Genomic DNA, 67671 nt, shown 5'->3' with positions numbered 1-67671 from the left:
AAGCATATACCATTGAAGGTAAGCCCTTGGGTCCTGCAGACAGACCTGGGCTTTGATCTAGGTTGTCTACTGGTAAATGTGTGACCACGGGCTCCTTAAGCCAAGTGTCACTCAGATGAGGCATGTGAAGCGCTAGCGGGTGCCCGTCCTATAATGTGACCGTAATCACCTTGATGTAGGATCAGGCAACGCACCCAGAACCGTCACTCATAACGGTGCTGCTAAGGCAGCTGATGAAGGGACAGCAGTCACAAAATCTAACCTGAAAAGCACCCTGCGGGCTCTCTGGTGGGCGGGGGATAGCCTGGTGCTCTCCATCACCACCTGGAATCCCAGCTATGGGACCAGGGTCCCCAGGAAAACTCCCAGTACCAAACCAGGCATCTCTTCACTTCCACCCTTGACTGGAGCTTCCAAATTGGTGGGGTGGGGGTAAGAGATGGGTGTTGGGTTTGGGGATTTTGAGACCTGAGCTGCTCTCTGTACAGCAGGAGGACTTGGACACATTGAGGTGGCAGGCAGACTACAGCAAGATGTTTCCATGATTAAATGACGTGGCATTGCAACATCTGTCTTGCTTTAAAGAAACCACCTGCCATGTTGTGTGAGTTGCCCTAATCCGAGGGTCACAGTGTCAAGGTGGCAAAAGTAGCCTCTGCCGATAGCCTTCCTCAGTTGATCCTCAGATGAGCCCCGCCTGCCAACACTGTGAGTGCAGCCTTACAGAGGACCCAGCCAAGTTGTGCCCAGAATCCTAACCCCCGGAAACCGAGTTAGTAAATGTGTTTCAAGCTGCCAAGATGGTAATATCATTAGGCAGCAATAGATAACTAATACAAGAGGTGAGTGAAGGGCATTGGAGATGGGAGTCAGTGTGAGAAAAGAGCCTGGACAGGGACCTCCCTGGTCATGCATGGTTAAGAATCCGCCTGCCAGTGCAGGGGACACGGGTTCGAGCCCTGGTGCGGGAAGATTCCCACATGCCGTGTAGCAACTGAGCCCATGCGCCACAACTACTGAGCGTGCACTCTAGAGACTGTGAGCCACAACTGCTGAGCCTATGTGCCACAACTACTGAAGCCCGTGCGCTAGAGCCCATGCTCTGCAACAAGAGAAACCACCAAAATGAGAAACCTGCGCATCGCAATGAAGAGTAGCCTCTGCTCGCCGCAACCAGAGAAAAGCCCGCGTGCAGCGACGAGGACCCAACACAGCAAAACATTTTAAAAATTTTGAAAAGAATCCTGCCAATGCAGGGGCACGGGTTCGAACCCTGGTCCAGGAAGATCCAACGTGCGATGGAGCAGCTGAGCCCCTGCACCACAGCTACTGAGCCCGAGTGCCACAGCTACTGAAGCCCAAGCGCTTAGAGCCCGTGCTCCGCAACAAGAGAAGCCACCGCAATGAGAAGCCCGCGCACCGCAACGAAGAGTAGCCCCTGCTCGCCGCAACTAGAGAAAGCCCGGGAACAGCAGCGAAGACACAGTGCAGCCAAATTTTTTTTTTAAAGTGGACAGATTTAATGGCTGTATGGCCTTGGGAGGTCACTTAACCTGCTCCTTGGGGGCCTCACGTTCCCTGTATGTGGACAGCGACTATCGCTCATGTGCTGCTTACTCTGCACAAGGCACTGTTGTATGCACTTAACATAAAATTCACTTCAGGCGGCCCGGTGGCCAAGACTCCTCGTCCCCACTGCAGGTGGCACGGGTTCGATCCCTGGTCAGAGAGCCAAGATCCTGCAAGCTGTGCGGCCAAAATACATAATTTCTAAGATTCATTTCATTGTCACAACGGCCCTATGAGATAGATACTCATCCTTGTTTTACAAGTGATGAGACTGAAGCACAGTGAGATTATGTAATTTGCCCAAAGTCACGTAGCTGCTAAGTTGGAACCCAGGCAGCCTGGCTCTAGCATCCATGCTTCTAATCAGGTTGATCTTGAGTGGTGCTGCTGACAGGGCTGGCACCTAAGACCTGCCTAATACATGGAAGTTCCCATTCCCTCCATGTGGATTAAGAAAACCCTAATATGGGGGCTTCCCTGGTGGCACAGTGGTTGAGAGTCCGCCTGCCGATGCAGGGGACACGGGTTCGTGGCCCGGTCCGGGAAGATCCCACATGTCGCAGAGCGGCTGGGGCCGTGAGCCATGGCCGCTGAGCCTGTGCTCCATAACGGGAGAGGCCGCAACAGTGAGAGGCCCGCGTACCGCAAAAAAAAGCGCCCTAATATGGCAGGTGTTTAATGGCAGGCCAAGGGGTGGGGCTTTATTCCATAGGTAATTGGAAACCACTGAAATGCATCATAGACACACAGTAGGTGCTCAATATGTGTTGATTTCTCTGAGCAAGGAATGACAGGAAGATACCGTCCTCTGTGGGCAGAGTAGACCTGATTAAGGGTGTGTAATGCAATAAGAAAGCAGAAAAACACAATATTAACAAGCAACTGTAATATTATCATAGCAAAAGACTGGAAATAGCCTACACGTCTATATTAGTTATCTATTGCTGGGTAACAATCACCCCAAAACTTAGCTTAAGACATTTCTTGTCTGACACCTGGACTGCAGCCTGGGAGAGGTGTGGAGACAGTACCCAGCTAAGCTGCACCTGGATCTCCCACCCACAGAAACTGAGACAATAAATGTGTTAAGCTGCTAAGTATTGGGGGTAAGGTGTAGACGTGCTCTCTTTCGCATAAAATGGGAAGGGGAAAATATACTTTATGTGCATAAAATATCTAGAAAGATATATAGGAAACAGCACCGCACAGGTTGCCTGCAGGGAGAGACTGGGTGACTAGGAGACAGGGATGGGAGGGATACTTACTTTTACTTTACAACGTTCTGCACTATTTGAATTCGAACCATGCAAATGTACCATCTTTTCAACAAAAGAGAATCTATGTTTAAGAGGTCATCTGTCATCCTAACACCTAAAGATAGCATGGTTAACGTTTTAGTGTCTTCTCATGTTTTTCCTATTATATCTATATACAAGAAATATTTTTCGGGAATTCCCTGGTGGTCCAGTGGTTAGGACTCGGCACTTTCACTGCTGTGGCCCAGGTTCAATCCCTGGTCAGGGAACTAAGATCCCGCAAAAAAAAAAAAAAAAAAAAAAAAAAAATTACAAACAAGGGCTAATTCTGTCCTACTGTTCCGAAACTTTTCACTTAATATAACAATTTCTGGACTTTCCTGGTGGTGCAGTGGTTAAGAATCTGCCTGCCAATGCAGGGGACACGGGTTCAAGCCCTGGTCCGGGAATATCCCACATGTCAGGGAGCAACTAAGCCCGTGCGCCGCAAATACTGAGCCTGTGCTCTGGAGCCCACGAGCCACAACTACTGAAGCCTGTGCGCCTAGAGCCCATGCTCCACAACAACAGAAGCCACTGCAGTGAGAAGACTGAGCACCGCAACAAAGAGTAGCCCCTGCTCACCGCAACTAGAGAAAGCCAGCAAGCAGCAATGAAGACCCAACGCAGCCAAATAAATACATACATACACACATAAAATTTAAAAATATATATGTATAACAATTTCTCCAGTTGCTGAACTTTTTTTGTAACATTTGGAATGACTTCATAGTATTCCATTAAATGAACAACTTACATATGCAAGTCCCCTATTGCTGGACATTTTGGTCTTTCTAATTTTTTGCTATTAAAGCCAGGCATTAAAAGGCATTGCCAATTAGCCTTAAGATATCTGGCAAATCCAGTTAACCAGAACATCTGTCCTCTAAGCCTCCTGGGTAATGTGGTTTTGCTGTTGGTGGGCAGAGTCCAACCCAGCCTAGCACCTGGGTTCGGCAGGCACTTGGCTCCAGCAACCTGGGGTTGGTAAGTCCCAGTCACTTGTTTCCCAGTTACCTGAGTTGCAGACTTAGAACCCTCCGCAGTGAGTAGGTGAGTACCCAACACAACTCCCTTCTGGTGGCTGGACCTTGGGGCTCTGGGCTGGGCACCACCTGGTTATGGAGCAGTGACCAGTGGGCAGCAGCCCTGGGTATTCAAATGCTCATAGGCCAGGCTGAGCTGAGCAGAGTCACTGAGTCAGCACAGCAGGGGAGCTCAAGGCCTCTGGAGGAGGGTTGGTGTAAGTATGTGCCTCCCTGCAGCAGGATCCTGCGGCCCCCGGGGATAGGGTCAAGGAGAGAGGAACCGTGTTTGCTGTCCCTCCCAAAATCTCACATTAGACAGCATGGTGTAGAGGAAAGAGCATGGGTTTGGGGACTTCCCTGGTGGCACAGTGGTTAAGGATCCGCCTGCCAATGCAAGGGACACGGGATCGAGCCCTGGTCCGGGAAGATCCCACATGCCATGGAGCAACTAAGCCCGTGCACCACAACTACTGAGCCTGCGCTCTAGAGCCCGTGAGCCACAACTACTGAGCTTGCGAGACACAACTACTTGGCCTGTGAGCCACAACTACTGAAGCCCGTGTGCCTAGAGCCCGTGCTCTGCAACAAGAGAAGCCACCACAACGAGAAGCCCATGCACCACAACGAAGAGTAGTCCCCGCTCGCCACAACTAGAGAAAGCCCGCGCGCAGCAACAAAGACCCAACATAGCCAAAGTAAAAAAAAAAAAAAAAAAAGTTAAAAAAACCCCCAAAAAGCCCAGGTTCCTCTTTGACAAATAAAACTCCCACTTATCCCCTCTGACTGATGGGGAAACCATTGGCTGTAGGCCTGCTGCTTTTCTTTCTGGGTATTTACTTTTTTTCAAATGTAAAATCATAAAATGAAATATGCTTTTATAGACAAAACACCCCTCCCTAAGCCCTAGAGATTCAGACCTGCCCCCCCCACCTTTTTTTTTTTTTTTTTGTGGTACGTGGGCCTCTAACTGCCGTGGCCTCTCCCGTTGCGGAGCACAGGCTCTGGACGCGCAGGCTCAGCGGCCATGGCTCACGGGCCCAGCCGCTCTGCGGCATGTGGGATCTTCCCGGACCGGGGCACAAACCCGTGTCCCCTGCAACGGCAGGCGGACTCTCAACCACTGCGCCACCAGGGAAGCCCTGCCTCCCCCTTTTGAGGTGGATCTGGTGCCTTCAAGAATGCAGGGAATGGACTTCCCTGGTGGCGCAGTGGTTAAGAACCTGCCTGCCAATGCAGGGGACACGGGTTTGAGCCCTGGTCCAGGAAGATCCCACATGCCGCGGAGCAACTAAGCCCGTGTGCCACAACTGCTGAGCCTGCTCTCTAAAGACCTCAAGACACAACTACTGAAGCCCACACGCCTAGAGCCTGTGCTCCACAACAAGAGAGGCCACTGCAATGAGAAGCCCGCACACCACAACAAAGAGTGGGCCCCGCTCTCTGCAACTAGAGAAAGCCCACGCACAGGAACTAAGACCCAATGCAGCCAATAAATAAATAAATAAATAAATTTATGTAAAGAAAAAGAATGCAGGGAAGTTGAGGCCAGGTGAGAGGATGGACATCTAACCTATTGTTAGAATAGACAGGACACATCACTGTTTAGTTTCAAAAGCATGGTGTTCTCTATGGTCTCATCCCCATGCCATGTGGAGAAGGCACCTGAGCTTGTGAGAAGGAATGGGCAGCTCCACCATTTTACCGATGAACAAACTGAGGCCAGAGTGCCTCAACCAAGGTTGCAGGTCAATCAGGAAAACAAAGACATTCTCCCTACAGGTCAAGTCATTGAGGTCTCACATGGCTTGGGCTCTGAAATGGGGCAGGAATGCCCCCTTAGTCTGGTTGGGCGACGGGTCAAGGCCAGATCTTAGGAGTTTAAAGCCTTTTCTTTTCTTTTTTTCCTTTTTTTAAACATTTTTATTGGAGTATAATTGCTTTACAATGTTGTATTAGCTTCTGCTGTACAGCAAAGTGAATCAGCTGTATGTATACATATATCCCCTTACCCCCTCCCTCTTGCGTCTCCCTCCCATCCTCCATATCCCACCCCTGTAGGTGGTCACAAAGCACCAAGCTGATCTCCCTATGCTATGCGGCTGCTTCCCACTAGCTATCTATTTTACATTTGGTAGTGTATGTATGTCATTGCTACTCTCACTTTGTCCCAGCTTACCCTTCCCCTCCCCGTGTCCTCAAGTCCATTCTCTACATCTGTGTTTTTATTCCTGTCTTGCCCCTAGGTTCATCAGAACCATTTTTTTTTTGATTCTATATATATATGTGTTAGCATACAGTATTTGTTTTTCTCTTTCTGACTTGCTTCACTCTGTATGACAGACTCTAGGTCCATCCACCTCACTACAAATAACTCCATTTCGTTTCTTTCTTTTTTTTTTTTTTTTTTTTTGTGGTACGCTGGCCTCTCACTGTTGTGGCCTCTCCCGTTGCGGAGCACAGGCTCCGGACGCACAGGCTCAGCGGCCATGGCTCACGGGCCCAGCCGCTCCGCGGCATGTGGGATCCTCCCGGACCGGGGCACGAACCCATGTCCCCTGCATTGGCAGGCGGACTCTCAACCACTGTGCCACCAGGGAAGCCCTATCATATGGTTTTTATCCTTCAGTTTGTTAATATGGTGTATCACATTGATTCACATATATTAAAGAATCCTTGCATTCCTGGGATAAACCCCACTTGATCATGGTGTATGATCCTTTTAATGTGCTGTTGGATTCTGTTTGCTAGTATTTTGTTGAGGAGTTTTGCATCTATGTTCATCAGTGATATTGGCCTATAGTTTTCTTTTTTTGTGACATCTTTGTCTGGTTTTGGTATCAGGGTGATGGTGGCCTCTTAGAATGAGTTTGGGAGTGTTCCTCCCTCTGCTATATTTTGGAAGAGTTTGAGAAGGATACGTGTTAGCTCTTCTCTAAATGTTTGATAGAATTCACCTGTGAAGCCATCTGGTCCTGGGCTTTTGTTTGTTGGAAGATTTTTAATCACAGTTTCAATTTCAGTGCCTGTGATTGGTCTGTTAATATTTTCTATTTCTTCTTGGTTCAGTCTCAGAAAGTTGTACTTTTCTAAGAATTTGTCCATTTCTTCCAGGTTGTCCATTTTATTGGCATATAGTTGCTTGTAGTAATCTCTCATGATCCTTTGGATTTCTGCCGTGTCAGTTGTTCTCCTTTTTCATTTCTAAATCTATTGATTTGAGTCTTCTCCCTTTGTTTCTTGATGAGTCTGGCTAATGGTTTATCAATTTTGTTTATCTTCTCAAAGAACCAGCTTTTAGTTTTATTGACCTTTGCTATTGTTTCCTTCATCTCTTTTTCATTTATTTCTGATCTGATCTTTATGATTTCTTTCCTTCTGCTAACTTTGGGGTTTTTTGGTTCTTCTTTCTCTAATTGTTTTAGGTGTAAGGTTAGGTTGTTTTTTTTGAGATTTTTCTTGTTTCTTGAGGTAGGATTGTATTGCTATAATCTTCCCTCTTAGAGCTGCTTTTGCGGCATCCCACAGGTTTTGGGTCATTGTGTTTTCATTGTCATTTGTCTCTAGTTTTTTTTTTTGCTGCGTTGGGTCTTCGTTGCTGTGCACAGGCTTTCTCTAGTTGCGGCGAGCAGGGACTACTCTTCGTAGTGGTGCACGGGCTTTCTCATTGTAGTGGCTTCTCTTGTTGCAGAGCACGGGCTCTAGGAGCACGGGCTTCAGTGGTTGTAGCATTTGGGCTCAGTAGTTGTGGCTCATGGGCTCTAGAGCGCAGGCTTTGTAGCTGTGGCGCAAGGGCTTAATTGCTTTTCAGCGTGTGTGTATTTTTTACAGTTTTTTTCCTGTAACTGATATCTAGTCTCATAGCGTTGTGGTCGGAAAAGATACTTGATACGATTTCAATTTTCTTAAATTTACTGAGGCTTGATTTGTGACCCAAGATATGATCTATCCTGGAGAATGTTCCATGAGCACTTGAGAAGAAAGTATATTCTGTTTTTTTTTTGGATGGAATGTCCTGTAAATATCAATTAAATCCATCTTGTCTAATGTGTCATTTAAAGCTTGTGTTTCCTTATTTATTTTCATTTTGGATGATCTGTCCATTGGTGAAAGTGTGGTGTTAAGAGTTTAAGGCCTTTAAGGCTGGGCCAGGGAACACAAAACCGAGACTGCAGCTGGGTCTTTTTTCCCAAGCATCCAGCTCGGCCACCCTTCAGCTTCGAGACCCTGAGCAATTAGCTTAATCTTCACTTTCCCGTTTATGCATAAGGAGCTAATAATCCCTGTTTCCTGGGTTGTCCGGCGCAGTAAATGCGATCGTGTATGAAAAGCCCTCCATCTAGTGCGGCTCCCAGATAAGCGCTCGTAGACTGAGGCTGCCGCACGCTCCCAGCGGCCGGCCCCGCCCCAGGCCCAGGGCGCGCCCTCTACCCCAGGCGACGCGGGGACGCGGGCGGGTCGGGCGCGGGCTCCGCCCTCTGGCTTCGCCTGGCCCGGCCCGCTCGGCCTCGGCTGCAGCGGCGGTGTCGCGCCAAGGTAGGAGGCCCGCGGCGCGAGGCCCGCGGCGCGCGCTCCCGTGGGTCAGGGGCTCGGGCGCGCGGGGCGGGCTGCGGCGGGAGAAGGCCGCGGGGCCGAGATTGCGGCGCGCGCGGAGGGCGGGAAGGCGGGCGCGCGTCAGGGGGCGGGCTGGAGCCGCCGTCCCGGCCCTGGAGGCGCTCAGGGCGTACGCGCCGCACCCTCCGGCGCTGCACTGCTCGGTCTCCTGGAGAGCGCACCCGGGGCCTCTGCGGACATCCTGCCAGCCGTCCTGCTCCAAATCCTGCCCGGGTTCCCGCGGGCTCGGGTAGGCGGCAGGAGGCGGGGGCCTGCCCGGGCGCAGCGGCCTGCAGACAAGCGCCTCTCCGCCCCGGGGGTCCCCTCTTTCCAGGCTGAGCTGCGGTAGGAGGCTTTTCCCAATTGTCACCACCAGCAGCGATAACTTGCTGCGGCTTCGTGTGGGCCAGGCACCGTCCCTGCCCTCCTCGCTTGGGATAGTGTTTCAGTGCAACATACGGAGTCGAAAGTAGCTCCGTTTTACCGATGAGGAAACTGAGGCCCAGAGCAGTCAATTGAACTGCCCAAGATGGCACAGCCTGTGCAGGGATTTGGGCCCTCCTTGGGTTACTCAAAGTAGGGCCTGAGACCCCACCCTCGTGCCAGTCTCTGGGGTTGCTGTTACGAGCAGGCTCCCTTGTGATCTTTTTGCCAACCCGAGAGGACAGCGCTCTGAGGCAATGTCTGCCCCCTTGGTGGCCAGTCTCCCCAGCTCCATCTGGGACCTTGACTTGTCTGGGGGATTGGGACACTGGGGGAGGGGGCCATGAAGGTTCTGTCAGTCTGTTTTCATCTGAGATTTCCTGTTTTCCTTAGCTAAGCTCACAGTAGGTGCTTAACAAACAAATCCTGTGGCCAGATCAGACCAGAGGCTAAGGCCAGGCTCCTCAGCCAGGAAAGACCTCAGGAGTTAGAACCCCTGGATCTTGGAGGTTTCCTTGACTTAGCTCCTCCTCTCTGGTCTTTCTCTCAAGCCCTGGGGATGGGGGTCAGCCCTCAGAGACTAGGTACCCCTCCCACCCAGGAGTCCCCTGTGGGGGACACTGCCTGGTTTTTACCTTGAACTCCTGCGAGGTGTTCAGGTGTTGGGTATGTGTTCGCTGGGGCCCTTATGGGAACTCAGTCTGTGGGTCACATCAAACATGGCCAAGACTTGCCCTGTGTGACCCCTGCCAAACCGTTTTTTTTTTTTTTAATTTAATTTCCTATATTACTACTTGTCTCCTAGCATTTATTCACTCACTCAACAGCTGTTCATGGCGCTTTGGGCCTTAGGCCCTGTGGAGACAGCAGTAAACAAGGACGACTTGGTCCCTGACCTTGGAGCAGACAGACAACGTACATGTAGAAGAAAACAGTGAACAGTTACTGGCAGGAACCACTTTGGCTGGGAGGTCAGAGTTCACAATCTCAGAAGGTGACATTTTTGGCCAGGGTCTGGAGTCAGCCATGAAAGGAAGGGAGAAGAGCATTCCAGGCAGAGAAAATGACAGATGCAAAGGCCCTGAGGTTGCAGCATGCTTGGTGTGTTTGAGAATCAAGAAGGCCAGCATGGCTGGAGTGGAATAGCTGGGGGAGAGGGGAGATGAGGTGGAGAGGTAGACCAGGGCTAGACTGAGCAGGCCTTGTTCACTGCGGCAGGACTTTGAATTTTATTTTGAGAGTGATAGTAGCCAGCGTGGGGGTTGAATAGAAGAGGGATGTGTGAGAATAGACTGGGCTGGGGGACAAGAGAGGAAGTAGGGAGACCCATGAGGAGCCATCTCAGCAGGCCAGGCAAGCAGTGGCAGTGGCTTATATAATATACATCAGAGACCTAGGGTGGCGCCTGGCATACAGTAAGCACTACATGATGGTAGCCATTGTGTGATTGTTTAAAACTTTGGAACCAGGCATACTTCTCACCTGTGGCTTCAGCTCTTCATGGCTGGATGACTTTGAGCAAACCATTTAACTTCACCCAGCCTCAGTGTTGTCATCTGTAAAGTGGGTAGAACAGTACCAGCATCATGGGACTGTCAAGAAGGTTAAAACAGATATGGTACAGATGCAGAAACTGGGGCACAGAGCCTGGCTCATGGTTGGCTCAATATTTTTATTATAATTTCTAGTCAGCAACTGGAGAATAAAGAAAGGATAAGTGGGTGAGAGCAGCTGGTATGTTTGAAACTCATGAGTGGCCTTTGAGGGACTTTTTGGCTAGGGCCTGCAGCTGGACCTGGTAAATGGCAGCTTTGCAGGGTGGTCAAAGGACTAAGCAGGACTGGGGAGGGAGCGAGCGCAAAGGGTGTGTCCTTTGTGTTTATTCGCCCAACCATGGCTGAGGGTCTACTGTGTACCAGGCAGGGTTCTAGATTGGGTAGGGCGCTGGCTGGGGAGAGGCACAGAAAAATTCAGTTCAGTTCACCAAGCACACTGGGTACTGGGAGGAGCCAATAATACCAGTGATGATAACACTAATAATAGACAACACGTATGCACTATGTAACCGTGGGTAATCATTAAGGCAATTCTAGCTGATACGATAGTGAAATCCTGAAATCTCAGTGGCTTAACACAACAGAAGTTTATTTCTCATTTGTGAAAAGTCCTGTTCGGTGGCTTTCTACATGGTGACCCATGGACCCAGACCCCTTCCAGCTTGTGGCTCTCGCATCCCCTAGGAACTCAGCGTTATTTCCCTCCAGCTGGGGGGAGGAGAGGAGTCCTTGTGGGAGGTTTTTATGGGCCAGGTCCGAAGTGGCACACCTTCTTCCTGTCTTAATTCTGCTGGTCAGAACTTGATCACATGGCCATATCTGACTGCAGTGGAGTCTGGGAAATGACTTCTAGCCATATTCCTAAGAAGAATCAGAAATGTTTTTTGGTGAACACAGAGCAGCTTCTGTCACACCATATCCAGGCACATAGCTAGCTAAGCATAGATCATCTTTTTTTAATCCTCCTAATAGAAGCAGGCACTGTTTTTATCCCATTTTACAGAAAAGGAAACTGAGGCTCAGAGAAGCAAAGTCATTGGCCATTGGCCCAGGGTCACACAGCTTGTGGGGAGGCACAGCCAGATTGGATTCCTGGCAGTCAGACGCTGAAGCTGTAACATCCAGATCTTTCCTATGAGGAATTCAATTGTTGTTCTGAGAATTGGATGGAAGCTGCAGACATTAGAAAATGCACATACACGCAGGGGTCAGATACGGTTTCTTGGGCTTTATAATAGAACCCAGAAGGACCAGAGGGGGAGAACTTCGTGGACAGAGCCAAGGGCTGGAATCACTCAGCGCAAAGGGTTCTGGCATCCTGCTCCCTTCCCCCATCCCCTAGGGCACTGACTGGGGAAGGGCACAGAATAATGCAGTTCAGTTCACCAAGCACATCTGGGGCCCCCTCTCTTCCAAGCTGGGCAAGCAGGTCTGGAGAGCCTGGCCTGCGGGTGTTTGTGGCTTCCCCCTGCTCTGGTTATGGGTGTGCAGCCTGTAGAGGGGATTTCTGGAGGCTGTCTGGAGGTGGGAAAATGGAGTCCCAGGGTTTTGTAGTGACAGCTTCCTGCCTCTGGCTGAGTTTAGTTTTGCCTAAATCTGGCCTTGGTTGCCGTGGCAATGTGGAGGCACTTATTTTTTTGGCCCAGTGTACCCTGTTCCCTGGTTTTCCATTTCCAGAGCAGATTCCCTAGTTGGGGGTGAGGGTTCCAGGCTCCGCTTGGACTGATGTACGTTTATGCAGCACCTGCTGCATTCCTGGGTCTGACTTAGACACGGTTGGTAGAGCGTTGAAGTGCAAATGCCCCGGTCTTGCCCTTGAGGCACTTATTGGGAGGCTGCCTGGCTTAAGTGGAAAGAACTTGGGGCTTCCCACTTCCCTGCAGCAGTGTGCCACTTTGAATAGGTAAGAGCCCCAACCTTTCTGTGACCCGGTTTTCTCATCTGGAAATGGGTTGAGGTGAGGATTTAATGGGATAACATGAATGTGCCTCCTATGGGACATGGCATTAGAGCAGAGGGTACCCTGAGGCCGTGGGCCACGAGGTAGCAGGAGCCCAGACACATGGTGCTAATGACAATGGGAAGAGCAGCCGCCATTTACTCGCTGCTCACCACGTGCCAGCTGTGGTGCAAACCCCTTACACTGTTCAACCCATTTAATCTTCACAGTGACTCTATGTGGTAGGTGCTATAAGTTTCATTTTAGAGATGAGGAAACTGAGGCTCAGAGAGGTAACTTGTCCAAGGTCATACTGCCAACAAGTGGCAGAGCTGGGGCTCCGATGCGACCCCATATCTGACCCTGATTTCAGAGCTGACAGCCTAACCACTACACCGCACAGCCTCCTTGCCTTAGAGAAGGAACAATGGCAGGCAGTGGGTGGACCTCTGAGCCCCAGGGTCCGGGGTACAGGGACTGTACATTTCAGATCTTCAGATGAATGAAATCAGTACGGATCACATGCTCACTCTGAGCCCGGTGCCCAGTTGTAAGCTCTCTATGCCCCCAGGTGACTCCATGGGATGGGTGCCAATAACTCGCATCTTATACGAAGACACTGGAGGCTCAGATTGGCAAAGTTGCTTTACCCTGGGGCACAGAGCTAGTGCGGGGGTGGGGCTGGGAGTTGGAGAAGGGGGATTCAGCTCCTTGTCTGGACTGGGCAATTCCACAGCCTGCACCTGATGTGGGAAAACGTCATCCCAGCACCCTATAAAGACATTCTTAGCAAACCCTGTGACCCCTTTTCTGGGTCAGTAAAGACAGTCTTGAAGACTGGCCTTTCCCGCCTCCAGTATGCTGACCCCACCCCCTGCGCTTGGAGAGGGTAGGTGTGTGTGCCTGTGTGTGTGTGTGTGTGTGTGTGTGTGTGTGTCCTTTCCGGAGAGGGTAGAGTGTGTGTGTGTGTGTGTGTGTGTGTGTGTGTAGTGGGGGGGGTCTTCACCTCCAGGTCCCTTCCCCCTTTCCCTTCCCCCTCCTCTCCATCCTTTCCCTCTTCTTTCCACTCCTTCCCTTTCTCCCCAACCTCCTCCCCTCTCTCCTCTCCTCCCCCTATTCGTCCTTCCTCCTCCTGTTCCCCGCTGCCCAGCTTCCCGCCCACCCTCTCCTTTCCCCTCCCCTCCCCCCTCAGCCCCGCCCACCTCCCTGATCACGTGGGGGCGCCGCCGGATTTAAGCCTAATCCGCCCAGCGCTCAGCCCAGCAGTCTGGCTGTAGGGCGGGCGGGCTGTGTTGGTCTCCAGGGCCCTGGCGCAGGGCCTGGAGAGGGGTGCCCACAGCCTCCACCCCATGAACTTGGGGCTGGAGGGGTCGTTGGAAGCCCAGCTGGCACTGGAGGCGGTTATCCAGGTGGGTCCTGGGGGCTGTGCCCACCCTGTCCAGGGCAGGGGAGTGTGGGCCTAGCAGGAGTGGGAGGCGTGGGCACATCTTAGGGGTCCAGGGGTGGGAGAGGTGTGGTGGCGGGGTGCGCAGGGACCCCAGCTTGCAGCTCCCGGCCAGACTGGTGGTAGAGGGGTGCTCAGGTCTCAACTCCGTGACTCCCTTATCCAGTGCCCCTCTAGTGAAGGGAAGTCCCTACTTCCAGATTTTAGGGTTGAGGTGACCTCTGCTGGAGCAGTGGGGTCATCACCCATCTAGGGCGGGAGCTGGATTGGAGCCCCCAACACTCTGTGCTACCCTGGGAGGTCTGTGAGTGGGCCGTGGGCTTTGGTTTGCTTCTCTGGCCCCCGAGGGGGCCTCCTTCCCGGGGCAGGGGGCACACAGAGTATCCTCCCATTGGGCTTTTTGCGATTCTAACTCCCAGGCTTCCTTCCATTTGGGGATTTCCCGAGGGTCTCCTGGGCACCCACATCTTTGTTTGGTGCGGCAGGACTTTGTTTCTCTCCCACCCACACCAGGGAGCCCAAGGTCCCAGGCTCCCCGCAGACCCTCCCTCTTTCCCTGCAGACACTGGAGAGCAGCATCCTGGGGTCGGGCCAGGAGAAGGGCCTGAACGTGCAGGACCCGGCCCAGGATTCCCAGCCCATCTGCCTGCCTGCCCGCATCAGGGAGATTGTCACCCGCAACTTCTCCCAGCCTGAGAGCCCAGGTACCACTCCCCTTCACAGACACTGCCTGCATCTCACCTCTTCTCACATCCCCCTCCTCAACAGTCATAATGACGATAATGAGTGCAGCTTCCATTTCTTGAATAATCACTGTGAGGCAGGCACAAGCCTGTGATGGAGGGTCCCATTTTACAGATGAGGAAGTGGAGGCTCAGAGGTGTAATTTTCCCAGACTTGTTCTCCATGTGATGCTGCTGGAAGGCAGGGCTGAGCATCCCCTCCTTGCTTGCAGGCAGCCTGCTGCAAAGACTTAAACCCCAAACACCACATTCTCTCCCAGGGAAGGTGTGAGCTGGATGAACCCAAGATTAGAGGGGGAGGGCAGCTCAGCTTAGCTCAGGGCTTTGTAGAAGTATAAGGAGTGGCAGTGTCCATTCCCCACCCGGGCAGGAAGGCTGATGGGCCCCTGCTCCCCCTGGAGGGCAACACCCACACCTCATATTTGGGTCGAGAGCGTCTGGGAAGGGCCCCCTCAGCTACAGCTCCTCGTGGGGACCTGGTCTATCTTCCTGCCTCCAGGGATGGGTAGGGCACCTGTAGGGGGAGGCGGTCCCTCAGGATGCAGGTGGAAGCTAATTGTGTGCCCGCTGTCCCTCTCCAGCCCTGCTGCCGGCCACCGAGATGGCATCCATGCTGTCACTGCAGGAGGAGAGCCAGCTTCTTCAGCAGGAGCTGTCCCGCGTGGAGGACCTGCTGGCCCAGAGCCGGGCTGAGCGCGATGAGCTGGCCATCAAGTACAACGCGGTCAGTGAGAGGGTGGGTGCTGCGGGGGGCTGAGAGCTGGGCTAGGGGCTCCCCTGCCACAGGGGTGGGGAGACAGCCAGGGCAGGCCCGCTTCCTGGGCAGAATGTGGGCCCTGGAGTCAGGCTGCCTCCATTCAGACTGTGGCTCTGCCCACTTGAGCGGCCTTGAGCAAATCACCCCACTCTGCGAGCCTGCTTTCCGTAGCGGGGACAGTAATGTGACATGGAGCTGTGAGGAATCAATGAGACGAGGGGATGAAGTGCCTGGAAACTGGGGTATTTCATTCCTGGCTGTCCCGAGCCCGCTTGGGGGGTGGGGCACGGAGAACAAGACCCCTAGAGGCCCCTGCCACCCCTTGAGTCTCTGGGCATCTTCCTGTGCCCCCGGTTACCTGGGCCTTGGGGTCCATCCAACAGGCTGGGGTAGGCACAGGCAGCCACAGACCTGCCCTGCTCCCCGTGGGGGTGAGGCCCAGCAAAGGAAGGAAGGAAGGAGAAGCCGGGCCTGCCTGCAAGTCCAGGCAGGATTCACGTCCCCCGGGACCTGTGCTGCAGGGCCTGGGCAGGAGTTCAGTGTGAGTGGAGTACAGGTGGTTCTTAGTGCATTTTCTCCTTTAGGCCTCCAGGCTCGTGGGAAATGACCCTGGGGAGTTGATGGTGGCTGAAAGTTGGTGAGAGAGTTGCATGAAGGAGGGAGTGTGTGTGCGGATGGGAGATGTGTGGGTGGTAATAACACTCATTATAGTAGCTGCTGGTTACTGAGTGCCTACTCTGTGCCAAGCATGAGCTGGGTGTTTTACATTTAATGCACCAAGGTCGGGACCATTATGATGCTCATTTAACAGAGGAGATAACCAAGGCTCAGAGAGGGAAAGCACCCTGCTTGAGGGTCACACAGCTGAGGGCTCTGTGTTACAGTTTTGTTTCCTGGGTATGGGAAGAGGCAACCGGCCTGGGAGTTCCAGGGGGCACCTGGCCCTGGGAAAGCTGGAAGGGCCTCAGACGTGACCCCTGATGTTACAAACGGAAGATTGAAGCTGGCCCAGGGTCCCCTGTGTGGGACTAGCAGAGCTAGGGATGGCTAGACCCCTGAGCCGGGCCTGTCCACACAGGGGCTTGTGTACCCATGATGGGAAGAGGGATCTGTGTTCCTCTGTGTCGTTGTGGGATGTGCCTGTGTCCTGACATCCGCCTGCCTGGACAAGCCCCTGACGTGTTGGGACTTGCAGAAGAGCAGGATGGTGGCCGGCACTGGGGACCGTGCAGAGCTAGTTTTCCCAAGGTTTGCAGGGGGCGTGGCAGGTGGGCTGGGCGGAGTCTGTATTGTTGGTGGTGGGCCCTGAGACAGCCCCGTCCTAGTTTAGGCTGGTCATCTTTTGGCCCCTGGCACAGTGTCAGGCCCCTGGGGGCTGCCTCTTTTACTTTTATTTATTTATTTTTGGCTGCCTCTTTTATTTTTATTTTTTATTATTATTATTATTTTTTGCGGTACGCGGGCCTCTCACTGTTGTGGCCTCTCCCGTTGCGGAGCACAGGCTCAGCGGCCATGGCTCACGGGCCCAGCCGCTCCGCGGCACGTGGGACTTCCCGGACCGGGGCACGAACCCGCGTCCCCTGCATCGGCAGGCGGCCTCGCAACCACTGCGCCACCAGGGAAGCCCTGGCTGCCTCTTTTAAATGCCAACTTCTGACTGACAGTGAGGCTAGCACTGCCCCTCAGGCTGGCATGGGGAGGGAAGAAGAGGTGGAGGTAGCGGGTCCCTTTTCTTCTAGGACACAGCTGTGGGGCTGGGCCGGTTGGGGGAGCTGCTTTAGTCTAGAAAGTTTCCTTGTGTGGCTGGAGAGGCCCCTGAATAGCATGTAGAGCAAGCCTGGCAGGAGACTGTCCTCTGTCTGAGATGTGGCTCCCTGGAGGCAGGGGCTGCATGACAGTGACCTTGAGGCCTTTCCTGGGGGTGGGTCCACAGGGAACCTCAGAGCCTGGAGATCACCTCACTAGAGATGGGGAAACAGGCCCAGGGAGGGGACATGACAGGCCCAAGGTCGGTGGTGGAGCTGGGCCGAGACCCCTGGTCCGGGGCTCTGTGCTCCTGCGGCACGGTCACTCCCTGCTGCCCACTTGTCCCCAGGCTGCAGGTGACAGGGCGCCCTTGTGGCTATAACTGCTGCACGTGTGCTGCCTTAGGGGGCCAGTCAGTGAGGTTGTTCCGACCCCTTAAACCCCACAGCATCCCTGGGAAAGGGGAGTGGAGGTGAGGTCAAGGTCTCCGTCCTATTGACTACATGTAGGGAAACTGAGGCAGGGGCTCCTAGTGGCTACCTCCCAGGTCAGAGGGAGAACCTCAGGGTCCCAGTGGAGGCCCCCGCTTCTTCCTGTCCCTGACGAGCAGGTGCTGGGCGAGGCAGCTGGGATGGGAAGGAGGGAGTCGGCTCCACAGGCCAGGCCCCCTGCCCCCCCACCCCCAGTGTCCGTGGCAACCTGGACCGGAATGTCGGGGACTGGGGCAGCGGTTGCTAGGGGAGACAGTAAACTTCTTTTATCCTTGGCTTGGTAGCAGCCTCCTTCCCTCTTGAATTACAAGTAAAATTGAAAGGCTGCTTGGTGAGCAGCAAAGTTTGTGGAAAGGGGTGGGGTGTGGCCAGGAGTGGCTTGGATCTGGCGGGGAGCGCTGGAGAAGCAGTGGAGCACCTGGCGGCTGCAGGAAGCCCTCTAAAGCCACGAAGCAGACAGCAGCTGGTTCACACAGATGTGCAAAATGCACACAACACAAGCCACAATCAGACCCTCCCCACACACCAACACAAACCCACCTCGGGGAGACACTCAGATTCACAGAAGCTGCCCGGACACCGCACAATCCCACCCACACACACAGTCACACACGTGGTGTATCCGGCACACGCACATCGCAGACAACACAGCATCGTCTCACAGCTCCTGGACACCTACAGCCAGACAAAGGTACACACGAGTGCACAGACGCGTGCAGAGCCCAGCTTCGCTCCCCAGGTCCGCCCACTTGTGACTGTGCACACAGTCATACAGACACATGGACACACGGGTGCACATGAAGACGACCCATCGCCCGCAGCACAACGTAGACCCTGGACTGCAGCCGCCACCTCACCCGGTCCCTGTGAAGGCCCAGACCCAGAGACACACAGGGTCCCACATGGAGACAGATGACAAGACGCACCCCGCCCCCCCCCAAGGAAGCGCCCGCATCCATGCACAACACGCTCACAGCATCTCGGTGCCACCGTCACCACACGCAGATGCGGTTGCTCTGCCCATCACCTGACTTAGGTGGACTTCGCGCAGATACTGGCCACGGGCCTGCAGCACACCCTCCAGGTGGAGACCCCCTGCACATTGCCTTCTCCTCCACCCTCAGACCAGATCCCCACCCACATAAACTGAAGCCTCCAAGCAGCCTCCGTGGGCACAGTCACCCTGCCCAGCACTGTCCCCGGGGGTGGGCGTGGTTTGGCCGAATATCGGCTTCCCTGTGCACCGAGGCCGAACAGAAATACGGAGACAGGGATTTTGGAGGAAGAGAGAGATGGCTTTATTTTTCTGCCGGGCCGAAGGCAAGACACAGCAGGCTAGCGCCTCAAGAACTGTGCCCCCCACCTTGGGAATCAGGGAAGATTTTATATGTGGGGCTCGCAGTCCGGGGTATGTGATAAGGATCAGAGTAGTGAAGGTCTTGCATTCTTCCTTTCCTTTGCATTATTTCAAAATAGTCATAGCTGGCGTCAGGTTGCCCAGTAATTGCGGTCCGGCGGTCTGGTAATGGTGTCCGTTTGCCTCGTTCGTTTGCCTCTGGTTTATCAGCCGGCGACCTTGTTTCTGAAATGCAAAAACTATAGGGGGTGATTTGTTATCGAATGTAAGTGCTGGGACAAAGTAAGGTTAGGGATTGAGAGGCAGGGGATGTAACTCGAAGAGCTAGGCGTGATAGGTGCTGAACGTAAATTACATAGTGTCAGGGAGTGAGGTTAGCTTTGTAAAGTTACTACAAATTAGTGACAGTTAAAGTAAAACGAGGAGTGATTAACTCTTTCAGGCCAGGTTATGTTTCTTCTCTAGCCTGTTCACTGTTCCCTTTGTTCTCCTTGTTCTCAGGGGAGGGAAAACTTCATTTCTATATTTGCTGCAACAGGGGTGGGGCCGGAGATGCCTCTCAGCTTGGTGGCTCACTGGGTCTCTCCTGCCATACCGCTTAACACAGGCCTGGAGGGCTGACCTGGCCTGGCCCCGCTACTAGCGTGGGTGAGAGTAGCTGCCCTTGCCATGGGCTTCCCTGGGACCCAGTGTGGGTGGGCGTGTGAATACCCTGCCCGGGCTTTTGCAGGCCAGGCACTGGGCTGGGCTTTCGTGCTGTTGGTTCTCCCTGGGCACTGTCGCTCCTCTGTTGGTCTTGCTTGTCCTCAGCGGCCTCCTCCCTCCTCCCTTCCAAACAGCTGGAGGAGGCTGAGGGGCCCCCTGGGACCAGCGGGTACCTAAGGGTGTTAGGGGGTTCCAGGCTAGCGAGGCAGTCAGAGCCGGCAGGCATCCTGCCTCTGCCCCCAGGGTCTGATGATGAAGGGGCTGCAAGCTGCCTGTGGGTAGGGGAAGGGCGGCGACCGACCGCAGAGGCTTCCCATGAGTCGAGGGAGAGGAGGGAGCCCAAGGCTAGGTTGGGCTGAGAGGGCGTTAATAAACCACACCTTATATTAGAACCCATGTGCGCACCTCTTACAAACCTGAGTGCTGTGTATGTGGGGAGTGGGGGCGGGGTGAGTTCATCTGTGTCACCTTCGGGCTGTTTTAGGTGGCCTCTGTGTGTTATGTGCGTGCATGTCTCTAAGCTCAGATATGCATACGTGTATTGATGCCTGTGAATGTATTCACGTGTGCTCATGCTGTTAATTCATTAACATTGCTACTGCCAGTGTTCTAAAATACAATGGGGAACAAAATCCAGGCTTTTCTGAGCTCACTTAGGGTGGGGGTGGGGAGACAGGGGCATGAATCCAATAACTATCCACCACAGGGGGTTGGGTGTCTTGGAGGAGAGGCTCACGGTGTACCCAGGGCCTTTAAGGTTTATCCCAGGTGCATCTTTGTGCTTTGCATGCACACGTTTGTGGCCCACCTGCATGTGTCCATGCACACCCAGTCTGTGTATCCGCGCTTGCCCAGTCTGTGTGTCCATGCACGGCTGCATTACCCGTGCACACGTGCATTGCATCATGGTATTGCCCACATGTGCCTGCAAGGCATTGTGGGCCCAGGTCCAGCCTGGCGCCCCCTGCAGAGGCCTGTGACTGCCTTCCCGGGGGGCCCAGGACTCTCACCCAGGGCCCTTCCCTGCAGCTGGAGCAGGCTGTGCGGCTGGAGTCTGGGGAGCTGGAAACACAGGAGCCCAGGGGGCTGGCACGGCAGAGCGTGGAGCTGCGGAGGCAGCTGCAGGAGGAGCAGGCCTCCTACCGGCGCAAGCTGCAGGCCTACCAGGAGGGCCAGCAGCGGCAGGCCCAGCTCGTGCAGCGGCTGCAGGCCAAGGTCAGGGCCACCCACTCCTGCTCCTGCCCACCCTTGCGCTCACTTGGCCCGGCCCCCATGCCCCCTGGGGCTGACCGGCCACTCTCCACCCATCCCCAGATCCTCCAGTACAAGAAGAAGACCTCGGAGCTGGAGCAGCAGCTGCTGGAGAGAGCTGCGGAGCTGGGGCAGCAGCGGCTGAGGGTGGGTGCCGGGCTGCGGCAGGGCAGACGCTTCCCTCCACGTTGCCCAGCCTGATGCCCCCGCTTCTCCCACCCAGGCCACAGAGCACAGCCATGACCTAGAGAGCGCCCTCATCCGCCTGGAGGAGGAACAGCAGAGGTGGGACACAGCGGGGGATAGCACGCGGCTGGCAGGGCTGTCCTCTCCGGCCACGCACCCACTGGTCCCTTTTCCCCCACCCAGAAGCGCCAGCCTGGCCCAGGTGAACGCTATGCTCCGAGAGCAGCTGGACCAGGCGAACTCGGCCAACCAGGCTCTGAGTGAGGACATACGCAAGGTGACCAGCGACTGGACACGCAGCCGCCAGGAGCTGGAGCAGCGGGAGGCAGCGTGGAGGCGCGAGGGAGAGGTGGGCACCGGGGAGCTGACCCAAGGGGAACAGCCTATGGGGGCGGGGGAGGGGGGAGGGGGGGGGGAGGGAGGGCCCTGCTGGTCAGGTGAGCCCTTTAGCAGAGGTAAATGTTGTCATAATAATAGCCTTGATTAGCACATACCACGAGCCAGGCAGGCGATTTCTCCTCTGTTCCTCATAGCAACCATATGTGGAAAGTGCCGTCATCCTCCTTCTAAAGAGAGGTTGAATAGCTGCCCAGTCATGCAGCTGGCTGGCAGCTGGGATGCAAACCTAGGTCCCCAGCGCTTTCTGCCCTTCCTCACTGCTGCTTGCAGTCCGTGGAGGCTTTGAAATCCAGCTCCCCGAGCCAGCGGGAGGCTTGAGCTGGTGACCATACAGCTCAGGCACAGCCCTGTATGCAGGCCCAGAGCCGGCCCACTGGGAGCCTCCGGGGTGGTCAGAGCTGGGGCAGGAAGTGGGCCGGCCCCCGCTCCAGCCCCTCACTCAGCCCCTCTGCCCTCCAGTCTTTCAACGCCTACTTCAGCCACGAGCACAGCCGCCTGCTTCTCCTGTGGAGGCAGGCTGTGGGGGCCCGACGGCTGCTCAGCGAGGTGAAGATGTCCACCGAGAGGTGAGGAGGCCTGGCCGGTGGGGGGGCGGCTCGGGGAGACGCTGCAGCAGCCGGGAGACAACCCTGCTTTGCACACTGAATTCAACTCAACTCAGTTGAACTTCGGTCCAACCCAAAACACCTACCGTGTGCCGGGCCCTACGGAGATGCAGAGGCAACTAGTAATAATTAACTCTTACCAAGATCATGGCGGTCACTTAGTATTTACTTAATGTACTTGCTAAATTGGCTATTTATGACCAAATGACTAAGGCCAAATACTAAATACTATTTGGTATTTACTAAATTTACTGTTTCCTACTCATTACCAGTAAATAGTAAACGTTTACTAGGTGTTTGCTCTGAGCTAGGCTCTTTGTACATTTTATTTCATCTCATATCCACAGTGTCCCTATGAGGTAGGAACTGGAATGATCCCCATTTTACAGATGAGGACACTGAGGCTCAGAGAGGTAGAGTGACCTTCCCAAGGTCACACAGCAGTAAGTAAGTGGCTGAATCAGGATTTGCAGTTCCTGCTTTTAATCTACTATGATATTCAGCTTCTGCTAACAAGGACCTCGCAACCTCTAGGGAATTCCCTGGCGGTCCAGTGGTTAGGACTCCACACTTTCACTGCCAAGGGCCGGGGTTCAATCCCTGGTCGGGGAACTAAGATCCCACAAGCCGTGTGGCGTGGCCCAAAATTAAATTAAATTAAATTTTTTAAAAAAGGAACTTGCAACCTCTAGACTGAGGAAGTGAGTGGTCAGTGACGTGAAAGTGGAACAGAAAGGATGTCCTAGATGCTCAGAAAACTGGGAGGGGTGGAGAGGTCAGAAAAATGCTTCATTGAGGAGGTGGAATTTGCTCTGACCCCAAGGGATGGGCGTGGTTTTAACTGGCAGAGCTGAGGGCGCCCCAGGCAGAGCAGCAGAAGCAAAGGCTTGGAGGTGCGAGAAAATGGCAACCAGTGGGGTTGAAGCAAAAGGCAAGTGAAAGGAGGTCAGGTTGGAAAAGAGCCTCAAAGGCCTCCTGCCGCAGGGGACTTGGTCCTGCTTGATCTTTGGGCAGGTGAGGCTGCAGAGGCGAGAGCCTAGAGGCAGGCAGACCAATTTGTTTCCTTTTGTGCCTTAAACATTTGTTTGAGAGCGATGATCTTTTGTTGAGATCATCTACTATTCTCCAAATTTACTACTAGTATCCAGACTTCCAGTTGACCCATCAGTGTCACTGATGGTGTTTCTTCACTTTTTGTCTTTAAAATTGTTTGAATCAGGATCCATAGATGTTCACAAAGTGTGATTGGTTGATTTGTCTTCTAAGTCTCTTTTATTTGTTCAGGAAACCGGGACAGTTGTCCTTAGAGATTCCCACAGTCTGGATTCTGTGGCGTCCTTTAACACCTTTGTCCCCTGTAAATTGGATGTTGGATTTAAGGCTTGATCAGATTCAGGTTCGGGTTGTTGTGTTTTGCTTTGTTTTGTTTTGACAAGACGTCTTCATAAGCGCCATGTGTACTCTACCATCAGGAGCCTCTGTCTGTGCGTTAGCAGCCCTTGACGCTCAATGCCAAGGTCCAGACGTTCGTCAGAGGCTGCAGAATCATGATTGTCTCATTCTGTCACTTCTTCATGTATTAACTGGAATTCTTCTATAATAAGGCACTTCCTCTTCTTACCGTTAGGTACCCAGTGGTACAGTTCATTCAGGAAAGGGGAGGATTTAACCTATTTGATATATTTAAAATACCTAATTTTTAATTAGCATTTAAAATGTTAACATCTTGCTTTTGAATAACTCACACATGCACAAGGTTCAAATTTCAAAAGGGTGTATGGTGAAAACTCTTCCTGCCGCCTCTGACCCAGACACTCAGGCTCTTTTTTTTTTTGCGGTACGCGGGCCTCTCACCGTTGTGGCCTCTCCCGTTGCGGAGTGCAGGCTCCAGACGCGCAGGCTCAGTGGCCATGGCTCACGGGCCCAGCCGCTCTGCGGCATGTGGGATCTTCCCGGACTGGTGCACGAACCCGTGTCCCCTGCATCGGCAGGACTCTCAACCACTGTGCCACCAGGGAAGCCCTCAGGCTCATTTGATACAAGCAAATACAGCAGATTGTACATTTCCCCCCCAGCCCCCACTTTTCTTTTATACACTCTTGGGAGAATTTCATCTTCGCAGTTCTTTTTTTTTTTCGGGCACACCGCGCAGCTTGTGGGAGTTCCCCAACCAGGGACGGAACCCATGCTCCCTGCATTGGAAGCGCAGAGTCCTAACCACTGAACCACCAGGGAGTTCCCTTTTTGCAGTTCTTGAAGATGCTCTGTCCACCCAATAGTTATAGCTGGGAATTGGTTCCACATCAGGCTCTAAAGAGCTTCCCCATTCGTTTTTCTTGGCTCCAGAGTATTCCATTGAAGGGATGTATCGTGATTTTTTTAATAGCAGCTCCCTGCCGAGTTACCTGGTGGCTTAGTGGTTAGGATTCCAGGCTTTCACTGCCGAGGCCCACATTCAATTCCTGGTCTGGGAACTGAGATCCTGCAAGCCACGCGGTGGCCAAAAGAAAAAAGAAAAGGCGATAGCAGCTCCCTTTCGATAGATATTTAGGTTGCCACCAGTATTTCTTACATGAGCAAGGCTGCAGTGGATCCCCTTATACACAGGTCATTTTCCTTGCGCTGGGGCATATCTGTAGGATAAATTCTGAGCGATGGAGTCAGTGGGTCCTAGAACCTATCCATTTATAATTTTCAGAGTTCTTCTAATTGCCCTCTGTGTGGTTACACTCACCCTCCCACCAGGAGTGTAGGGAGAGCCTGTTTCCCCGCAGCCTCACCTACACTGCATTATGTGACTTTTTGTCCCCAGTCTGACAGCGACAAATGGCATCCCACTGTAGTTTTAATTTACACTTGGGAGCCCTCCCCAGCATCCCATCCCCATCCTGTGTTCTCTACACCAGGGACCTGCTGCAGCTGGGAGGGGAGCTGGCCCGGACCTCACGAGCCATCCAGGAGGCGAGCCTGGGGCTGAGCGCAGGCCTGCGGCTGGCCGAGAGCCGGGCCGAGGCGTCCCTGGAGAAGCAGGCCCTGCTGCAGGCCCAGCTGGAGGAGCAGCTGCGGGACAAGGTGCTCCAGGAGAAGGACCTGGCCCAGCTGCAGGTGCAGAGCAACCTGGACAAAGCCGACCTCAGTGCCAGGTGGGCGCCCAGAGGCACCACGTGAGGCAGACCTCCCCACAGAGTGTACGCCTGGAGATTCAGGGAGGAGGGGGCGTCTGTTCAACAGGGATGGGCCCTTCCCCTGTGTGAGTTCAGCCAGTCTCCCCAGGCACCGCGTTTGGCAGAGGGGGAGATGGAGGTTCATGGGGCTCTTGCCCAGGGCACATCACAAACAGTTCAGCCTCTGCTCCTGAGACCTAGACTAGTCCCAAGGTGTCTTCCCGTGAGATGAAGTGGGTAGCCACCTCATTCTCATTTAGAGATGAGAAAGGAGAGTGACTTCAGGTCACACGGCAAGGGAGGTGAATCCTAGGGTCCCTGCCTCAGGTTTGGGGAAGCATGAAGGACACAGAGCTGGTGGGTTTGAGGAGAAGCTGGGTGGGTCTCCCATTCACCTGTGTTGCTCCCCTACCTCCAGAGTGACTGAGCTGGCCCTGACAGTCGAGCGCCTTCAGAACCAGAATCTGGAAAAGGATCGGCTCAACAAGGCCCTCACTGAGAAGCTTGAGGCCCTGGTGAGATGCAGGGCAGGGCGGGGGGACTGACCAGATCCATGGACACAGGCTGAGGGCTGGGTAGCTTGGGCCAACCCCAAGCATCCCACTCAGACTCAGTTTCACCCCTCATTAATTGAGCACGTAGTATGTGCCAGCTTTAGTGTGAGCGCCTAGTGGGTGCCAGCTTTAGTGGTAAGCACATTCACCTCCTTTATCCCATTTCATCCTCTCAGCAGTTCTGTAGCATGATCCCCATTATACAGATGAGGAACCTGAGGCCCAAGGGGAAATACTTGTCCAGAGTCTCAGAGCCATTAAGCTGGGGAATCAGGACTTGGACTCATGCCTGTGCCCTGCTAGCCCAGGGCTCTTTCTTTTGGAACTCAGCTGCTGCCCCACCAGAGGGACCCCTCTCAAGGGTACTGCCTGGGTTGGTCATCCTTCTGTGTGGGGTCTGGCCTGGGTTCTACGTCCAGCTCTCCTCCAATAGGCTGTGTGACTTGGGGCAGGACACCACACCTCTCTGGGCCTGGTCTGTTCAGTGAGGAAACCGGGGCCGCTGTGGGGTCTACCGAGCTGCTGGCCCCTGGGCATGGCCTTCGAGGCCAACTGATTGGTGGTAGTCCCGTGAGGGAGACGAAGGTGGGGTTTCTGACTAGGGCAGAGACCCTGACCCCTCTTTGCCTGTCTCCCCAACACCACTCTAGGAATCCCTGCGGCTCCAGGAGCAGACGGCCCTGGAGACGGAGGATGGAGAGGGGCTGCAGCAGACCCTGAGGGACCTGGCACAGGTTCGGAGCCGGGAGAAGCCAGAAGGGGTGGGAACCCTGAGCAGGGCAAGGCCAGGTAGTCCTGGGCCACCACGACCCCTGGTGGCCTCCAGCTGAACTGCAGGTGGTTGGGGGCCCTGGAAACCTAGGCTGCTGTTTAACACCCCTGCTAGCTCCGCCCAAAATCTGCCACCCCCTGCCCCCCACCCCGGGGGAGTTCCCCGTTGGAGAGGAGGCACTGCATGTTCCCTGCCCATCTGTGAGAAACGCTGAATCATGTCTTCCCAGTAAATGGGAGGCCTTACCTGGTGGGCTGAGGGCTGTGAGCTAGCGGAGGTGAGAAAGTGCTGCAGGGTTAGGGATGAAGCTAGACATGAGGACCCTGGTGGCCCCACTGCCTCCTGAGGCTTCTTTGCCCAACTAACCCCGCAGCTCCCCTTCTCCTTCTGCCTCCCTAACCCACCCTCAGGCCGTCCTGTCAGACATGGAGAGCGGCGTCCAGTTAAGTGGCTCTGAGCGTACAGCGGCTGCATCGGACGGCAGCCTGCGGGGGCTCTCGGGGGCCCGGACCCCGTCCCCACCGAGGCGCTCCTCGCCCGGCCGTGGCCGTTCCCCCCGCCGAGGCCCATCCCCTGCCTGCTCGGACTCGTCCACACTAGCCCTGGTTCACTCTGCTCTGCACAAGCGTCAGCTGCAGGTCCGGGTAAGAAGGGGCCTGAGTGTCCTGGGGCGGAGCTCGAGTCCAGCGGGGAGGGGCTTGGGCAACCTTGATCTGAGCCGGGGTCTTAGGGGAGGAGCCTGAGCATTCAGGCTAGAGTCAGAGCCTTGAGAAACGGCAACTGAGTCAGGACCCATGGAGGTGGCTGAGAGCACTTGAGGAATCTGAGTCTAGAGTGGGAGGGGCTTGAGAAGCTGGGGGTGGAGCCCGGGGTGGAGTAAGAGGCCTGGTATAGGAAGGGAGATGGGGTTCCCACACAGAGCCAGAGAGCCTTGGTGTGTGTTTGGAGGGGGGCGGCGTCAGAAGTGGGGGAGGGGAAGGAGTGTGCTTGGCGGTTTGTCTGGTGTCCTGGGGACTTAGGTTGCCTGGGACCCCAGGGAGATGGAGGCTCAGAGGCCTTGCAGAGGTCTCAGAAGGCTGGTGAGGGCACGACGCAGGGGAGTGGAAACTGAGTCTGGGGGTGTAGCTCCACTCTCCTGCCCCAGGCCCGGACCCAGGCCTAGGCCGCAGCATAGGCTGGTGTGCATTGTGCGGAGAGCGGGGAGGGTGCTTCACAGGGCTCCCCTACACTCAGTGATTCCCATATGCCACAGGACATGCGGGGGCGCTATGAGGCCAGCCAGGACCTCTTGGGCACCCTGCGGAAGCAGCTTAGTGACAGCGAGGGGGAGCGCCGTGCCCTTGAGGAACAGCTGCAGCGTCTTCGGGATAAGACCGACGGGGCCACCCAGGCCCAGGAGGATGCGCAGCGCGAGGCCCAGCGCCTGCGCAGTGCCGTCGACCTCCTGAACAGGTGCGGGGAGGTCAGAGGCGGGGAGCCCAGAGAATAAGTCAGCGTCTGGGCCTAACACGAGCCAGAGCCTGTGAACATGCAGATTTGCACTAATATGGTCATAACTAGCCGCATGTGTCTGTTCAAATGTAAATTAAGTAAACATTTACAAATGTAAATGTTTGCATTAGCCACATTTCAAGTGCTAACAAGTAGGACATATGACTATAAAACATTTCCATCATCTCCAAGAGCCATATTGACACTGTTATTCTTGACTCTGTCTCTCGGAGATTTTGGAGACAAGAAATTATCCACTCTTAGCTGCCTGGTTGTTTTGATTATTTGGGTGCTTGTTTTTTGGTTTTTCTCTTTGTAAATGTAACCATGTAATAAAAAGTTTGAAAAATTGAGGGGAAATAAAAAGATGGGACCTCCTCACAGCTTCTCCTGCTCATCCTAACCCCTGTTAATGCACTGGCTTTGCTTCCGGTTGTTTCCTGGCAGTCAGTTTGCAAACCTTTCCAGTATACCTACTATGTGCTAGGCTTATTGCCAAGTGCTTCCTGTGTGTTATCTCAGTTAGTCTTCCCATCAAACTCATGCAGTTCACAACTGTTACTGTCCTGAGGTTGAGAGACTTGTCCAAGGTCACACAGCGACGTGGCTGGGGTAGGAATTAGGATTCAGGTCTATCTGACAGCAAAACCAGTGCTTCCCATGCCTTGGAAGGAAAGGGGCTTTTTATGTAGTTGGATTCCCAGCGAACACCTCATTTTTTTTTTTTTTTTTTGCGGTATGTGGGCCTCTCACTGTTGTGGCCTCTCCCGTTGCGGAGCACAGGCTCTGGACGCGCAGGCTCAGCGGCCATGGCTCACGGGCCCAGCCGCTCCGCGGCACGTGGGATCTTCCAGGACCGGGGCACGAACCCGTGTCCCCTGCATCAGCAGGTGGACTCTCAACCACTGTGCCACCAGGGAAGCCCGAACACCTCATTTTGCCTTCTACTATTTTTCTTAATTTCATGTCAAATGTTTTTTATTTTTTAAACTTGGACAGAGTTTGACCCCCACCCTTTTTTTTTGATAATTTTATTTACTCATTTATTTATTTTTGGCTGCATTGGGTCTTCGTTGCGGTACGTGGGCTTCTCATTGCGGTAGCTTGTTGCGGAGCATGGGCTCTAGGTGCACAGGCTTCAGTAGTTGTGGCACACGGGCTTAGTTGCTCCGAGGCACGTGGGATCTTCCTGGACCAGGGCTCGAACCCGTGTTCCCTGCATTGGCAGGTGGAGTCTTAACCACTGCACCACCAGGGAAGCCCATGTCGAATTTTTTTTCCCACCTACTGCCAGCCTTCGTATCTAATATATCAATATTTACAGGTTGCCACTTTGAGCGCAGGGGGGCGGCAGTGGAGGATATGATAGCAATCAGCCCTAAGCCTGAGCTAGAAACCCCTGCCTTGGAAGGAGCTTCCTCCCTCCCCTGCCCTGGCTACCATGTGCTGCTGGCCTGGGCAGCAGGCAGTTGTGGGATCTGGACAGACCCAGCTCTATTGAGCCTCCCAGAATTGAGGGGCATAGGGTGCTCTAGGGGGCATTTCCTGGCCACGTGGACTAGCAGAGCTGGCAGCAAAATTGCCCACGTGTCTCAGGAACCTAGCCTGGCATCTTCACCTGGCGGGGTGGTTGGAGATAACGCCAGTGCCTCCATCCATTCCACTGGGCCTCCAAGTGGGCTGGTTGGGGTAGAAGGAAAGCTGAGTGCCCTATGCCGGGAAGAGTCAGCTCCAGGGAGACGTGGATGAAATGAGTGGGCCATGCTTAGGGGCAGGAAGGCTTTCTAGAGGCCGGGGCCTCGGAGGATGGGAGGATGTGGCTCCTGGCTAGGACAGCAGCACGGCCGTCTTCCCCGGTGGGAGTGGCCTCTGCATCCCCTTCAGCTCCCCCTCCCCCTGTCCTGCAGGGAGAAGGACAGCCTAGCCCACAGCCTGCAGGTGGCCCAGCAGCACGCTGAGGAGCTACCGCAGGAGCGGGAGAAGCTGCATGCAGCCCAGGAGGAGCTGCGGCGCCAGCGGGAGCAGCTGGAGGAAGAGCGGGAGGACGCAGCACAGGACAACGCACGGACACGCAGGGAGCTCGAGCGCAGGTGAGTAGCTTCTGGCTCCCTGCCAGGGCCGCTTGGATGGGCCATGGGGCTCCCGACTGTCCCTGGGGGCTAGGGAGTACTGACTGTGTCTTGGGCCTTCTACCGTCTCGAGGATCCTCATGGCACCCCTCTGCTATAGGGTCTTCTCAGCAGACCCATTTCAGGAAACTGAGGTTCAGGGAGGTTTAGTCATTTACCTGAGATCAGAGAACTGGTAGGAGGTAGAGTGTGGATGATGATAACAACTGGACTTCCCTGGCGGTCCAGTGGTTAAGGCTCCGCGCTTCTACTGCAGGCGGCGTGGGTTCAATCCCCGGTTGGGGAGCTAAGATCCCACATGCCTTGCAGCACAGCCAAAAAACAAAAAAACCGAATATAACAGTAGTTATATTAACTATATAACATTAGTATTATTGTTAATTAAGCTAACTAACAATAACATTAATATAACATTAATAATTTTTAAATTTAAAGTTATAATAATAACATCAGTACTTATATTACTAAGTACCAGGCACCTTTTTTTTTTTTTTTTTTTTTTTGCGGTACGCGGGCCTCTCACTGTTGTGGCCTCTCCCGTTGCGGAGCACAGGCTCCAGACGCGCAGGCTCAGCGGCCATGGCTCACGGGCCCAGCCGCCCCGCGGCATGTGGGATCCTCCTGGACTGGGGCATGAACCTGTGTCCCCTGCATCGGCAGGCGGACTCTCAACCACTGCGCCACCAGGGAAGCCCCAGGCACCATTTTAAGCACTTAGATTCTCTTATTTAACCTTCATGATAACTCTGTGATGTAGGAGCTATTATTATCTCCATTTGGATGAGATGGATGGCGAAACTGAGGCACAGAGAGGTTATGTAACTTGCCCAAGGTCACACAGCTAGTTAGTGGAAGAGCCAGGATTTGAACTCAGTCATTGGGGCTTCAGAGTTAATCTCTTAACCACTTCACTATTTACTTCTGTGAGGCATTAGTAACAGTGATGTTTAGTACATTGTGGCGGTGGATATTATCCTTGTTTCCGAAGGCCCTTGGAGAGATATGTCAGGTACAATAAGGACATGTATCCTTTTTTTTTTTTTTTTTTTTAATTTTATTTCTTTTTGGCTGCGTTGGGTCTTCGTTGCTGTGGGCGGGCTTTCTCTAGTTGCGGCAAGCGGGGGCTACTCTTCGTTGCGGTGCGCGGGCTTCTCATTGTGGTGGCTTCTCTTGTTACGGAGCATGGGCTCTAGGTGCGTGGGCTTCAGTAGTTGCAGCACACGGGCTCAGTAGTTGCGGCACGCGGGCCCTAGAGCACGCGGGTTTCAGTAGTTGCGATGCATGGGCTCAGTAGTTGTGGCTCGCGGGCTTAGTTGCTCTGTGACATGAGGGAGCTTCCCGGACCAGGGGTCGAACTCGTGTCCCCTGCATTGGCAGGCAGATTCTTAACCACTGTGCCACCAGGGAAGTCCCAGGACACATATCCTTTTCACAACGTTATGAGGCGAGCGTTACCCCATTTTGCAGATGTGAAAACTGAGGCCCAACAGTGGGCTTGGCTGTCCTTGTGGATGAGGCTCCTGCCTTGGGCCTGGCCCCTGGCTGCTCCAGCATGTCTGGCCATGGGAGACTCAGGGTAGGGGAGTGACATGGGGCACCCCCCCACCCTCTGTCCCACAGCCATAGACAACTAGAGCAGCTGGAAGTGAAGCGCTCAGGGCTGGCGAAGGAGCTGGTGGAGGTGAGGGAGGCGCTGAGCTGTACCACGCTTCAGCGGGACATGCTGCAGGCTGAGAAGGCCGAGGTGGCCGAGGCACTGACCAAGGTGGGTCCCCGTTTGCCACACCGCCACAAACCCACCTCTACCCTAGGCCCCAGGCCTTCCCACTCTGGGTGCAGACTGACTCCTATTTCAGGCTCACCTCTGACCCTGGCCACACACTGATCTCTGATCCCAGCCATAAGTGAACTGACCTTTAGGACTGGTCATATCCCTGCTTTTCCAGATGCTTCTGGGGCAGGGCCTGCAGCTCAGGTCATCCAGTCCCATCTCTGGACACAGGTCCTGGGGTCTGTGAGGGTTGGGGGCACAGATCTTGGTCGGTGCCTGCCCTGCTGTCTGTGGTCTGGGCCCTGAGCAAGGCCACCCTAGACCCCACTCTGGGGTACCCTCTGACCTCTGGCCGCGCCCCACAGTGGGAGCCAGCTTCATTGGTCCTTGCACGGCTCTGGGTGCGCAGCAGCGTGGGCAGCAGGGCGTCTGCAGGGATTTTGTTTCTGTCTCGTGTTCTCATGTTCTGTCTCCCTCCTCGTGTCCCCTGCCCTGTCTCTGGGGGCCCTGTCTCTCCATGCCTCTTCTCGTCACCTCCCTACCTCCTGCCTCTCCCATCTCTCTGCCTTTCTCCCCATCTCTCCTTATCTTTCCATGTCTCTGCACGTCTTTTCCCATCTCTCTCCATCTCTCCCCGCCTGACCGTCTCTGGCCGCCCTGGTCCCGACCCTGCAGGCTGAGGCTGGCCGCGTGGAGCTTGAGCTCTCCATGACCAAGCTGAGGGCCGAGGAGGCCTCTCTGCGGGACTCCTTATCCAAGCTGAGCGCCCTGAACGAGAGTCTTGCCCAGGACAAGCTGGGTCTGAACCGCCTTGTCGCCCAGGTATGTTGTGTGCCAGCAGGCCCTCCTGCCTCGCCCACCTGTCCTCCCCGCTCAGAGACCCCGCTGAGGCATCCCCAGGCCCAGCCTAGGCCCACACCCCGACATCTCCCTGTACACCTCTGTCCCTCTGTCTTGTTGTTCTGTCTCTGACTCCTTCTGTCTGTCTGTCTTCTCTCTCATGGTCTGAGAGGAAAGAAGCTCCATGGGCCCTTCCTTCTGCTCCTCCCCAGTGTCCACACACCCTAGGGCACCGCCCCTTACCCCCGGGAGCCTCCCACGTGCTGGCTGTGATAGGTGGGTGGAGAAGGCATCCTTGGTCCCGGGTGGGACCTCTTTGGACCATGAGGGCCTGGGCTGATCTGGTCACCCGCCTCCGCCTGGCCCCCACAGCTGGAAGAGGAAAAGGCAGCCCTGCTGGGCCGGCAGCGGCAGGCGGAGCGCGAGGCCGCCTCCGCGCAGGAGGGGCAGGTGCTGCTGGAGCAGCTGCGGCTGGAGCACGAGGTGGAGCGGCAGGGCCTGCAGGGCTCCCTGCGGGCGGCAGAGCAGGCCCGGGGGGCCCTGGAGCGCCAGCTCCCGGAGTTGCACCAGGAGCGCTGCCGGCTGCAGGAGCAGCTGGCCCAGGTGGGTGTACGTGGGGTCTGGGGAGCAGGTGGGGAAGGGGTTCTAGGCTCCCGGCCTTTTGCATTCTGTCCTGGGGGACGTCACAGGCTCAGGAGCCTGCTTCCCGGCTGAAATCCAGCCCCACCTCTGCCAGCTGGGGGCCTTGAGCAAGTTACCCGACCTCCCCATGCCTCAGTGGCCCCACCTGTAACATGGCGCTAATAGTTCTTACCACAAAGCATTGTTCTGAAGAGTATACGGTGTAAGCACTTACAGAAATGAATCACCACTCAGTAAAGATTAATGATATGATAATTGGTAGAGAATTTTAGAATTGGAATCTTAGACTTGTTGGGAAATCATAGCTGGAAGGGACCTTAGGGTGTCTGTCCTGGAGGGCCTGGCTTCCTGGGAGGGGACTCTAGGGAACAGATGACGTGGTGCAGGGAGCCAGGCTCTAGGTTCCCTTTCTGAGGCCTGCAGCACAGCTCTCCTTTGCTTTCTCTTATACGTTCAGCTTCTCTGGACATTTTGGGGTGCAGGAAGTGTTTGGTTGCCACCCAAACTAAGTGACGGCCCTTATGTTTGCATGTGCGTGCACTGCAGGTCCAGAGAAGGCTGTGATTTGTCCAGGTTCACACAGCACATCAGGGTACAACCGGGGCTTGAACCTGGTCTCCTGCCTGCCAGGGCCGGGTCGGGCCCAGGGTCGGGGTGATGCCCGATAAGCAGGCTGGGGGATTCCAGGGCTGGTGCTCACAGCGCCGGGGTGGGGCCAGCTCTCCCGGCAGCTGAGCGGGCGGGAGCATGAGCTGGAGCAGGCTCGGCGGGAGACGCAGCGGCAGACGGAGGCGTCGGAGCGGGCGGCCCGGGAGAAGGAGGCGCTGGCCAAGGAGCGGGCCGGCCTGGCGGTGCAGCTGGCAGCAGCCGAGCGTGAGGGCCGGACCCTGTCGGAGGAGGCCACACACCTGCGGTGAGGCCTTGAGCTCTGCCCAGCCCACCCTGGGGGGTCTGACGGAGCCACCCCGTGGCCAGCCACGTCCAACACGGGCCCTCAGGGGCCAGGTCACCAGCTCATCTCAGCCTGGGCTCAGGCTTCCCCGGGGAGCGTGGGCACGGCTGGGCAGGTGGGCTGGCACCTGGCCCATGGCTGGCCACGCCCTGGGATTCACAGTGTCCTGGGGCCCGGGAGGCTGGGTCCCGGGGCCTCAGGGGTCGTGCGTGCTGCAGCTTGGAGAAGGAAGCCCTGGAGAGCAGCCTGTTTGAGGTGCAGCGGCAGCTGGCGCAGCTCGAGGCCCGGCGGGAGCAGCTGGAAGCAGATGGGCAGGCCCTACTGCTGGCCAAGGAGACCCTGACCGGTAGGGAGGCCAGGGGTGAGGGGTGGGGAACCCCGGGCTCCAGCCCGGAGCTGGAGCTGTAACCTGTCGAGTTCTGGGGTCTCACCGAAACTGGGATCACTGGCTTTGGGTTGTGGCTGACCTGGCTTCCAATCCAGCCACTGTCCCAGGCCAGCCGCTTCCCTCTCTGGGCCACGGGTTCCTCATCTGACAGTTAGAGGTGATGAGGCTTTGCCAGGATGAGGTGAGAAAAGCATGGCCTTGGCACAGTGCCTGGCTCTGCAGCCAGCGGTGGCTGCTGTCTGTCATCATCAGGGCGCTTAGAGAGTTCTGCGTCTCCGCGGAGCCATCATCAATGCTTTTCTGACGACCCTCATTCCCGCCCAGTCTCTGAACTCACAGGTTTTTCTTGCTCAACAAACACTTACTAAGCACCTGCTTGGGCCGCGAAAATTAAGTTTTTCGTCCACGAGAGCCAGACAGAACCGGGAAGGGAAATGCTGACAGTCTCTGGTGGACTTCCCACCCCGAGGATAGTTTTTAGATTGTCCCCTGTGGGGTGCACCCTCCCCTGGTCACTTTCATTAGCGCTGAGAGTCCAGCAAGTATGCTTATGGCAGTCAGTCATTAAAGGTGATGCCTCATGGAAAGCTGTGCAGCCTTGGGAGGTTACCTGTCTCCTCTGAGCCTCTGTTTCCTCATCTGTAAATTGGGGATAAGCCACATGGGTGTGATGTGAAGCTGTGTTGTGCTCAGCCAGGTGCCTGCCCGTGATAAGCACTCAGTCAGTGATGGGGGTTCTCATGTTTTTGCTGTCCTCTCCATTTGGGGGGCCCTCTCATCAGTCACCTCATCCTTTAGATGCCGCTCCAGGTGGGTAGGGAGGGGGACAGGCCTACTGGGCCCACGCAGTTGACGGGGAAACAGAGGCCCAGAGAGGGCAAGAATGTTCTCCAAGGGAACTCAGCTAGATACCGGTGGGCCCTCTCCCCTCCGGGATTTTGCCGACATAGCTCACCTGGCCTGAGTCTGTTGGCCCCCTGGAAGGGGAGCTTGTTTCTCCTTTCCATCCCTTCTGCGCAGGGGAGTTGGCGGGCTTGCGGCAGCAGATAACAACTACAGAGGAGAAGGTCGCTCTGGACAAGGAACTGATGGCCCAGAAGTTGGTGCAGGCCGAGCGGGAGGCCCAGGCCTCTCTGCGGGAGCAGCGGGCAGCCCACAAGGAGGACTTACAGCGACTCCAGCGAGAGAAGGTTCAGGCAGCTGGGCTGGGGCAGGTGGTGGGGTGGGGGAGGGCTCTGAACCACTGTCTCTGTCTTCTCTGTGACCTCAGGCGAGTACCTTCTCACTCTGCATCGGTGACATGGAACTTCATCTCTGTTTCAGGGGCTCTGGGGGCAGCTGGGAGGATCCATCGGGGACCACTCCTTATCAAACATGCAGATTCCCAGGCCCCAATCTGGTCCAGCCCTGGTGATCCTGATGCAGGGGGTCCACGACCATATTTGGAAAATGCTGATCTAATGTAGAGTCAGAAAGCTAAGAAGTGCAGTTTGCATATGAAAGATCACTCGGGGGACCAGAGCACATAGAAAGGCGAGGGGCCAGGTCACCAAAAGACAGAAGTACCTAAGAACACTGGCTCTGGAGTTACATTGCCTGGGTTTCAACCTGATCTTGGCCAAATGCTGGTTATGTTACCTAAGGTCTCTGTGCCTTCATTTCCCCATTTAAAAAGAAATATATATATTTATTTATTTATTTGGCTGCACCAGGTTTTAGCTGCGGCATGTGGGATCTTCGTTGCCGCATGCGGGATCTTTTTTTTTTTTTAGTTGCAGCATGTGGAATCTTTAGTTGCGGCATGTGGGATCTAGTTCCCTGACCAGGGATCGAACCTGGGCCCCCTATATTGGGAGCGCCGGAGTCTTAGCCACTGGACCACCAGGGAAGTCCCCCATTTCCCCATCTTAACAATGGGGATAATGATAGTATAATTTATGAGGATGAGGTGAGATGATCCTTACAAAGAGCTTAACATAGAGACTGGCACTTTGTAAATGCTCCATAATTGCTGGTTGTCATTATTACTATTGTACTGAGATACTCTCCAGAGTGGGCCTCTGGACAGGGGACCTGAGTCACTCATCTTGGACTGGGCTGCTGCTGACAGAGGTTCAGGCTGTGGCTCCCGACACCCGGGGGCGCCATTCACCTTGTACGTAATCTTTTTGGATTTGTGGATAGAATCACTTCTCCAGCAGGTGGCGACAGAGCATTTGAAGCAGAGACTATTTTCACACAGCTGTTAGGGACTAGCGCTGGGGCCAGGCACCTCCCTCAGACCCCAAGTGGGCTCTGCCTGTGGGTTGTACCCACCCAGTCCCCAGGGAGCCAAACTCTCCTGTACCTTCCCTCATTCTCCCGGCACCAGCAGACTCAGCCTCTTAATGTCACCATACCCGTGCTCTTCTCTGCAGCTATTCCGCCACCCCCAGACCCATGCCCTCTTATTGCTCACAGCTGACCCAGCTCCCCTCTACCCCAACCCCCAATCCTGGTCCCTCTTTCACAAGCTCTCAACAACCCGCTATTCTAAAATTCAGATTGCTCCTTGTCACTCTGTCTTGAGGCTCTGCCGTCCCAACTGTCCTGAAAATCAGGTCACCCCTCCCTAAAGCCCACTGGTCTGGTCTGGCCTGGCTGCTGCCTGTGGCTCTGGCCTCGTCCTTCACCATGTCCTCCTCGTAGTCCAAGCTCCAGTGACCTTAAATATCACAGTTTCCCTGTTCGTCATGTTTCCTCTTTCCTCCGAGTCGTCTCCGGGGCTGTACTCTGGCCTGGGGTTCTTTTCCTTTTCTCTCTGCCTGACTGACGGCTGCTTGTTTCCTCCAGGAAACATTCTCTGACCCCTCACCCTCCTCCCCCCGCCCACCCAAAGGCCAGGCCGTTGCTGCTCCTGGCGTGTCCCCATCACGGCCCTCATTATCACGCACCCACCTTGTAGTTCCCTGATCACTTGCCCCACGGCCCTTGCTGCCCCGAGGTTGGCGAGGGGCTGTCTGGGCCCAGCCTCGTGGGTCACACGCACGTGGGCCTGGCCCCCAGGAGGCGGCATGGCAGGAGCTGGAGGCAGAGCGGGCCCAGCTGCAGAGTCAGCTACAGCGGGAACGGGAGGAACTGCTGGCCCGGCTGGAGGCCGAGAAGGAAGAGCTGAGTGAGGAGATTGCCGCCCTGCAGCAGGAGCGCGACGAGGGCCTCCTCCTGGCCGAGAGCGAGAAGCAGCAGGTTCGTGAGCCCTGCTGTGGCCTCCACTGCTGCCTGAGGGGCCCCTGTTCTGGGGCTGGTCCCCGCTCAGCCGCCCAGCAGCTAGGAGCTAGGAGTCCTTTTCTGGGCCTCGGTTTCCTCACCTTCAGGATGGGGGAGTTCAAGGGGTGTTTGTGAAGCGTCGCTGAGACCCCTGTCCAGCGAGCGGGCCCGGCACGTGGTGGGGGCTTACTGAGTGGCAGCCACAGTCATGACACCGTGAGCATTGTTCCAGAAAAGCTGACCCACGTTCTCCCATCCCTCCTCCCACCCCAGGCTGGGCATGGCGTCCCCATGACCGCCTCTGAGCAGTCCCCGCGAAGCCCACATGCAGCAGCTGACCCTCCTCAGAAAGAACTAACTCCTGACTTTCCCATAATGTAATGGAGACAGGGCAGACTGCGTCCATCTCCTCTTCTCACCTGCTGCGTCACCCTGGGCAAGTCACTTTACCTCTTTGAGCCTCAGTAGCCTCATCTGTAAAATGGGAATAATGAAAGGCCCTGCTTCAGGATGTGAGATGTCCGAGTTGTATCTGTGTCCAGGTTATTGTTACTGCTGTTGTACCCTTTCCTGGGGCTGCCGAGGGGGTGAGCCTGCACCTCTGCCCTGGCTCCACCTGTGGTGGCCCAGTCAGGTCCCCGAGCCCCCAGTGGGCACATTTCCAAGGCCAACGTGGGGGAAAGGCCCAAGCATGCCCCCCAAGACCACCCAACACCCCGAGCCCTTTGCTCCCTGCCTCTGCCCAGGCCCTGTCCCTGAAGGAGTCCGAGAAGACGGCGCTGTCAGAGAAGTTGATGGGGACGCAGCACAGCCTGGCCGCCATCTCCCTGGAGATGGAGCGACAGAAGCGCGATGCTCAGAGCCGGCAGGAGCAGGACCGGGTAGGCCAGGCGGGGGCGGGCGGGCCTCCATCAGAGCCGGGGTTGGGGTTGGGGGGAACACAGCCCTGCCCGAGGGGGACACGTGGCTCTGCCCTGGGGGCAGCATCCAGGATGTCGGCGGAGCTTCACCCTTCCTTGGGAGTCCCCATTGGAGGGAGGTGGCACGGCTCTGCCCTGTGAATCCCCTAGTCTGAGGGAGAGACCGGCTACGTGCATAGCACTTGCCAGGCGTCAAGGGATCAGTAGAGGGCCCGGCAGGCCAGCGTGAGGGGCCGTGTCTAGAGCCTCAAATGGACAGTTCAGTTGGCGCAGCTGGGCTTAGTGGCGGTGGGGGTTGGGAGTGAGGGGGAGGAGGACACGGCAGTGCCAAGTCTCAGGAGCCCGTGTGTCCTAGAGCACCGTGAATGCCCTGACGTCCGAGCTGCGGGACCTGCGGGCCCAGCTTGAGGAGGCTGCCGCGGCCCATGCGCAGGAGGTGAAGAGGCTGCAGGAACAGGCCCGAGACCTGGGCCGGCAGCGGGAGTCCTGCCTGCGTGAGGTGAGCTTTCTGCCCGTCCACCCACCCGCTTCCTCCTAGGCAGTGCAGCCTAGACACCGCTGGGAACCCAGAAGCGTGTGTTCGAGGACAAAGGAATGCATGAAAGGAAGCAGGCGACAGGCGTTAGGCGTTTATTAAGTACCTGCTGGGTACGTGTGGGACTTGGGCTCTCACAGAGAGGCTGGGCTGGGCGTCCCTGCCCTCTTGAGGTTGATCCACAGGATGATCTTTTTATTTATTTTATTTTATTTATTTCTTTTTTGGCTGTATTGGGTCTTCGTCGCTGTGCGCGGGCTTTCTCTAGTTGCGGCAAGCGGGGGTTGCTCTTTGTTGCGGTGCGCGGGCTTCTCATTGCAGTGGCTTCTCCTGTTGCGGAGCACGGGCTCTAGGTGCGCGGGCTTCAGTAGTTGCAGCATGCAGGCTCAGTAGTTGTGGCTTGTGGGCTCTAAGAGCGCAGGCTCAGTAGTTGTGGCGCACCGGCTCAGTTGCTCCGCGGCGTGCGGGATCTTCCCGGCCCAGGGCTCGAGCCCACGTCCCCTGAATTGGCAGGCGGATTCTTAACCACTGCGCCACCAGGGAAGTCCCACAGGATGATCTTGATTGATGTTTATTTCAGGCCAGAGCACCGCTGACTCCAACATGCTTTGCCCCAAATCATAAGTCACACCTGCAGTCCGAGCCGCTGCAGAGGGATGGGGCAGGTGCCCCGTGGCCAGGGAGACGGGGATGGGCTCCTTCCCACCCAGCTTGAGTGGGCCCCGGCCCCCGTATGTGGACCCCCGCTGTCCTCACAGGCAGAAGAGCTTCGGACCCAGCTGCGCCTGCTGGAGGATGCCCGCGACGGGCTGCGGCGGGAGCTGCTGGAGGCCCAGCGCAAGGTGCGTGAGAGCCAGGACGGCCGTGAGGCCCAGCGCCAGGAGGCGGGTGAGCTGCGGCGCAGCCTGAGTGAGGGGGCCAAGGAGCTCGAGGCCCTGCGGCGGTCCAACGAGGAGCTGCGGGTGGCCGTGAAGAAGGCGGAGAGCGAGCGGATCAGGTGGGGTGACACGGGGGCTCAGCCCCCAGCCCTTCACCGAGCCTCGTCCTTCATTCGCACTGAATGTCATCCCAGGAACTAACTTCACCCCCCAAGGTTCTGGGGAAATCGCGCAGATGGGGAGTCTCTGCCCTCGAACCAAGCCTGGACTTGGTTTGTTTTAGGTGACTGTCCTACCTGAAGGAAGGGGAATGGTGGTCGCAGGCAGGGTTGGGTCCAGGCTCTGACCTTACCCACTGGCATCACCCTGGAGACTAGCGTGTGTCGCTGGTCCACCTCTCTCAGCCAAGGGCCTGATCCACAGCCCTGGAGGGCTCAGCTCAGGAGAGGGCCACTTTGCAGGCAGCACTGGGGGAACCTCTAGGCCAAGAGCTTGCCAGACCCACTCCGGGAATCAGGGGAAGGGACCTTTGTGTAGGGCCACTCACCTACTCTTCCAGGACCTGGGGCTACCTCTGCCCTCTGCCCTCTGCCCCCTCCAGCCTGAAGCTTGCCAATGAGGACAAGGAACAGAAGCTCGTGCTCCTGGAGGAGGCTCGGGCGGCTGTGGGCAAGGAGGCTGGCGAGCTGCGGGCTGGGCTGCAGGAGGTGGAGCGCTCGCGGCTGGAGGCTCGGAGGGAGCTGCAGGAGCTCCGGCGGCAGGTAACACCCCTGGGCAGTCGCTGTGTGCGCTGGGCCACAGCACCCCCTTTTGGGAGCCGAGGTCCCTCATAGGTAAAACCAGGGCCCTGAACTATAACACGGCTTGTTGCCTAACCTTGGTATTAATGGATGGGCTTTGAGGAATCCTCCGACCCTGAAACCGTGTGTGTGTGTGCGCGCGCGTGTGGATACATTTGTGTTCACACTCGCTCACATTTCTCCAAAGACGGGGTCTGGGGCTCTTGTCCAATCCTCAAAGGAATCTGTGAACAACAAGAGGTGCAGATCCCGTGAACTAGGTCAGGAGCTGGCAACCTTTTTCTGTAAAGCGCCCAGTAGTAAATATTTCCAGCTTTATGGGCCGTACGGTCTCTGTTGCAGCCACTCAACTCTGCCATCGTAGGGAGGAAGCAGGTCTGGACGGTACCTACATGAGTGGAGTGTGTTCCATTAAAACTTTGCTTATGGACATTGAAATTTGAATTTTATATACTTTTTTTTATGATTTAAAAAAATTATTTAGGCTGCATTGGGTCTTCTTTGCTGCGTGCGGGCTTTCTCTAGTCGCGGCGAGCGGGGGGCTACTCTTCGTTGCGGTGCGCGGGCTTCTCTTGTTGCGGAGCACGGGCTCTAGGCGTGCGGGCTTCAGTAGTTGTGGCACGTGGGCTCAGTAGTTGTGGCTCGCGGGCTCTAGAGGGCAGGCTCAGTAGTTGTGGCGCACGGGCCTAGTTGCTCCGTGGCATATGGGATCTTCCTGGACCACGGCTTGAACCTGCGTCCCCTGCGTTGGCAGGCGGATTCTTAACCACTGTGCCACCAGGGAAGTCCCCTGAATTTTGTATACTTTTCACGTGTCGGAAATATCGTTCTTCTTTTGCTTTTCTTTCAACCATGTAAAAATGAGCCATTTTTAACTACTTAAAAATGTACAAACCATCCTTAGCTCAAGCCCTTACAGAAGCAGATGACCGGTGGAATTTGGCCTGCGGAATTTTGGCCTGCAGTTTGCAGAGCCCTGAACTAGATGATTTCTAAGCCCATCAGTAACAGCAAGCATTTAACAAGTGCCTGCTGTATACTGGGCACTGCCCTGGACACTAAGGGCTCAGGCTTTCCCGCCCTAGAAGACCCGGCAGAACAGGAAACAGCCCCCTTTGGCACCCAGGCCCTGCCTCCCCAGAGATATTGCAGTCTGCATAACAAATCCCCTCCACCTCCCACCGATGTACCCCTCTACCCGGGCCCCCTCCCAATGGGCTGAAGTCCCAGGAAACATTAGGAATCCCTGAAAGGAACTGTGTGCCAGGCTCTTGCTGGGTGTTTTGTGTGCTGTAGCACGTTTTCATATTCCCTTTGCTGTAGCACTGTGGGGTAAGTAGGCCTCATCCCCCTACCTGCTCCTCTGGGGAAATAGGGGCCTAGAAACATACCTTTGATTCTGCTTGTCTGAGATCAAATCCCAGTCTGCTGCTTATGAGCTGTGTGACTTTGGACAAGTCTCTTCACCTCTCTAAGCTTTCGTCTTCATGTCTGTTAAAGAGGGAGAATGTTAGTACTTACCCCGTATTGAGTTAATATGAGCAAAGTGCTTAGAACAGAGCTGGACACATGGTAAACACTCCATAAAGGTTAGGCATCATCGTAGAGGTGAAAAGTGACCCAGAGTTCCTGCCCTGCAGAACTCCTAGGGGTTCAGCACTCCCTACCTCTACTCTCCACGATAGGTAGTTATGATTAGGTGGTATATTGAGGTCATTGGTGCCCAGGTGCCTGGTGTGGCTCAACCAGGGTGGAGTTATCAGGGGCAGGCTCCCAGTGGATTGGGGTGGTGTTCAATGTATGTGCCCCTAGAGCAGTGGGTCCCAAATACCCTCTGTGCCCGGTTTGGACTAGGCAGGGTATAGGGGCAGAGCTGAAAAGGCTGCCATTGGAGCCTGCGGGCACTCTCCAGTACCCTGGGCTAGAAGGGGCTGTGGGTGCTGAGAATGGGTCCTAGGTCCTGCCTGTGTCCACTCTTTCTCACAGATGAAGATGCTGGACAGTGAGAACGCCAGGCTGGGCCGGGAGCTGGTGGAGCTGCAGGGCCGCGTGGCACTGGGCGAGAGGGCAGAAAAGGAGGGCAGACGGGAGGCCCTGGGCCTCCGACAGAAGCTGCTGAAGGGCGAAGCCAACCTGGAGGCTGTGCGGCAGGAGGTAACTAGATGGTGGGCAGACTGCCTGGAGGAGGAGGATCCTCGGAGGCAGCCAGGCTGCCCTGGGCCTTCTCCAGTGAGAAGCGGTGGGGACTCCAATGCTGGAGTCATTCTGAGAGATCACTGCCTAGGACTGGTCCCTCTTCCCCACTCCTTGAGATTCTTCCCCAGGTATAATAATAACAATAATAACAACTGCAAGAGCTGTGTAGTGGGGGTGGGGGAAGTTTTGTAGACAGAATCTTGTTTGATTCTCCCAGCAGCCTCATGATGTAGGTATAATTAGGCCCGGTTTACAGAGAGAACCAGACACTGGGGCTCAGAGAGGTCAAGGGATCTACTCAAGGTCACACAGCCACCCAGGTCTGTCAGACTCCAAAGCCTACACTCTTTTCACTCTGTGTTTTCTGGCAGTGAATCTACTGTGCGACCTTGACTAAATCACTCAACCTCTCTGTGCTTTAGAGCACTCATGGGATAGAGGCTAGCACAGCAGGGGATGTATACCAGGTCCTTGTGTAGGTCTTGTCATCCAGGAGGTGTTCGTAGATGGTTTCCAGTGAAACTGATGACCGTGAGAGGTTGACTCATTCTCTGAACCAGAGGGGTAATGTGTGAGTGTGTGTGACCATGCACTTCACTAGTAAATAATTTTTTAGTACCTCCCCTCATTGTGTGATTTATTGATAAATTATGTGTACCGAGAGGCAGTGTGGCCTAGTGGTTAAGAGAAAAGGCTCTGGAGCCAGGGTGCCTGGCTTTGAATCCTAGCTCTCAGTTTACTAGCTGTGTGGCCTCCGGCAAGTTACATAACTGCCCTGTGCTCAGTTTCCTCATCTGTAAAATGGAGATGATTTATAGTGGTAATTAGAGTTGATTTTTTTGAGGGGAAAGTACTTAGTGCTTGGCACTAATAATTCCTATCTATGTAAACATTAGCTGTTAGCTTATTACTAATAAACTGTGTACACTGCAAGGCGTATACACAGAAGGAAGAGGTAAACGAATTCTAACAGTTTCCTTCCATACTCCCATGATGTTCCTGCATCTCCTGCCTGGGTGGAGACCATTAACGAAACAGGAGTTCTGCAAGCCACTTCTGGGCCCGTGGGCTCCAGGCTGAGCCTGGGAGGATGGGTGTCGGGTTGAGGGGCGGCCTTGCTGACCCCCACCTCCCGGCCTTGCCCCCTCACCCCAGCTCCAGGGAGCCCAGCGGAAGCTGCAGGAGCAAGAGGGCGAGTTCCGGACCCGCGAGCGAGGCCTGCTGGGCTCCCTGGAGGAGGCGCACAGCGCCCAGAAACAGCAGTTGGACCATGCCCGCAGCCTGGAACTGAAGCTGGAGGCCGCCCGGGCCGAGGCTGCAGAGCTGGGGCTGCGACTGAGCGCGGCCGAGGGCCGGGCTCAAGGCCTGGAGGCCGAGCTGGCCCGCGTGGAGACACAACGGCGCGCAGCGGAGGCCCAGCTGGGGGGCCTGCGCTCAGCCCTGCGCCGGGGCCTGGGCCTCGGTGGTGTGTCCAGCCCTCCCCCGCGGCCTGCGCCCGTCTCTCCTAACCGGAGCGCGCCTGTTGGAGGTGAGAGAGCTCGGTGGAGAAGGGGAGGGTCAGTAGGCGGGCCTCGAAGAACCTCCGCCCCTTCTCTCCGCCCCCATGTCCAGTTCTGTCCCGCCTACGAGGCCGCCCTTGGCCTGGCCCGCCCCGCCCCTCTTTTGATGACCAGTCTCAAACCCCGCCCCTTCAGCTAGTTCCTTGCTGAGACCCGCCTACCTGCGCCCCCCACCCCCCTTACATCACTTTCTGGCCCTTCGCTGGGCCACGCCCCTCTTGAGCCCAGTCTCAGTCCTGCCACTCACCCAGGCTGATCTGCGCACAACGTAGCTTGTTTCTTTTTAAAGGGAGTAGAGAGGGTGCCGCTTTTTTTTTTTCCATTGAAATATAGTTGATTTACAATGTGGTAATTTCTGCTGTATTGCAAAGTGATTCAGTTATACATGTATATACATTTTTAAAATATCCTGTTCCATTATGGTTTATCACAGAATATTGAATATAGTTCCCTGTGCTATACAGTAGGGCCTTGTTGTTTATCCGTTCTATACATAATAGTGTGCATCTGCTAATCCCAAACTCCCACTCAATTCCTCTCCCACCCCCCTTTCCCTTTGTCAGCCACAAGTCGGTTCTCTGTGTCTGTGAGTCTGTTTCTGTTTCATAAAAGTTCATTTGTGTCATATTTTAGATTCCACATTTAAGTGATTATCGTATGGTATTTGTCTTTCTCTTTCTGACTTACTTCACTTAGTATGATAATCTCTAGGTCCATCCATGTTGCTGCAAATGGCATTATTTTATTCTTTTTTATGACTGAGTAGTATTCCATTGTATGTGTATACCATATCATCTTTTAAAAAAAAAAAACAAAATATAGGGCTTCCCTGGTGGCGCGGTGGTTGAGAGTCCGCCTGCCGATGCAGGGGACACGGGTTCGTGCCCCGGTCTGGGAAGATCCCACATGCCGTGGAGCGGCTGGACCCGTGAGCCATGGCCGCTGAGCCTGCGTGTCCGGAGCCTGTGCTCCGCAACAGGAGGGGCCACAACAGTGAGAGGCCCACATACCGCAAAAAAAACCAAACAAACAAAAAATATTTATTTATTTATTTGGTTGCACCGGGTCTTAGTTGTGGCAGGTGGGCTCCTTAGTTGTGGCTTGCCAGCTCCTTAGTTGTGGCAGGTGGAGTCCTTAGTTGTGGCTCCAGGGCTCCTTAGTTGCGGCTCGCTGGCTCCTTAGTTGTGGCACACGAACTCTTAGTTGTGGGATGCATGTGGGATCTAGTTCCCTGACAAGGGATCAAACCCGGGCCCCCTGCATTGGTAGCGTGGAGTCTCATCCACTGCGCCACCAGGGAAGTCCCTGTACCACATCTGCTTTATCCATTCATCTGTTGATGGACATTTAGGTTGTTTCCATGTCTTGGCTATTGTGAATATGTGCTGCTATGAACATAGGGGTGCATGTATCTTTTTGAATTATATTTTTGTCTGGATATATGCCCAGGAGTGGGATTGCTAGATCATATGGCAACTCTATTTTTAGTTTTTTGAGGACCCTCCATACTGTTTTCCATAGTGGCTGAGGGTGCTGCTTCTTAATGCCCTTAACTCCTCTGAGTCTTTGAGTCTCCACCCTTGCTAATTGACCCCTGCCCTCTCTCCATCAGCACCTCATCCTCTTCATGCTCCTGTCGCTGGCTCCACACCCCTCCGTACCAGACCTATGGCCCCCATATCTACCCCAGAAAGATACACACTCAGCCCAACCCTTTCCAGGAACTTCTTCAGAAGAGATCCTCCCACCCGCACCTGCTCCCAAGGCCCAGGGGATGACTCTGGGAGAATCAGCACTGTGTTTCAGCGGGTGCAAGCAGCCTTTTAGGGAGCATTCATCTTGTCTCGGCCTGACCCCAATCTCACCTTGATTCCTAGGGCCTAGAATAGAACCTGTGGAATCTTAGAACGGTGGGAAATTTCACTATGAGATATTGAGTTGTTGCCTCTTCAAATCCACGGATTTAGCCCCAGGATTGCATTCTTTCATTCAGTTCCGCTATTTATTAAGCACATACTATGTGCCAAATACAGTTGAAGCACTGGGGATGGAGTGGTAAACAAAACTGACAAGCATTTCTGCTTTTATGGAGCTTATGGTCTAGGTATGGGAGTAGCAGACAATAAAAGTGCTATATAAATTAAATATAGAATGTATTGGGTGGTGGTTTGAGCTGGAAAATAGGTAAGGAAAAATAAGTCAAGGGATATTGCTGGTGAGAATGTAAAACGGTGCAGCCACTTTGGAAAATAGTTCGGCAGTTCCTCAAAAAACTAAAACTTAGAATTACCGTCTGACCTAACAACTCCACACCTAGGTATATACCCAAAAGAATAGGCACTTGAATAGATATTGTCCACCAGTGTTGGTTGTAGCATTATTCACAGTAGCCAAAATGTGGAAGCAACCAAAGTGTGAGTCGGCAGGTGAATTGATCATGTGATACCATTATTATTCACCCTTGAAAAGGAGTGACATTTTGATGCGTGTTACAACATGGGTGAACTTTGACAACGTTATGCTAAGCGAAATAAGCTACTCACAAAAGGACAAATATAGTATGATTTTACTTATATGAAATATTTAGAATAGACATTCATGGAGACAGGAAGAGTTTAGAGGTTACCGGGGGTGTGAGGAGGGGAGAATTAAGAGTTATTGCTTACTGGTTACAGAGTTTGGGGTTGTATTAGTCTGCCAAGGCTGCTGTAACAAAGTACCACAAACCACTTAAACAACAGAAATTTATGTCTCAGGGTTCTGGAGCCAGAAGCCCAAGGTCAGGGTGTGACAGGGCCATGCTTCCCCTAAAGGCATTAGGGAAGAATTTGTCCCAGGTTTCCTAGCTTCTGGTAGTTCCTTGACTTATGGCAGCATAACCCCAGTCTTCACACGGAGTTCTCCTTGAGTGTGTGTCTCAATTCCCCCTTTTTGTAAGGACACCGATCATACTGGATTAGGGCCCACCCTACTCCAATATGACCTCGTCTTAACTCATGACATCCATAACAACCCTATCTCAAAATAAGGTCACATTCTGGGTATGGCAGTTAGGACTTGCAACATACGAATTTTGAGGAAATGCGATTCAACCCATAATAGGGGTGATGGAAAGGATTTAGAAACAGTGGTGATGTTCACACAACAGCGTGAGTATAATTAATGCCACTTAAAGGTGGTGAGAAAGGCATATTTTGTTATATATATCTTATCACAGTAAAATTGCTTTTTTTTAATGAATTTATTTATTTTTGGCTGCGTTGGGTCTTCGTTGCAGCGTGTGGGCTTTCTCTAGTTGCGGCGAGCGGGGGCTACTCTTGGTTGCGGTGCGCAGCCTCCAGTTGTTGTGGCGCGCGGGCTCAGTAGTTGTGGCGCGCGGGCTCTAGAGTGCAGGCTCAGTAGTTGTGGTGCACGGGCTTCGTTGCTCCGCCGGTTGTGGGATCTTCCCAGACCAGGGCTCGAACCGGTGTCCCCTGCATTGACAGGCAGATTCTCAACCACTGCGCCACCAGGGAAGCCCCAGTAAAATTGCTTTTGAAGCTAAGGCCAGGACGGGGGCTAAGGTGTCCCTGTGGGAGGCAGGAAGAGCCTCGCTGAGGAGGAGGTGGGGAAGGGAAGGGTGGAGAAGAGACTGAGGGCAAGTGGAGAAGTCCTGAGTGGCGGCACCCCTGTCCTGTGCACAGCAAGGGCCGCAGTGCTGCCGGAGTGTAGAGAGCAAGGTGGAGAGGTGTGGGACGTGAGGCCGTGGGACACCAGACCTGCTTAAGCGGTCCTTGCAGGCCGCCACGAGGGTACCGGCTTCACTCTGAGGGGAGGGAGGCAGTGGGTAGACGTCCCGCTCTGGGTCCTCTGGGTGCTGATGGAGCCGTGGGGCTGGTTGGGTGTCACTGCTAAGGCCGACCCCCGTCCTGCTGTTCTCATTATTGACTTCCAGGTGCTGTCCCATCTCTGTCCGCCCTGTCCCCTCCCACCTCGTCATTGCCCATCATCTCCCAAGCACAGTTCAAGTTTTTCTGCTGGGAAATAGGGGCACCTGGGTTCAAATCCCAGCTCTGGATCTTCCAAGCTTTGAGACCAAGCAAATCACTTAACTGCTCTGAGCCTGCCCAGCCTGTGAAGGGGGGAAGTTGGTCCTTACCTCTCAGGGAATTACTGTGAGGATTAAATGAGATGATGTAGGGAAAGCATTGGCCCAGTGCCTGGCACATAGTAAGTGCTCGTTACAGGGAGGTGTCGAGGGGATGGAGTGTCCATCCTTGGACTGGGCCCAGGGGATGCAGCCCTCATGCGCTTGTGGTCTGGATGGGAGAGGCAGACATCGGACCCCCATGAGGGTGGGATGAGCTCACCCTAACCCAGCCTGGGGTCAGGGAGGCCTCTGAGGAGTGTTCTTTTTTTTTTTAAATAAATTTATTTATTTATTCATTTATTTAATTTTTGGCTGCATTGGGTCTTTGCTGCTGCACGTGGGTTTTCTCTAGTTGCGGCGAGCGGGGGCTACTCTTCCTTGTGGTGCGTGGGCTTCTCATTGGGGTGGCTTCTCGTTGCGGAGCATGGGCTCTAGGCGCTCGGGCTTCAGTAGTTGCGGCACTCAGGCTCAATAGTTGTGGCTTGCAGTCTCTAGAGCACAGGGTCAATAGTTGTGGCGCACGGGCTTAGTTGCTCCGTGGCATGTGGGATCTTCCCGGCTCAGGACTCGAACCCGTGTCCCCTGCATTGGCAGGTGGGTTATCAACCACTGCGCCACCAGGAAAGCCCCTGAGGAGTGTTCTTTACACGTAGGGACGGGCCAGGCAAAGAGAAGCCATTGAGAGAGAAGGCAACAGAAGGTACAAAGGTCCTGGTGCCTTTGTAAGAGGGAATGTTCTAGAACGTGGGAGCTGTGGGTGATGTGAAGTGGCCAGCTTGTCAAGGGAGAGGGTGATGCTGGTGGGGGTGAGCGACAGGTGATGGCAAGGAAGCTGGGCTTGGTTCTGAGGGTTGGAAGGGCTGGTCAAGGGTTAAGCAAGAGGCTGAGGGGACCCAGTTTGTGCTGTGGGGAGCTCACTGGGCTGCCGGGCTCAGCAGGGATGGGCGAGATGCATTGGGAGCCTGCAGGCATCAACCAGGCAGGAGAGGCCTGTGGCTCCTGCATCCCCGAGCGTGTCTCATTCTCTAGGAAGTGGGGAAGAGCTCAGCAGCCCCAAGCCCTTGGAACGCAGCCCTGGGTCCCAGCCACCATCCCCAGGACCTGCCGCCTCCCCGGCATCTCCAGACCTGGACCCGGAAGCAGTGCGGGGGGCCCTCCGGGAGTTCCTGCAGGAGCTGCAGAGCGCCCAGAGAGAACGGGTGAGGTGGGGCGTGAGTGGCTGCAGGGGGAGCCCCGTGGCCCAGGGCCCTGTGAGGGGCCGCAGGTCGTCCGAGCAGGTCTTCCCTTCCCCCCAACATTGGGGTTGCAGGATGAGCTTCGGGCCCAGACGAGTACCCTGAGTCGCCAGCTGGCTGAGGCGGAGGCCGAGAGGGACAGTGCGGCCTCACGGGCAAGGCAGTTGCAGAGGGCTGTGGTTGCGAGTGAGGAGGGTGAGTCTAACCCTCCGGGTCCTTGCTTTGCTCTCTTGTGCCCTTAGCAGCTGAGGTGGGAGGCTATGGGCTTGGCCTGAGCCACTCCTGCGTCCCTGGCCACCGTGGCCTGAGCGGGCTGTCTCCTCTGGGGCCTCCTCCCTGGTCAGCCTCACCCCGTGTCCAGACCCACGGACCCCCCAAGGGCTCAGAGAGGCAAGCCCTGCAGTGGGCGGAGGGCGAGCCTGATTCAGGTCTCAGGCTGTGTGCCTGGCCGGGCCTGACGGAGCTGGGCGGGGGCCGCAGCCCAGCGCAGCGTGGACGGGCGGCTGAGCGGGGCCCAGGCCGAGCTGGCGCTGCAGGAGGAGAGCGCGCGGCACAGCGAGCGGGAGCACCGGGCTGTGCTGGACCAGGTGGCTGCCCTGGAGAGGGGCCTGCAGGCCACCGAGAGCGAGCTCCGGGCCAGCCAGGTAGGCAGGAGCTGAGGGCCAATGGGAGAGGGCGGCGGGGTGCGGGCGATCTGTGTGCGCCTGAATGGACGTCTGTAAGGCCTCCTGTGCGCACCTCTGTTCTGTCTGCCTGGGTCTGCCGGCACCCACTGACGTGACCAGCCTGTGACTTTCTCCAAAAGCACGTTCAGATTTCATCATCTTGTTCCATATGAGGTCATTAGGCTACAGAAGAAAGAGCCTGGGCGGTTGCAGCTCACAGACCTGGGTTCAAGTTCTTGCCCTGCTGTGTGATTCTCGCTTTCCTCATCTATAAAAGGGGGAGAACAGTAACTCTCTCCCAGAGACGATGCACGTGCACCCTTAACGCATAGACAGTGCTCAGCGGACCTGTTTCCTTCATCTCTGTGTAGCCACACCACTGGTGTCTGGGGGTTTTATGTGTGTTTGGGAGACGTGTGTGTGTGTGTGTGTGTGTGTGTGTGTGTGTGTGTGTCTGGGGCAGGAAGCACAGGCCCTGGTGGTGACAGTCCAGGCCGCCGAAGCCTTGAGCCCTTCTTGCAGCCGCAGATTCCCCCCCTCCCCTTTCCTCCTCTGGCCCTCCATGCCTGTCCCCACAGCCCACCCCAGGCCTCTGGCTCCAGGCCGAGCTTGAGCTGGATTGTTGTGTCTGCGGCTCCGGCTCTGGCCTTGGGCCCAGCCACAGGGGCCGCTGGAGGAGGCCAGGAACAAAGCTGGGCAGGAGCCAGAGTGGGGCTGCTGGGCCCAGACATGGCAGGGTTGGGGCTCTGAGCAGGGTGGAAGTGGGGCAGGCCTGGACGCTGTTGTAATAACACCCCTTGCCCCGTCCTGTCTCTAGGATGGTGACAGGAAGAGAAGGACCCCTGTCTGTCTTCCTGCCCTATCCCCACTCCCCAAGTCTCCTTCACCAGCTGACCTCGCATCGGGAAGGGAGGAGTATCATCCCCTAAAGCCCAGGGCTCCTGCCCGACTCAGCTCAGGTCCCACATGCAGCTCTGGGCCCGCCTCTGGAGAGTGATGCAGCAGAGCAGGGAAGCCCTGGAATCTGCATTTTTACACCTTCCACCCTCACCGCCCTGGGGCTCTGTAAACACCCAGGTTGTGGCGTCCCTGGACCGATCTGGTCCCTCGACCACACAGAGGTGAAATAGGGCCAGAGAGCAGGGACGGAGGGATGAGCCTGGATCACACAGCCTGTGAGACTTGGGCAAAATTGGAAAGTGCTCTGGGATCCTCAAGTCACCCTGTGAGCATGTGGGGAGACGGAGGCCCCAAGAGGGTCAGGGGCTGGCCCTGGGTCACACAGCAAGTGGTGTCTGTGACCACTTCCAGGCTGCTCCCCACTTCCTCCTAAGGGTCCTGAGGGATGTGGGAGGCGTGGGGTGGGCTGCACAGCTGGGGCCTGAGCCCTGTCCCACCCACAGGGGAAGATCAGCAAGATGAAGGCCAACGAGGTGAAGCTGGAGAGCGACAAGCGGCGTCTGAAGGAGGTGCTGGATGCCTCTGAGAGCCGCAGCGTCAAGCTGGAGCTGCAGCGGCGCTCGCTCGAGGGGGAGCTGCAGCGCAGCCGCTTGGGCCTGAGCGACCGGGAGGCCCAGGCCCAGGCCCTCCGGGAGCGGGTCGACTCCCTGCAGAGGCAGGTGGGTCCCCTCCCCTGACCTCAGGCCCCTCTTCTGCATGCCCTGTGCCAAGTGCGTTATGGGGACTCTGTTTGATCCTCCCAGCTACCCTGCGAGGCAGGTATTATCATCACCCCATTTCACAGATGGGCGGATGGAAGCTCACGGAGGTGACGTCATTGCCCAAGATCCCATAGCTAATAAGAGGCAGGGCCAAAATGAGAATTCGGGACTGTTTGTTGATGGAGTCTGCACTCATAGGAGGCATGTGGGACCAGTTAGAGACATAGATTTCACTCATTTTCTTTTTTTTGCCTTGGCCGCCAGGAAGCTCAGCTCTAACTGGAATGTTCAGTAGCTCTGCTAGCCCTACACTGTCACCCACCTAAGTCAAGAACACAGAAAATCTCAGGGTTGTGGTGGTTACCCTTTCTTCTCCATAACAGGGAGGAAAGGGGAATGAGAACCGGCAGAAGACCACGGGGTCTGGGACAGCCAGGTTGATGGCATTCTGTGTGAGGGTAGTTAACTGGCGGTGCGACCGGGCCCAGGTTGTAGTCACCTGAGCCAGTGGGAACGCATGGGAACAGTATCAGTGAGAAAGGCCTAGAGAGAGGTGGCAGGGGCTTGGGTTAGGCACACCTGGACCGTCCTGTCTGTCTTCCCACCAGGTGGCAGACAGTGAGGCGAAGGCGGGGACTCTGCAGCTGACGGTCGAGCGGCTGAGGGGGGCCCTGGCCAAGGTGGAAGAGAGCGAGGGGGTCCTGCGGGACAAGGTGCAGGGCCTGATGGAGGCTCTGACCCAAAGCAGCGCCAGCCTCACCAGCACCCAGGACAAGAACCTACACATGCAGAAGGCCCTGACTGCTTGTGAACATGACCGCCAAGTGCTCCAAGTATGGGGGTTCCAGGGTCTGGCTGCGGGCGGGCCCAGTGAGAGTTAGCCTACAAAGGCAGGCTTGGGGGCCCTGGTGGAGAGCTGACCCTTGGGACGGTCAATAAGAGCTGCCTTTGAGGGAGGGGTGGGCCCAGTAAGAGCATCAGCCAATGAGGGGAGGCTCTGGGGGGAGGTGGGATCAAGCCTACTAGGACAGGCTGCAGGACCCAGGGGCAGGCTAAGGGAAGAGCTGGGGTCTGAGGGCTTCCCCACCTTGTGTAGGTCAGTGGCTAGGCTGTGGGCCAGGCCTGCTGTCTGGCTTACTCTCCAGGTGAGAGGACTACCTGTTTAATGGGCTGTGAACCTGGCCCGGAGGTCCCGAGTAGAGAGGAGCCCCTTGCCTCAGGGCTCCCAGGACAGCCTGGCACCATCAGCCCTTGTCCCGCAGGAACGGCTGGAGGCCACGCGGCAGGCGTTATCCGAGGCAAGGAAGCAGAGCAGCTCCCTGGCCGAGCAGGTGCAGACCGTGCGGGGCGAGCTAGCGGACCTGGAGCTGCAGCGGGCGGAGTCCGAGGGCCGGCTGCAACAGCTGCAGGAGGTGAGGGCCAGGGTGGCCCTTCCGTTCCCAGGACCGTGAGGCCCTCGGCGTCGGGACCTTCTCACCTATCTCCACCTTATCCCAAACCTAGGCCCAGCCTCCTGTGCGGAAGCATGGTTCACTCAGTCCATATCCCCATTATACAGATGGAGAAACTGAGGCCCAGAGAGAACTGTCTGGCCTCGGGTGACCATTCCCTGATGTGGGCCTCATAATAGCCTTACCTAGAAAGTGGGCCTGGCAGGCTGGCATCATCATCTCCAAGCTTCCGATGCACACCCTGAGGCCCAGGGGGATTAGGGACTCGCTGGCTTCTGCTGCAGGCGCTGCGGCAACGGCAAGAAGGTGAGGCTGCGGCCCTACACACGGTCCAGAAGCTGCAGGATGAGCGGCGGCTCCTGCAGGAGCGCCTGGGGAGCCTGCAGCGTGCCCTGGCTCAGCTGGAGGCCGAGAAGCGGGAGGCGGAGCGCTCAGCCCTGCAGCTGGAGAAGGACCGGGTGGCCCTCAAGAGGATGCTGGACAAGGTGGGCTGTGTCCCTAGGGCCCTCCCTTCACTGCCTTGGGTCCCAGCCCTGGTTGGTCCCAGCTGTGTGTCCCCAGGATGTGGGGGCTGCAAGTCCCCCCGGCCCTGCTACCTGTAACCCAACACCCCTTTCTGAGCTGCTCCCACTTCCTGGGACCTCCCTCCTTCCCCGGGCACCCTGACCCCCTCCCGCTGTCCCCACCTAGGTGGAATGGGAGAAGCTTCGCAGTCACGAGGACACGGTGCGGCTGAGCGCAGAGAAGGGCCTCCTGGACCACACGCTCACAGAGGCTGAGTTGGAGCTGGCCGAGGCCCGGGGGCAGATCCAGCTGCTGGAGGTCTAGCCCCTGCCCACCCAGCCCTGGACACGCTTTCTCTCCCCAGCCCTGGGCCCAACTCCACCCCCACAGTCCACGAGCCCAGAGCCTTGGAGGGGGTGCCCAGAGCCAGGTCCCAGAGGGAGGGGTCCTCCCCAGAGTGGAGAGGAAAGAGACCTGTCAGCACACACGCCTGTGTGCTCACGTTGGTTGTGGACGTGAAGAGCTATGAGTGTATGTGAGAGTATTCTTGCGCATGTAGCACGAATCTTGTGCATGGATGTGGCATATCTAAGTATTAGGGTTATATCTGTATCTTTGTGTACAGGTCTCTTCTTGTATGTAGATGTATGTAAGAGTATTGGGCTTTTGCACATATGCATGCATCCATGTGAACACAGGTTTTTACATGCTTGTTTTTATCTATCTTATCTATCTATATCTGTATACACATATGGGCTTGTCTCTGTGTTTGAATATGTCTGTGTGTGTGTGTGTGTGCCTGAATGGGGGTCACTAACTACCCTGACCCAGGATTTGCAGGCCAGGAGGGCTGGGGGGTGGGAGAAAAACAAGGGTCTCTCCTACATCCCCTGCTTTGCCCCAAGGGGCCCTCAGGCTCCCACCCCAGGGAGGTGCCTGACACCCTACGGCCAGAGGCCTGACCCGTGGGCCCTCCTGCAGGCCCAGGTGGCAGCACTGCAGCAGAACCACAGCCCAGCGCGGCTGGAGGTGGATGAGCAGCGGCTGGAGCTGCAGCAGGAAGTGGATCGCCTGCGCAGTGCCCAGGTGCAGACGGAGCGCACCCTGGAGGCGCGGGAGCGGGCCCACCGGCAGCGGGTGCGTGGCCTGGAGGAGCAGGTACTCAGGCCTGGTGGGCTCTGGCCCTTCCCCAGGGGGCGGCAGCATCGGCAGGACTCCCCCTTCAGGAGGCTGGGCCAGGATGGAAGTGTGGAGCTGGGGGAAGGGGGCGGAGGAAGAGGAGGGGGCGAGGGAGAGGAAAAAGTGGGGGCAGAGAGAGGGCTGGCAGTAACCTTTGGGTATAAGTGGTCAACGGCACCCATAACTGAAACGGTCCGGGCGGATCTGTGCTGCTATGAGCCACGGCTGGACACAGGGGCTCAAGTGATGTCACTGGCACTCAGTCCCCTTGCCACGGCTCCATGCCCGGGCAGACTGTCTCCCCGGGTGGCACAGGTGGCCTCAACAGCTCCAGCCTCGGGTTATCCTAACAACCCATGATCCCAGCGGAGAGGGGGGCCCTTTTCCCTGATATCAGCAGCACAAGTCCCAAGGATGAGCCTCATTGGCCAGCTGAGACCGCAGGCCCCCTCGTGACCATCTCTGCCCTGATCATGTCTGCAGGGCAAGGCTGCTTTCGTAGGCCAGGCCTGGGTCACAGGTCCACCCCTGGAGTCCAGCTAGCTCCAGGCCTGGCCTAGTGGTGAGAGTGGGGATGGGTGGCCCCCAAAGAGAGGCCGAGCAGTCTGGAGACACCCCACTGCTCCATGGAGCAAAATGAGAAGGGGAGGAAATACCCTGGCTCTTAATGACACCTGGTTTTTCTGAAACAGGCAGCACTGGGTCCCTTCTGGTGTCCTTCCATCAGTCACACCCCACCCCCGCCGCCCCGCTTTTTCTGAAACCAGGCTGGGGTCCTGGGCTGGCCCTACCGCCTCTTTCTTCTCCAGGTATCCACACTGAAGGGACAGTTGCAGCAGGAGCTTCGAAGGGGCTCAGCTTCTTTCTCCCCTTCCTCCGGCCCCCCAGAGAAGTGAGCACCTTGCCGGCGGGCACCCTGGAGAGCAGCCCCGTGGCCGGGACGGGACAGGGGAGGGGGGACTCCGGCACCAGGCCAGACCCGGCAGCGCCCTCCCAGCCTCGTCAGAGCCGGCCACCCTCTGTGGGCTCCCCACTCAGTCCAGCCCCCTCTCCCCCAGGATGAGCCCGTGTAAGGTCCCCCAGGACCAGTTTGAGGTCCTCCCTGAGTGTCTGAGCCAAAGCCAGGGGTTGGAGAGACCTCCCCTGCACCTTGTCTCTGGCCAACCCTGGAGCACAGGTTCACAGGAAAGAGAAGGGATGTCCAGGCCTGGGGCAGGGGACCTTCTCTGGCTTCCCAGAGATCTCTTTGCCTTAGTTCAGAGTATTTGTCAGGAAATTCCTCAGAGTTCAGAGTCCCTGTATTTTTGTACCTTTTTACAATGTTAACTGTTCAGAACTGTTGTGTTTTTTGTAACAAGACGAGCCCATTTAAAAAAAGACGGTTTGTACAGATGTGTCCCTTTACTATTAATGTGCCTTCTCCATCTGGGAGACAGGAGGGGGGACAGGAGGGCCCTGGGGCCAGAGGGATGGGGTCCCCTAGTGGGTGCTCAGGGAGATGGGGGCAGTTTTTGAAAGGCCTGTGACGAAAGGTAAGGAACTTACCAACCTCACAGGATGTTGGGATGGGGAGGCCTCCAGGGTCCTGGGCCACCCACCCCATTTAACAGATGGAGCTGTTGAGGTTTGGGATGGGACGCAACCTATGCCGCTCGACTCTTTCCAGCTGAAGCTTTCTGCTCTATTCTCTGGCTCCTCAGGACAGGGCCCACCCTCTGGACAGTAACAGGCATTCCAGGCGGTGTGGTAAACAAGTGCAGGCCTGGGAGTGGATGTGGGATCTCGCCTTGGCTCCGCTGGGTGATCCTGGGCAAAGCCGCTTAACCTATCAGAGCCTCAGTTTGCTCCTCTGTAAAATGGGAATGTGCCTCCCAGGGTGGTTATGAGGAAGTACACACAGAAGATGCTCAGTGAGTGTTTCCAAGGAGAAATTCCATTCATCTCATGGAGTCCAGTGGAGTCAGGTTCCACCCCAGCCCTGCCACTTACCACTGTGGACCCTTGGGTGGTTTACATAATCTAGGCTTAGTTTCCCTGTCTGTAAGATGGGAATATTAACTGTACCCACCATATAGGCCTGGTTGGAGGGTTAAATAGGCCTGTGTGCTGAGCCTTCAGACAGAGCCTGGTCTCCATATGCTGGTCAGAGGGAGGTGTTGTAACAGCTTGCCCTGTTTCTGCCCTCTGAACTGCACCAGCCTTCCCTCCTGCCAAAGCCCTTGATATCAGAGTCCACCAACCTTGACCTCCTGCCTTCCACCCTATACGCTTCCACGTGGGCGGCCTCTCATCTTGCCTTGCACCCTTCTCTGGTGATGGGGCACTCACAGACTCACCAGGCAGCCCTGACAATGAGGAAGCTATATTCCTGAACCTTCTATTTCTGATACAACCCCCTGCAACACACACACGCGCGCACACGCACACACACACACCCTGGGGGCGGGGGGCAGTTGTCATGGCCCATCTTTCTGGGAAGGTCAGAGCTGAAGCTGGTGGATGAGGAGGCAAGGCCACAGGTCACTTGAACCTGCCCTTCTCCCGAAGGGGCCTGGTAGCCTCTCCGTGAGGACATGCAGTGTTGAGGCACCTGGCCATCTCCTCTGTGCCCTCGACCGAAAAAGCGACTCTGAATCTTTTGTAAAAACCTGTTTTTAATTTTGTATAAAACAAAGGTGGTCTATGCCCAGGGGCTGTAGGAAATCCAAGCAGACCAGCTGGGGTGAGGGTCATAGCCTTCCTTGGGGGTGGGGCTGGAGTGGGGGACTGTCCTCAGAGGGATGGAGAAGGCACATCAGGGGCCCAGGTCCCATAGAGAGGCCTGGGATGTCCCCCACCTGGGGGCGGAGACTGGAGCCCCCTTTGTGCCCCAAGGGTGGCCGCAGGCTGGGGGAAGGGCCTGAGGCAACCCCCGGCGCTGCAGCCACTAACATTTTACGGGATAAAAGGAACGTCTGGCTGGGGAGAAAAGCACCAGGTCAGGCAGAGCCTGAGGGCCCCAGATCGAGGAGGGTCCGGGGCTCGGGGTGCCAGTCCCACCCTAGCAGCCCCCGCAGCTCCTGGCACAGGAGGCTGCCACAGATTGGCACAGGCCGCTGCTGGCCATCACGCCACATTTGGAGAACTTGTCACGACACAGGTCAGCTGTTGGGGGTGGCAGGAAGGAGTGGGGGTCAGGGTGCGGCTAGGTGATGGAAACTGCTACCCCCGCCCCAACCGTGGTGATGGGGGATGTTCTGAGGATAAAAAGCAGCCGGGAGGGGAGCTCAGGATTCCCCGGAAGTGGCCCTGGATTGAACACATGTTTAATAAACATCAGATGGGGGGACGTGTGGATGGATGATGAGCGGGCATGGGGGCAGGGGAAAGAGGAGGGTGGAGGCCTTCCTACCTCGCAGGAGCTCCTCGTGGGCACAGACCGTGCGGACACAGATTTCCTTGTTGATGACATACACACGGCGGAGGCTGAGAGGGACAGAGGGACGGGGCTGGGAGAAACGTCAGCCCCATCCTCACCCTGCCCCACGGGAGAGCTGGAGACCCAGCCCCTAGGCCTGGGCTTAACCAGAGTTGAGCTCAACCTTGGGATTCACTAGCTTTCCCCACTCCCACGTTGCTGGCTGGAGCTGTGGTCCCCCTCGCTCCCCTGCCACCCCCGTCCCCCCAGTCCCTGCCTGTGCTCACCTGTAGAAGCAGACCTCGTTGAGACACTGTTTACAAGGCTTGTGTATGGAGTAGAGGCGGGTACACGGGTACTGCTCCTCGCGGCAGTCTGAGTGACAGGTGGGATCAGACTTGGGGGGGCTGCAGCTGGGGGCTTAGAGCTGGGTGGCAGCCCCCAACCGCACCCATGGGAGACTGGCTCTCAGGGCCTAGGTACCCCTGCACCCTCAGGCCCAGCCTAGACCTGCGTGCACACACCAACACATGCACACGCGAGTACTGTTAGACCTTGCGAGGCTGCCCAATTTTATCCAGTATATTTATACATATACAAATTCACAACCACGCTTGGAAGCATATATTCAAACACAAATCTATACCCGCACACAGTCACGAAAGTCCACAGCAGCCTCACAGGAGGTCCACACACTCACACGCTGAGCTGTGAGACAGGGTCCCTCACACACAGGCTGGCTCTTGGGCTCTTGGCCAGGGGAGGCCCGCTGAGCTGGCCTGGGCTTCCCGCCCCATCCTCGCTTCTCCTGCCTCTGAGCACCACCCTGTCCTGCCGCCGGCGTGCTCCCGCCCCGCCCCAGTGTCTGGGAGTAGAGGCCCCTCCTGAGGCTGCAGCCAACTTGGCCTCCAGCTGGGCCCAGGGGCAGGGGGATCTCCCAGAGCTGCCTCGGGGGTCCCTGGAGTTGCCAGCCTAAAGCAGGGGCACCTCTGCAAGCCCCTCACCCCACCATCTACCCCAGCGAGAGCAAAAGGCCTGGCTTTCTCTGTCCTCCCAGTGCCGCACGCCACTGCACCCTAACTTCCGGGGCCATGCCTCTGTCCCTCCAGTTGTCAGGAAGGTTCTTACCCAGAGGCCCAGGCTCCGTGGGCTCCGTCTCTACAGTTCCTGGTTCTGGTGTTGGGGGAGAGGCAGGCAGAGATCACTGGGACGGGTCTATTCAGGGCAGGGTGAGGTCACCTCTCCCAGCCCCGGACAGACCTCCCCACTCTCGGGGCTGGCTGGAGCTGGTGGCCTACCTAAGGTGGGAGCTGGGATGACTTCCTGTTGGACTTGCTGCTGGGACTGGAACTGAAACTGCTCCTCCGGGGGCCGAGGAGTCACCTCTGCAATGAGAGATGATGGAAGGGTCTGCTCCCCTCGCCCGCAGGCCTCTATGGACTCCCCACCCAGCTGCCCATCCTATCCTGCCCTCAGCCCTTTACCTTGATAATCATAGTAGTCCGGGTTGTCTGAAAATAAAGATGAATGTGCAATTGGTGGGGGTCAGGCTAGCCCCCAGCCCCAGGTCACAACTGAGCAAGGGACCATACCCCGAGATTCCCATCGCCCTACCACCCCACCTGATCCCTGGCTGAGCCATGCAGATCCAGGGAGCAGGGCTGGCGGGGAGGCCTGGGGGCAGACAAGGCGCTTACCGATCTGGTCGCTATAGTGGGTGTACTGGACGTGGTCTGGGAACGGAGGCAGCGGATCCAGGTCATACTGGCCCTGAGCCAGCAGGCCTGCTGTGGGGAGGCAAAGCTGAGGGGACATCCAGCAGGGAAGGGCAGCAGAGGCCCCAAAGCACTTCTGGGGAGGGTAGGTAGAGGTCCCTAGGGCAGGCCTGTAAGACCCTAAGATCCTCAACAGACTCTAGACCCATAGGAGGCAAACGCCTTCCTTGACCATAAAGGCCCTTATACTCCCTGGTCCTGTGTCGCCTCACGGGTCATATCCTGCCCCTCTCCCCCATGCCGGCCGCTGCCTGCCCCAAGGCCTTTGCACTTGACTCTCCCTGGGCCTGTCATCCTGATTTGCTTCTCCTCCTTCAAGTCTCAACTGAAATTTCAGCTCTGCTAAGAGGCCCTCGCTGGCCCACCCACACTCTCCATCTCGTTCTCCTGTGTATTCCCATCATAGCACTCAACATAATCTTTCACTTACCACATCCCTTCCCTAGACTGGCAGGCAACACCATGAGGGCGGGGGTCTGTCTGCCTGGTTCATCACTGTGTTCCCAGGGCCTAGCCCAGTGCCTGGCCCAAAGTAGGAGTTCCACAAATATCTGTTCAATTAATGGATGTTAGACCTGGCAGGGCCTTTGGGGTCCCCATTGATAACTCCTCACTTTGACTAACAGGGACTTCTCCAAGGTCAAGATTGTATAGGTTAGTTGGGCCCCAAAGCGGTCTAGAACCCAGGCCTTCAGACTCCCTGCCTTAGGGGCCTCCATTCCTGCACCTCAGCTCCTGGGAGGGTCAGTAAGTAAGAAGAAAAATGTGGATCCTGGTGTCTGGGCCCACTCTCCAGAATCCTGCCAGTCTGCTGCTGTGGAGGGTTGAGGAGGGGCCCAGGAGGTGCCTCTAGTCTTTGGGAGGGGTTGCCAGCTGTCTGTGGCCCAAGAGGTGGACGGCCCTGGGAGCGATGGAGCTGAGTTCTGGCCATAGGACACGACAAAAGCTTACTGCCAGCTCCCTCCCCCTACAAACTCCACTCCCACCCACATAAAGGGAGCCCCACACACCTAGGTGCCACTTACCAGGCAGGAACAGCAGGAAGAGGTAGGCAGCTCTCATGGTTACACAACGAGGCGGGCTGGACTGGTGTCAAGGGACAGCTGGAGGAAGAGGAGGGGGCAAGCTGTATCCCGGGCCACTACCCCAGGGCTGCAGAGCCCACTTCTGCTCCCCCGAATTCAGCCTGGAGAACGAGGGATTCGGAACAGAAGCCAGGCAGGTGGAGGGTCATGGAGTCTGGGCCCAGGGGGAGGGGACTACTTTGGAGGGACATCCTCTGTCCCTGATGGCCCACTGGGTGTTCAGATCCTAAGGGACTCGGCCTCCAACCTGGCTCCAAGAGCTGATCTTGACAAACAGACCCTACCCTGCCCTGCTCACTAAATGGACATTTCTAATCCTCTATCAGCCCTGCCCCTGCTCTCCTTGCCACAACCCATGCCCACCCTCTGGTTCAGCACTTCCCCAGGTGTCTAATGCACTGATCCTGACCCCAGGCCCATCCTCGGGACCCCAACCCTGCCCAGCCAACATCGAAGCCCAGACTCAGCAGGAAACCACATGTGTGCCTGGGCCTCAGGGGCCCCTGGGACAGCCAGGCCTGGGCAGGGCTCCCACCCCTGGAAGATTCCTCTTCTGCCAGGCCTCCAGGCCTCCCAAGACCTGGCTGACTTCATCGCACACTCACGAGACTGAGACTGAGGTCTACTTGTCTGCTGCAGCAGGAAGCACTTAGGGTGGAGTCTGAAAAGCGCCTCTCCAGATCCTAGAGGGTAGCGCTGAAGGGGACCGGGATGTCCCCCAACCTGACATTGTATGACAAGTGTTATGTGTGTAGTTTTTTGGGGAGAGGGCCGTGGTCCTTAGCTTTCACTGGGCTCTTGAAGTTCAAGAGCTCCTGGTTGAGTCTAGCCTCCAGTCTTTGACCCCACAGTGGACTTGGCAGAATCTACAGGTCCTCTTGTCCAGTCCCAGCTCAGTGCGGGGCAGCCCCAAGGCTGTCAGCCTTCTGCTAGGAGGGCTGGGAGAGAGTCCCCGGGCTCACCCGTCCGGAGGACCCCTGCCCTGCCACAACAAAAGGAGTTCTTCCGGATAGCTGAATGGAAACCTAACTTTGCCCCATCGTGCCTCACCCAGGGAGTCGAGGGAGAGGGGGAGGGAAGGGGCAGAAACATGGGCATCTTTCCCTCCTTCTGCCCAGTCCCGACGCTTTCGTGACCCGCTGCCTGTCTCGTACATTCAGCCTCTCACTCCCTCCTCAACCCTAGCTGCAGTCGATGGGGTGGGTGGGGATGAGGTGGGGTGGCGAAGGCGAGACCTGTGACTCAAGCTGCCCCACAGGCCGGGGACATCTGGCTCCCACATCCCCATTCTGAGCACCCTTGGCCTCCTCTTGGTGGGGGACTGAAAGGCCTGGAGCTCCCCACAAGGCCTCACTGTCCCCTACTTGCCCCCCAGGCTGGTGGCAGGCAGGCTAGCTGGAGCTGTCACCACTCAGGAGAAGGCCCCGAGCTGGGGAGGTTGGTTGGGGGGTGGGGGGTTCTTGGGTTCCCAAAGTCCCTCCTAGGCCTCTCAGCCCCCTGCAAGGAGTCTTTCCTCCCCTCGGAGGTTGAGCACCCAGGCCCAGGCTTATTGGGGGAAGGAGGGCTGGGCTGTAAAGAAGAGAGTCCCTGTGGCAGAAGCGGGTCCCTCCAGGGGATCACACCTCCAAGCACATCTAGACGACAGACTGTTTGGGTGTCGGGAGGCCAGGACCTGCCTAGGAGGCCTGTTCCTGGACCCTGGCTCCTTCCACGGCTGGGACGCCCCCTACCCTCTGTGTCTGGCGAGGAGGGGCACTAGCGGGGCCTCCTCCGGGCCCCCTGCCCCCACGCTCACTGACTCACTCTGCTGGAGGCTCTGTCTGCTCTAGAGGCCGGGCTGGGGTCCGGCTGGAGGAAACCAGATGTTGCAGCGCCGCACAGCTGGGAACAATCAACCACGGAAACTTGCTCGGGCGCGCTCCCTCGCGCTCTCTCGGTCTCTGATCTCTCTTTGTCTCTCCGCGTCTCTGTCCCCGCCGCTCCCGCCGGACACCCACACCCCAGCCGCCGCATTCCAACCTCCCAGGGAGAACAAAAGCCGCCCCATCCCCGACGCCCCCCAAATCGGGCTCCCCTCCCTTCCCAACTCGCGTCTTCCCCTCCAAACGACTCCAAACTTTCCAAGTGCCCTCTTAGCATCTGCTCAGACGGCCCGGACTCAGGGATCCCGAAAGGAAAGCCGCCCCCAGGATCGGGGACCCGCAGAGACCCGCACCCTCAGTACCTGGGGGCCCTCCGACGTCGCGGCCCACGACCCAGTCCCCCCTTGCGCCCCCGGCCCGGTCAGGCCGCCAGGCCCGCGCCTACCTGGCCGGGTCACTCCGCGGCCCGCTCCGAGTCCGCCCGCCTGAGCCGCCCCTTTGCCCGCTCCGAACCCCCCTCCGGGCCCCCGACGGGGCCGGCGCCCGCCCTCCAGCCTGGATCCGCTGGGTCCTAACGCGAGCGCCGCCGCCGCCGCCGGGGCCACCACGCCGCGACCTCGGGTCTTCAACCCTCTTCTGGGGGCAGCCCCGCGGGGAGGAGGCGCCCGCGGAGCCAGCCTCACGTCTGTTCAGCACTTTCTGCTGTGCAAAATGCTTTCTCCTCACGGCCTCAGCACAGCTGGAGCGCAAAGTGGTGAGATGGGTGAAGTGGGCGTGCTGTCCCCATTTTACAGAGGAGGCTCGGAAAGATGATTCGCCTACCGCGGCTCAGCCTTGCCCTCCCTTTTGGCTTCTCCCAGCTTCCAGGACAGACTTCCTGGCCTGGTTTTCCTTCTGCCTCTCTGGTTGTGCCTTCCGGGTCTCCCTAGCCAGCTCCTGGCCACAGCTGCCTTCCATAACCAGCATTTCTTTGAAACCACAGGCTACAGGCTACCGGGCCTGGCCACACGAATGTCCCCAAGGCACATCCAATTCAACAGGATCCAAGTCCAAATTCACAACATCCCGACCTTCCCCAGACCTGGCCCTTGAAGGTGTTCCCATGCAGGGAATGAGCCCCCCGTCCTTCCCTTACCCGGCTAACTGTAACTCCCGTGTGCTCAACCCCTGCAGCCAATCCAGCTCCCACCACTAATTCTGACTCTGTAATACCTCCAATCTAGGCCTTCCCAAACGGGCCCTGCCCTCACCCACTCACCTCAGACAGGGTGGTGGGCAGGGAGGCTTCTACCTAAAGCCTTTCACTGGTTTCCCAAGGTACCCGGGAACAAGGCTAAACTGCCCCGGGGCCCCCAAAGGCCCTACCTTTCATCACAGCCTGGCTCTGCCTCCTCATTCCCTCTGCCTGGTCTCCCAAAAGCCTCAATGGCTTTCTGGCTGATTCTCAGTAAACCCCTCCCTTCCTCCACCTGCCACCAGGCCTTTGCTCAAAATGTTTCTTCCTTTTGCAACACTGGTGAGGTTTTCCTCCTTCAGATTAGAGATCAAACCCTCCCTTCCTCAGAGGCGGCTTCCCTTTCTCCCTGTTAGAGCTCTAAAGCATCAGCTGTTGCCCTATGTCTGAGGCCATGTGAGTCCCGCCCCTCCCCCACGAGCCTGTCAGCCGCGTGAAGACAGGGACAAGGTCTGCTTCTGCTCATCCTCAGTTTTTGCTCACTAGGCACAGTGCCAGGCTCAGAGCAGCTGTTCAGTAAACATTTGTGGAATGAATAAATGATGTACAGTGGATTCTCCTGGGAGGCTGGCCGGGTGTGGGGTTGCAGGTCTCCTGCCCCTGGGGCGGTCCTGCCTGGTCACGGGAATCTAGGCCTGGGGCAGGAGCCTCAGGCTGGGAGGGGGATCAAGATGCCCCTTGATTCAGGCCCTCACCTTCAGGTCTCCTTAGGCTGCTTGTCCCTTAGACACTGAATCCTGTTAGGCAGGGGCTGACCATGTCCCATGCACCGTTTGTTCCCCAGTGCTGGTCTGTCAAGTGAATGGGTGAATGAATATCGGCCACCACGCCCCCCTCCCCGCTCCAGTGTCTATGGCAGAACAAGCAGGGATTTTTGTCACTTGGAGCACTATGGGCCCCGGGGGCCAGCCCGGCCCTCTCTGCCCTTCCTTAGCCCTTCACTGCTGCCAGATGCAATCCCACTAGTGTAGGAGAGGAAACCGCCTGGCAGAACTGCTGTCCCCTACGCTTGACAAAAAGGGGAAACTGAAGCCCCAAAGCTGCCACCTCTAGTGTCCTGGCTCCCAGATCCTCTGCTGCTTCTACCCACTCCTCTGGCTCTAAGGACCCAAGCACAGGTGGCAGCTATCCGGGGAGGGAGTAGCAGGTGTGGGGACTCTTCTCCCAGTGTTCTTGGAGATTTGCTCCTTCCCCGCTCGCCTCTCACGCCACGTTATAAGCTGCACCCAGGCAGAGGTCATGTTTTTTGTTCACCGCCGTAGCCCCTGTGTCTGGCACACGACTGCCCAACAAATGCACGAAGAATCAGCTAGGGGTAGAGGTGGGAATCAAACCCAGGCCTCGCCGTGTCCTCCAACCTCCCTTTGAACAGTATCTGCCACCCTGAACCATTGCTGTCTGATGACTCAGTGCCCAGCGCGGAGGGTCTGTGGATGCGCCTGGTGTCACAGGTTACCTCCTCACGCCCCCCATCCTTGTCCTCAGTTTGATTCAACATTCGCTGAGCTCCTACGAGGGCGGGCTGGGGGTGGTGCCAGGGCTTCCAGTAATGAGGTTGGCGGGGGCTTTTCTTTCCTGTTGTCCCCTGCCCAGCACAGACGGACCAGATGACGGAGCTGCATCTCCAGAGCAGGGCTTGGCGAGGGTCCCACCGGTGGGATGAGGTCAGAAGCACCCACCCTTCCCCGGGGGATGGCGCATGTGGTTCTGGCTGGGAAACGTGGGCTCAGAGCCTGGATCGCATGTGAGGGAAGAACTGGACCGTAAACACATCCCAGGATGCGGGAGGTGGGGAAAGCAGGGAACTGCCCCAGTTAAACACCTTGTAGGTGCTGGTACTTGTTTGAGTCAAGCCCATTCTCTGCTGCCCCTGCAGGAGGGTAGGACGGTTAAGAGTGTGGACTCTGGAGTCAAAGCAATCTGGTCCCAGCTCTGACTACCTGCGTGACCTCTAAGCCTCAGTTTCCATATCTGTAAAAGGGGGACGGGGAATTCCCTGGCAGTCCAGTGGTTAAGACTCAGTGCTTTCACTGCCACAGGCCTGAGTTTGATCCCTGGTCAGGGAACTAAGGTCCTGCAAGCCATGCGGTGCGGCCAAAAATAAAAATAAAAAAGGCGGGGGCAGTACTCCACAGTTATAAGGATTAAATAATGATGCCTATAAAATGTTGAACGGAGCACCGGGCATGTGCTCAACCTGGAGATATGACTGTCAGATGAGGAAACAGAGGCTCAGAGAGGGGAGTTGTCCAACATGATCTGAAAAATCAGGGGATGCCGGGAGCAGACACGTGCCAGGGGCACCCAGGTCAGTGGTATCAGGCAGGCCGAGGCAGGAAAATATTATGACTTTATTTGCTACACTGACAGTGGCTCTGAGTGCGGGTGGTGGCCGCTGTCTCTACAAGGGGCGTCCGAAGTGGGGGACAAGGATAGTTAGCATCTCCCCAGGCGGGGGCAGGGAAGGCTGGGCCGGGCAGACGTGGGACATGAGTGTGACAACCGCCAACCTCAGGGCTGCAGGAGCGATGGCAGTGGTGTCTCTGGAGATGGGTCCTGGCCGGTGGCTCAGA

General features: G+C 56.3%; 3 protein-coding genes and 1 non-coding gene across 16 annotated transcripts in view; 2 read left to right on the top strand and 2 right to left on the bottom strand.

Annotated features, from left to right (window-relative positions):
- Positions 1-3022: 3022 nt before the first annotated feature.
- TRNAE-UUC lies at positions 3023-3094 on the top strand. The gene has a single exon. It is a non-coding gene; the product is annotated as a tRNA-Glu (tRNA).
- A 5271-nt stretch (positions 3095-8365) lies between these two features.
- CROCC (ciliary rootlet coiled-coil, rootletin) lies at positions 8366-57127 on the top strand. Of its 7 annotated transcripts, none has more exons than XM_029228628.1 (37): positions 8366-8425; positions 14407-14548; positions 15169-15311; positions 20645-20858; positions 20958-21041; positions 21118-21179; positions 21264-21429; positions 21939-22045; positions 24991-25227; positions 25667-25763; positions 26453-26536; positions 26985-27218; positions 27827-28026; positions 29973-30155; positions 31815-31959; positions 32641-32787; positions 33178-33408; positions 34167-34360; positions 34618-34745; positions 35808-35977; positions 37833-38012; positions 38780-38914; positions 39309-39452; positions 40247-40485; positions 40968-41127; positions 43153-43320; positions 44518-44890; positions 50080-50249; positions 50360-50480; positions 50766-50929; positions 52354-52569; positions 53220-53444; positions 53874-54023; positions 54347-54547; positions 54753-54884; positions 55548-55724; positions 56555-57127. In XM_029228628.1, the coding sequence occupies exons 3-37, from the start codon at positions 15286-15288 to the stop codon at positions 56639-56641; spliced, it is 5751 nt and encodes a 1916-aa protein (XP_029084461.1). In that variant the 5' UTR covers positions 8366-8425; positions 14407-14548; positions 15169-15285; the 3' UTR covers positions 56642-57127. The 7 variants fall into 7 exon arrangements, 6 of the variants coding, with proteins under 6 accessions (XP_029084461.1, XP_029084460.1, XP_029084457.1 ...); XM_029228627.1 differs by having other exon boundaries at positions 8372-8425; positions 15169-15323; positions 20673-20858; XM_029228624.1 differs by lacking the exon at positions 8366-8425 and adding an exon at positions 13627-13809 and having other exon boundaries at positions 20673-20858.
- Positions 57128-58398: 1271 nt separating this feature from the next.
- On the bottom strand, positions 58399-64359 carry MFAP2 (microfibril associated protein 2). Of its 4 annotated transcripts, none has more exons than XM_029229668.1 (9): positions 64310-64359; positions 61943-62020; positions 60840-60929; positions 60627-60653; positions 60441-60527; positions 60271-60315; positions 59430-59517; positions 59137-59210; positions 58399-59033 (listed from the first exon to the last, which is right to left on the bottom strand). In XM_029229668.1, the coding sequence occupies exons 2-9, from the start codon at positions 61977-61979 to the stop codon at positions 58930-58932; spliced, it is 552 nt and encodes a 183-aa protein (XP_029085501.1). In that variant the 5' UTR covers positions 61980-62020; positions 64310-64359; the 3' UTR covers positions 58399-58929. The 4 variants fall into 4 exon arrangements, with proteins under 4 accessions (XP_029085501.1, XP_029085500.1, XP_029085502.1 ...); XM_029229667.1 differs by having other exon boundaries at positions 58399-58889; XM_029229669.1 differs by having other exon boundaries at positions 58399-58889; positions 60840-60926.
- A 3080-nt stretch (positions 64360-67439) lies between these two features.
- Positions 67440-67671, bottom strand: part of ATP13A2 (ATPase cation transporting 13A2) — a 21043-nt gene continuing 20811 nt past the window's right edge. For all 4 annotated transcript variants that reach the window (XM_029228960.1, XM_029228962.1, XM_029228961.1 and 1 more), the window contains one exon: positions 67440-67671. This exon is cut by the window's right edge and continues 179 nt beyond it. The gene's annotated coding sequence lies outside the window, so the exon portion shown is untranslated.

This window comes from Monodon monoceros, unplaced genomic scaffold, assembly GCF_005190385.1.
Source record: "Monodon monoceros isolate NGI ecotype Baffin Bay Population unplaced genomic scaffold, NGI_Narwhal_1 Super_Scaffold_18, whole genome shotgun sequence".
Taxonomy (NCBI): Eukaryota; Metazoa; Chordata; class Mammalia; order Artiodactyla; family Monodontidae; genus Monodon; species Monodon monoceros.
This window is presented reverse-complemented; position numbering and strand designations above follow the sequence as displayed.

Coding starts and splice junctions, on each gene's coding strand:
- CROCC (XM_029228623.1), top strand. CDS start 13,750: ATGAACTTGGGGCTGGAGGGGTCGTTGGAAGCCCAGCTGGCACTGGAG. Junction 31,960..32,640: donor TGGCCGAGGCACTGACCAAG/GTGGGTCCCCGT, acceptor CCGACCCTGCAG/GCTGAGGCTGGCCGCGTGGA. Junction 34,746..35,807: donor GGCCAAGGAGACCCTGACCG/GTAGGGAGGCCA, acceptor CCTTCTGCGCAG/GGGAGTTGGCGGGCTTGCGG.
- MFAP2 (XM_029229668.1), bottom strand. CDS start 61,979: ATGAGAGCTGCCTACCTCTTCCTGCTGTTCCTGCCTG. Junction 60,316..60,440: donor CATCCCAGCTCCCACCTTAG/GTAGGCCACCAG, acceptor CCCCAACACCAG/AACCAGGAACTGTAGAGACG. Junction 59,034..59,136: donor CCACGAGGAGCTCCTGCGAG/GTAGGAAGGCCT, acceptor TGTTCAATCCAG/GGCCACTTCCGGGGAATCCT.